This window comes from Lipophrys pholis (genome assembly GCF_963383615.2).
Source record: "Lipophrys pholis genome assembly, chromosome: 13".
Taxonomy (NCBI): Eukaryota; Metazoa; Chordata; class Actinopteri; order Blenniiformes; family Blenniidae; genus Lipophrys; species Lipophrys pholis.
The window spans coordinates 2,385,481-2,446,428 of record NC_137632.1 but is presented as its reverse complement, the minus strand read 5'-3'; the positions used below and the strand labels follow the sequence as shown (position 1 = coordinate 2,446,428).

Here is a 60,948-nt window from a genome sequence, read left to right as displayed (position 1 = left end):
TCTGGACTTCAATCTAAAATATATAGCGGTGGACAATAACAATGGCGGCATGACTCCCAGTCCATATTCTCCTGGGATCTGTTGGTTTTATAGTTGACAGTCACCATAATACAAATATCCGCGTTCTCGCCATTGTTACTGTTTATAGCATATCGCTGTGTTTGCACGTGTGTGGTTTTATTAGAAAAACTAGAAGTACTCTTTGCCAAACCCACATTTGTTTGTATAACTGAGTTAGCATTGCTAGCAGGTTAGCTGATATCGATGCTAACTTCCCACCTTCAACACTCAAGGAGCTCCTCCACCCATCACATGACTCCAGTCCTCCATCAGCTCCTCCCACCACCGCTGGACCCGTTTCCCAGCGAACAGACATGCGTGGAGCCCCGCCTCCAGTCTGTGGCCTTCAATGTCATGCAGTTGTTTTGTAGATCCTGATTTTCTAACGTTAAGTGAAGAATTGCCGCTGTGTGTGGCAGTGAGGTGAGGAAGTGAAGGACCTTCTTCAGCATCGTTCCTCCACACGTCTCACTCTCGACAAGCCCGCAATATTAAAATATCTCATCGGCCGTAAACCCTCCCGTTGCTGTTCACATACGCCGATTTGCACACAGTGGTTGTTTTGTTGACTGGGTTTATTGAAATGTCGGCGCTCCTCTCAGTAACAGGAGGGGGCGGAGCTTCAGCAGGAGCTCCTCCTCTCAGTAACAGGATGGGCGGAGCTTCAGCAGAAGCGCCTCCTCTCAGAAACAGGAGGGGGCGGGGCTTCAGCAGGAGCGCCTCCTCTCAGAAACAGGAGGGGGCGGGGCTTCAGCAGGAGCGCCTCCTCTCAGTGACAGGAGGGGGCGGGGCTTCAGCAGGAGCGCCTCCTCTCAGTGACAGGAGGGGGCGGGGCTTCACCAGGAGCTCCTCCTGTCAGTAAAATTAGGGGGCGGGGCTTCAACAGGAGCTCCTCCTCTCAGTAACAGGAGGCGGAGCTTCAGCAGGAGCACCTCCTCTCAGTAACAGGAGGCGGAGCTTCAGCAGGAGCTGGACGCTGCTACTCCCAAGGAGAAAGTTTTCCAGTTACGGCAGTGTGACTCCCACATAGTTCGGCCAGGGCGGTTGGCACAGCCGAAACAAATTTATGACGTCATTTTGTTCGGCCAGACCAGCACTGCCGAACTTTTGTCTTGTTCTTATGGAGGATGAAGTGGCCTTCGGTGTTGGTCCTGAGAGGGTCTTGACTATTGTTGTGTAATGCCGTTACATACCTGTTTCATTACTTGTCGTTCACAAAGACGCCTACATTTAAACTGTAATCTTGTTGTAGGATCCTGCAAAAATCGTACTGTAATTCATTCAAATTTTTACTGTTTTTAAAATCCAATTTCGGCACATTTAGTCCTTCATAGTCTGGCAGGTATATCGCTGATGATGACGATATCGCGATACTGATAAACTCGCGATATTTTGCGCTACTCTGAACCGATGCTAGGTCATAACATCTCGATTCTTCCACTGCGTTTTCTCCTCTTAAAGACCAGAGTGCGGCTCCTCCACACGGGCCGCATTGTGCACACCCTGGCAGTGTGTGTTCAGAAGTGGGTCACCGCGTTCTGAGGCTTTTGATGGAGTCTCCTGACGCCTTCCTCCGTCCAGCGGCGCAGCGGCGTCGCCGTGACTCACCGGGGCCGTGTGGGAGGAGCCAGAGTAAGATGGCTGCGGGACAGCGGACAGTGCCCGACAAATCATCTGATGGGATGTTTATCAGCCGCTAACAGGATGCCCGGCCGCCCTGGTGAAGGAGTGGTTAGCGCCTCGGCTTCTCCGGGCCCGGTGTGGTGCGGCTTCGACCCGCTCACGGCTCTGACATCGCGGGATCTCTCCTCCGCGGCTAGTCGTTAGCAACAAGCCAGCTAGCGGGGAGCTACTAGAGACCCGAGCACAAAACCAGCTCCTCAACAACGGTTGACTCCTATCGATACCCCAGGTACGTAACTCCGGTGGGGCCGCTTGCCGGAGCACGTTTGACCACCCGCTGAGGTGTTGTGACATTTCCAGGAGAGCTAACGGTCCGTGCAGCGCCACCTAGCCTGCTCCACCTCTTCACCATTGAAATGCATTGACTGTTGTTTTCCTCTCCCGAGTCCCAGCTTGGCCAACACGGACTCCTAATGCAGGCTCACCGCTTCTAAATAAGCCTCCAAGCTCAGATGCTGTCGGGATACGGTGGTCAAACTGTCCAGGTTTCAAGCATTGCGGCTGCTTCAGGGGCCAAACACTGCAGGGCTGGGGGTCTGACTTCCAGCATGACACGACCTGTGAACTGGGCTGACCTGCTTTAAATGACTGGATATTGTTGTTCCTAAAACTCAGATCCACCTCTCTAATCTCTCCCCCCAAACGCATTCAGCCCTTCGATAATCTGCCAGTAATCGCAAATCCCTAAAAACAGTAGATAAGTGCTCTTGTCACTGATTGTAAATGCTTGATTTGAACATGTATGTCTCTGTTTAACCCAACAATTGCAAAATCAGACTATCAAATCTCTTAAATTTAATATCTGAATAGACGAAATACTTTCTTTGTTCTCCACATAGCTTCAGAGTCCACCTTTCCACCACATCCTGCAGCCTCTGACAAACCTTATTATTAACTTCAAATGAACCGTGTGTTATTTGTGATTTTCACTTTGTAAGTTGAGTTTTGTTTCCCTCCATCTTCTTTACTGCTTTGGCCCCTTAAAGTCTTGGACGTGACTTGGTCTCAGCTTAGGTGGTCTTATAGCATTGTAATTACATAAAACTGTTGCCTTTGCTTTACAGTAACATTACATCTACTTTCATGAGATTTTGTTTATATATATATTAGGAGGTAAAGCTTTTTTGTTTCTAGATATAAAAAGCCTTACAAACTCTTATGTAGGTGATAATGTTGGTGTGCTCTCAGAACTGTGCTCTTTCACTTGCCCCTAATTTATTAGAGGTATGACCATATTCCCCACCAAAAGCGTATAGTTTTATTATAACTATATTATAAGCGCAGTTTGTTGACTTTGTTGTTTTTTAAAATTTTCCTTTGGTTTCTGTGTTTCTGACCTCTGACCTGTGGCCACCAGGTATGAAATAATTAGAACTATTGATTGATTGATTGATTGATTGATTGATTGAAATGTTTATTTCGAATAAGGTACGAAAACAAATAAGGAAAAAAAAGAAAATTAACAGCAAAGTTTTCCCCTCAAATAAATGAATAACAGTAATAATAATATAATAATAAATCAAGAAAAACATCATCAGATGAGTATTCGAAAAGGCGTGAGAAGAAGTAAAACTTATTTACTCTCACCCCTTGTCCCAAAGTAAATAGAACTGTCAATTGATTTAAAGGTTTCACTTAGTTAAATACACAATTTGTGTGAAACACCTCTTTATTTTAAAACATATCAAGAGCAACAGAAGACTGTTTTACGGCATTATGTATTATGCAAACACAACTCCTAACAGCAGCCAAAGGAATTACTAAATAGAAACATCACTGTACCATGACTCGTCAAACCCACATTTGAGGCACTTTACGCAACACAGGAAACAAATGAAAGCAGAGACTCCATGAGAAGACAAGAATTCATCATTTAAAAAAAAATTGTGTCTTTGTTTCCATGATGTGTTATTCATAGAGAAATTGTAAGAGTTTCGCACATCGCCCAAGGTTAGATAAAAAAGAAAGAAATATGTGTCACACCTTGATAAGTCCACATAACTTGAAGTAGGAAAGACTTGCTCCCGTTGTTTTATTTATGCATAAACGTGCTCTTTGCATGGAAGTGTAGGTCGTCGTTACAACAGTATTTATCAGTGAGGCCAACATTAAGTTTAGATTTGACATTGTTCTCAGCATCGTGTGATTTTAAACAAACAGCATTTATTTGATAAGGTTTGATCTGCACGCTACTAACTACTAAGTACTTCACCTAAACAGAGTATATTGGTGTGTATTTGTGTGTTGTTCGTGCCCTTATGAGTTCCCATCTAAGTTTGTATTACACACAGGAAGACCTTTTTTTTTTAAGTAGCACAAGGAGAAAGGTGTTTTTTACAGGCTGGCTGTTGAAGCAAGGTGGTGGTTACAGAGAAAGTAAACAGGCTAGGCCCTCTTTGAGGTGTATGGTTGTGACAGGAAGAGCATCCGGCGTAAATCTGAGCCAAATCTACACATTACAGCTTGCTGTTGCGACCCCCTTAAAATGTGAATGTCCTCCAGGGAAAGGAGGCTGCTTTACAAGCTCCCATTATTTTGCTGTGTGTTGCTGGATTGTAATGATAATCCTGGAGGAGTATTGGGGAATCTGTGGTGGCTTGCACCTGTCTCAGCTGGTCAGAAGCCATTCAGATTACAGTCACATTTCTACGCTGCGTGCTGTGAAAGCTCGGCACCTCCGCCAGCCTGTGTTCAGTGAAGTTCAACACTCACAGGCAAGAGAGGAACAGAAGAAGTACAAATGTGAGGAATGTGCAGAGACCTTGGAGCTGTGCCTGTTTGAACACCTGGAAAAGGTCTGGTTCAGCAGGTGTGACTGTCAGTCACTGTGTGGTGGGAAGTCACAGGAACTGGGGAAACGAGCTGTTCTCCACTGCCAGTCTATAGCGTGACCTTTGGACTTTGTTTTCTGAGACTTTAATAGTTTAGACTGTGGAGTGGTGTGCTTTGTCAAACACTTAAGTCTTTCTGAAGGCAGCCTCCCTCGAGAGGAATCTGACGGTGAACTTTGGACTCATTTTATGGACGTCTTTTATGATTCTGTGTGTGTGACCTAAAAATGATCAACCCTACGTGTCATATAGCTTATATCAGCCGAGACCTGCATGTCAGGGCCGGGATTGTTAATGAAACCCTCAGACATACAGGCAGATGTGTATTTTTGGTAATTGTGTTAGATGTAGATTGTGTGTCTGAGATTCCATTTTCTTCAGTGTGTGTTTGCAGTTCCTCTGAGTTCAGCGTTTTCCCCCCCAGCTCCTCTACATACCTCTGTCATTAGGTTTGACTCACATGGTGGCGTGAGATTGGGAATCATTAAGTAAAGTGTGGGAAACGTTGACGTGCTGTTTTTGCTCCACAGCTATCGAGCCACTGTGGGAAATCAAATGAAGAGAGTTGGGAAAGGCCCGTTACTGATTTAAAGAAGTCAAAACCAGACGTCATCAAATCTCTAACTCGTGTCTGACCATAGCTCATTCACATGATGCAAGTCCACCTCATGTGGCCACCAAACAAATTACGACCATCTTTGTAATCAACTTTCAACGTACTTATGACTTTGGTACTGAACTTTTTACCTCTCGTGGTTTGGTTCGATGTTTGGACCCAGATTTTAGAATTTTGAATTAGAATTTTTATTTCGGCCATCTTCACAAAAAATAAAAGAAAAAGAAAACAATACAAAACCCAATAACACTCAATTGTGAATTTCTTTAGCTGAAAGAGTGTAGGTTGAAACAAAGCTTATATATACATACCCCATCACAAAAAAAAACAAGGTTCTCTACATAATATAACATAATTTCACATACAAAAGATAATTTAATGTTTTTACAATATACATTCAATATTTACTACCGTTCAAAAGTTTGGGGTCACTTAGAAATGTCCTTATTTTTGAAGAAAAGCGCAGTTTTTTTTCAATGAAGAAAACTTTAAACTAATCAGAAATACACTCTATACATAGTTAATGTGGTAAATGACTATTCTAGCTGCAAATGTCTGGTTGTTGGTTCAATATCTACATAGGTGTATAGAGGCCCAGTTCCAGCAACTATCCCTCCAGTGTTCTAATGGTCCAATGTGTTGCTCGTTGTGTCAGAAGACTAATGGATGATTAGAAAACCCTTAAGCAATCATGTTAGCACAGCTGAAAATGGTTTAGCTGGTTAGAGAAGCTATAAAACTGAGCTTCCTTTGAGCAGGTTGAGTATCTGGAGCATCACATTTGTGGGGTGGATTCAGGCTCAAAATGGCCAGAAAAAGAACTTTCATGTGAAACTATAGTAGGGTTAGGGTTAGTACCCGCAAAACACCAGTGTCAACCTCTCCAGTGAAGAGGCCACTCCGGGAGGCCGGCCTTCAGGGCAGAGTGGCAAAGAAAAAGCCAAATCTGAGACTGGCCAATAAAAGAAAAGATTAATATGGACAAAGAACAGAGACGTTGGACAGAGGAGGATTGGAAAGAAGTGTTATGGACGGACGAATGGGAGTTTGAGGTGTTTGGATCACACAGAAGAACATTAGTGAGACGCAGAACAACTGAAAAGATGCTGGAAGAGTGTCTGACACCACCTGTCAAGCAAGGTGGGGTAAGGTGATGGTGTGGGGTTGCTGTGGTGCTGGTAAGGTGGGACATTTGTTCAGGGGAAAAGGGATTTTGAATAAGGAAGGCTATCACTCCATGTTACAGCGCCATGCCGTCCCCTGAGGACAGCGCTTGGTTGGAGCCAGTTTCATCCTCCAGCAGGACAATGAGCCAAAGCACCTCCAGAGGGTGGAGGAGTATTTAGAGAAGAAGCAGGCAGCTGGTATTCTATCTGTAACGGAGTGGCCAGCGCCGTCACCACATCTAAACCCCATTGAGCTGCTGTGGGAGCAGCTTGACCGTATGGGACGGAGGAAGTGTCCATCCAGCCAGTCCAACTTGTGGGAGGAGCTTCTAGAAGTGTCGGGTGACATTTCTCCAGATTACCTCAACAAATTAACAGCTGGAAGGCCAAAGTACTGCAATGCTGGGATTACTGCAGATGGAGGATTCTTTGACCAAAGCAAAGTTTGAAGGAAAAAATTATTATTTCAAATAAATATCATTATTTCTAACCTTGTCAATGTCTTGACTATATTTTCTATTAATTTTACAACTTGTGTGGTAAATAAAAGTGTGACTTTTCATGGAAAACACAAAATTGTCTGGGTGACCCCAAACCTTTGAACGGTCGTGTATATGTTGCACAAGTTTCATATACACAGTTTATACATTCAAATCGAACATATATACATACATACACTCATATACATACACATGTATGTGAGATGTACATTAATATTATACTGTTTCATATATGCAACACAAGGTTCAATTAAATATCAAGTTGCAATATATAAATTAACCAAAAACCTTTTATGTTTATTACATATTCATACATTTTATACCATTATATACATATTATATATTATTGCTGTCCTAGGTAAAATTTTTGCTCTTCTTTCTTGTACTTATTAATGATATATGATTTAAAAAGCTTTTTAAACAGGTTTATGTCGATGCTTTGTTTTATTTCATCCTTTAGACAGTTCCATAATTTAACCCCTGCTGTTGTTATACTCATTTCCTGTGTTGTTCGAGCATATGGTATCTTAAAATGTAGTTTTCCTCTTAAATTATAATCCCCTTCTCTCTGTAAAAATCTTTCCTCTAACCCTTTTGGAAGTTTGAACCCTGGCCCGGTTCTCGTTCCGTTTTAACATCAGACCAGAATATGTAAAGAAAACATGCGGTCAATCGACATAAATTGGAGTGAGCTGTGGAAAATGGAACATAATGGATCATTGCGTTCAGTCTCATCAGCAGACCTGCTTTCCACCTGGGCTTGTTTGGTGTTAACCTAACTTTAACCAACAAAGCGCCAACATGTCATGATTTAACCTTGGTCCTCTCATCAGGATGGGCCATTTCTCACTCCAACACTCAGCAAAGCTGACATGCACCAACTGACATGTGACTATACAGATTTCTACTTGGATTGTGTGGAATTATTGGTGATGAATATTAATGGACTTAATGAGACAAATCAAATATTGTTTACCATACAAGGAGCAATGAATGAATCAGCTTAGATTATTGTTATTTCAGAATTTTTACATCAACCGAAAGTTTTTAAAAACAGGTGAAGAAAATTCTTCTCATCGGTTCCTCCATTGGCTGTTTGGGTTGGTTTTAGTCACTCCACTGGGCTTGAGGGCTTGAAATTCAGGAATTTGCTGAAAAAAATCATCTTACGAAATCAAAAAACTGAATGTGAATGGAAAGAAGTAAAACTGAAAAATGAGAAAGAATTAGGGAGCTGAATTTTTCAGCTTTGATTTTATTGTGAACCTGTTAGACCATTCAGATTTATAGAATTCAAATTCACTTTCTACTGGCACCAGATTTATCCCATAGACTGGAGGGTTTCCGTGGTAACTGCATGCTGTGGAGGCTGACTTGTTTTTTCCAGAAACATTAAAGTCTCAGATCCTCAACAGGAGTGATGCATTTCTGAATAAGAGGTTTTTTTTTTTCTTTTTATTCCTGCGCAGAAAATGATTTGTGACCAAATTTGCTTTTATACTCGTAAACACTCAGATATACTCTTCTTTGTTTGACACCCTTATCAGTGTGCTGCTGAATAAGAACAAATGATTTTTTTCCCTGCTCAATATGATGATTGAAGGCAAAACTGGGATCTCAAGGTTATTTATAAAAGTCCTGGGCCCGTTTGTTCAAAACTGGGTTATTTAACCACTGGTTAAGCCCTAACCGCCGTTTAAATTCTTAACCCGTTGTTAGTTAACTAACCATTAAATATGCGTTGTTCAATACATGGTTAGTCATCCCGTTAGTTGACGTCGCCCTCAAAGTTAACAGTGAGGTTAACAACACCTCAAATTAATAAAGCGTTGGAACGAGATAAGTTGTTACCTCAAATTAAGAAAACGACAGAACGAGATAATAAGTCGTTACCTCAATTTAAAAAAAATAGTTTTTCTTTTCTTTCTCTTTTCCCTTGTCCTGTTCGGCAGCTTGGACAAACAATATGATGTGATCTAGAACCTTCTGGAGTCAGAACAGTTTTTGCTCTTGAACAGGAAGAGACCTGGAGTCTCCTCCTGTTACTGCTTTATTAGAAGTTGGCATGGCTGCTGTACACGACCGGGGGGGAACGCTCAAAGAGAGAGAGAAGAGAAGAGAGATTGAGGGGGGGGGGGTTGGGGGGGGGTAACATACAATACCCTTGTTTGTGCTACATATATTATTTGCAGTTATCATACTGATCCAAATACTTTCCAACTGTTATTGGATTAAACCAGCCTGAGCAGCTCTATCTAGACACTCACATGATTTCTTAGATTAACCAGCCTGAGCAGCTCTATCTAGACAGTCACATGATTTCTTAGATTAACCAGCCTGAGCAGCTCTATCTAGACAGTAACATGATTTCTTAGATTAACCAGCCTGAGCAGCTCTATCTAGACAGTAACATGATTTCTTAGATTAACCAGCCTGAGCAGCTCTATCTAGACAGTAACATGATTTCTTAGATTAACCAGCCTGAGCAGCTCTATCTAGACAGTCACATGAAGCAGGAACATGAATTAACAAAGAGGCAACAACAAAAGAGGAACATGATTTTGAGAGTTTGAGCAAATGATGACAGAAAACAAGCAACTTCATGTTACCGTTGTTACCTCAAATTAATAAAGCGAGGGAACGAGATAATAAGTCGTTCCCTCAAATTGATAAAGCGAGGGAACGAGATCATTTAATAATTACCTGGAGTAATATTGTAGTGACGGTGGAGCCGGTGTTGTGCTGTCACACTAAGTCAGCTGGTGGGATCTAGAATCTAGAAGCAGTTTTTTTCAGGCTTTTCATGGTGACATCATTGTAACTATGGAAGCGAATATGACTCAAAAATCTATTTGAAATGTATTAATAGAAATGCTTTTTCATTTTAAGATTAAACTGCATTTTTTGACTCATAAATAAAAATTAATGATCAATCATCCAAACTGCATTTTCATTTTCTTTGACAAGACTGCTTATTGTGTGCCTTAATTAAAATGAAAAAGAAAATTACGTTTAAGTTTTAATTTTCAAAAGATGTCCCAGCAAATAGTGACCAAAATTACACATTTGAAAATTAAAATGCATTAGTAGAAATGCTTTTTCATTTCAAGGTTCTGGCTGCATAGTTTGACTTAGAAATAAAAATATTAATGCATCATCCAAACTGCATATTCATTTTCTTATTCAGGTTGCACATTTTGTAACAGAACTCAAACTAAAACCTAAAGATGGAATTGCTTTTTCGCTTTCATGTTCGCCGCGCAAAATAAGGCTCAAAATTCAATTTGACTTGGCATTTCCAAGCGGCGCAGGAGAGTGACGTCAATAGCCGCTCTCGTTCCTCTGACTGCCTCGCTTCTGAATGGTGAAACCAGGAAAATGAGAAAACAGCATGGCAGAGGCGTATTGTCAGATTCTCTCATAGTGAGGGAACCGTGCTTGTTCAGTGATCTGCTCATGTACTGTAAAGTTGTGCAGTCACTGAACGTACAGTCGCCGTTGAACGTACGGTGGTTGTTGAACGTACCGCGGCGGCTGAACGTACGGTGGCACACACTCGGGGCTCTTCCCGACAAGCATTGAACGATTCAGTGAACACGTCTTTTTATTAAACTGATTCATTCAGTAACTCTAAAGAGCTGCTTTGCCCCTCATGTCTCGTCTCTTGCTCAGGCTCAGACATGCACAGCGCCTCCTGGTGTTTTAGATGCGCAGCATATTCAGAAGCAGTAAAGCGGCCTCTGACGTCACTCGCCCGCACCGCTTGGAAATGCTAAGTCGAATTGAACTTTGATCCTTTTTTTGCAAGCGAACATGAAAGCGAAAAAGCAATTCCCTCTTTAGGTTTTCTTTTGAGTTCTGCCATAAAATGTGCCACCTGAATAAGAAAATGAAAATGCAGCTTGAATGAACTATTATTAATTTCATTTATGAGTCAGATAATGCAGCTATATCCTTGAAATGAAAAAACATTTTGTTTTTCAAATTTGACAATTCTAAATGCATTTTGGTCACTATTTGCTGGAGTGTGTTTTGAAAATTAAATCTTCATCATCATTTTCTTTTTCATTTCCAATAAGTCACAGAATAAGCAGCCTTGTCAAAGAAAATTAAAATGCAGTTTGAATGATTGATTATTATCCATCCATCTTCTCTCTCTTATCTGTTTCTGGGTGGTGGGGGTGTCAGTCTGAGCACCGTCACCCAGATCACATTGCACCCATTAAGAACCTTCCTGCAGGTGGTGAGCCCACAGGAAGGTGACGCCCGGCGTGGGACATGAACCCTCTACCTTGAGATTAAGAGATTATCGTGCTCTACCAGCTGAGCTGGCCCGGGGCTTGATTGATTATTAATTTTTATTTATGAGTCAAAAAATGCAATTTGATCTGAAAATGAAAAAGCATTTCTGTTAATACATTTCAAATTGATTTGTGAGCCACATTCGCTTCTATATGTAACTAACTTCACCTCCAGGTCTTGTCTGGTGTTCTGACCGCAGGCTGAGGTCTGCATGAGGCAGCAGGGGGCGCTCCGCTACGAGACGCTCCACAGAACTTCTTTATGATGAAGCCAGACCTCTGGTTCCTCAGGAACTACTAAACAAACTACAAACTACTGAAAATGAAAGCTTGGAGTTAATAGACATAAAATGAACCTTTTTAATGGCTTCATGTGAAAGAGAACTTTAATCAGTGTTTACGGAGGTTGCCATGGAAACAGCTGTAGAGCTGATTCCTCCTGATGTTGAAGCATTTGATTCAGACACGTCCAGAAATAAAGTGAAAGGAGCAGAAATTCACTATGGAATGCCCAAATGTTGAAAGATAAGACCCAAACTATTTAATTAATGATAAAGAGGAGAGTCATGAGAATTAGACCTTTCTGGACCAAGGAGAGTTTAACACGTCTGTATTTCACATGTTTTAGTTAGAAAACACCAACATCTAATGTGCTCCGTGGAAACGAGGCTTTTAAAGCTCCGGAAGAGCAAATATGACGGGATGGAGGCGACATTGGTGAAAAACTATTATACGAGGGAACGAGATTTTTTTTTATTTTTATATTTTTCTATGGCCACACCGGGGCTCCATAGAGGCGTAACTCTTCATTAGAGTATTGATTTATATCAAAGTTAAGTCCACGGTACACGTCCAGTGAACGCCATGGTGAGAGTTAACCACTGTTAAACAGTTAGTGGAGGACCGGGGGTGCGTTAACTTTAATGTCAAGATAACACCTGGGTAAAGTTGACCCAGTTTTGAACAACAAGATAACAGTGCTGTTAAAGATAACGGTCGGTTAAATGTATTTAACGGCTGGTTAAACGATGACCCAGTTTTGAACCACCGGGCCCTGAGGTTTATTCCCTCCATCCGTGAATCTTCTCCAGGGGCACCATCTTCTCCTGCTCCCATTCTGTGTTCCCTATATCCACATGCACAGGCCACGTTTACACAACACTGTTTTTTTTGAAAAATTTGTTTTTCAAAACTTGGCTGTGTGAATTTGAAACTTTCATGAAAACACAAAAACAATGCGTTATCACCTGAAAACATTGTCATGTAAACAGGGCCTCAACCAGGCCTCTCCATCTTGATATCTAAAGTGCTCAATTTGTTAAACATTTTATACAAAAGACACAGATTTTATCCAAATAGCTCAGCTTGAGTCCTTTCAGATGTAGCTGGTATTAAAAATACAGATTAAACACAAACTAATGCATGTTCGCCGTGAGATGCCCATTGTGAACTGACTGCATTTGGTTTTTATTCAAATGTCGTTGTGTCATCCACCTATTGACAGCCTGAAGGAAAGCCTTGCTCATTTCCACAGTCCGCTCTGCCCACTGACTCTCCGGTGTATTTAAACCAGTGAAGCCTAAAAATACACACTGATGAAATATTGTGTAATGGCTATTTCATTACACTGCTCCAGCCAAACATGGAGGGAAAAGCAGAGTTAGTTTCATGTTATACGCATATGGGGTGGATGCTGAAGGTGTTTTGTTGTTGTTTACAGAGCAGAGGGCCCGTCCTGACTGGCTATGGAGTGGTGTTGGCTTCAGACTGGATGACAGGGTCTACAGGGAGGACGGGGTCGAAAACTTTCTGAAGCAGCAGCGAGTGTTTCCTGGACGTACACTGACTGGCGGTGACGGCGCAGTCAGCTGACCTTCTCTTTCTGGACACTCTTCCCCTCCATTTTCTGCCCCTCCCCCTTTATTTTTTTGTTTTCTGTCCTTTCCCTTGCTCCATCTTTTTTCCTTTTGTTTTCTCTCAGCCCCCCCAAATCCTTTGCTTGTGTACTGTTCTTTCCTGTGGTCTTTGAATTCCTGCGACCTTTCACCTGCCTCCCTCGGGCTCCAGCATGAGCTGGCTGAGCAGGTTGAACCCCCGGGGTCCCGGGAGTCGGCCGGGCCGGAGCGTCGCCCCCTCCAGCCCCTGCACCGCCGACCCAGAGACCTGCCTCATGGTGTTTGAGAACCACTGGAGACAGGTGAGCTCCCAACATGATGCCTCGCTCTCCAGTTTGATCAACAAGTGTCCATTAATTCTCATTATGGAAAAAATCGATATTCATGCCTGTTTGAGAGAATTAATACTATTAGACTTATGTGCACATACTAGAATTGTATCCTCCCCTTTTCACAAGGCTAATTGAGGTAAAGAAAAAAGGTTTAGGAGATAGAAGCTTCTTTTTTCTGAGATAAAAATAATAAAAACTTGTAATTAAACAGCAGGTGATAAATATTTTGTCTCATGGAAATGTTTTATGATAAACTTTTTTGCATTCAAATACAAGCAGAAATGCGTCCTCATGCCGCGGTCAGTGTTTTAATGGTGGTGAAAACGCTCATAAAAGTATTTTTTAGTTTGAAATTTATGGGTTTTGCTGCTCATGATAATAGATTTCACCCAGTCATGACAAAAATATTAATAGTAATAGATTATGATATGTACGCTTATAAAAAAAAAAAAAAAAAAAACTTTATGTTTTAATTGTTAAGTAAATATTGACTTTTCGTCCGCAGTGGACAGCAGAGCAACAAGTTGAAATGTCACGTCTCTGTGAATGATTATCTGTCCTGAACTCGACCTGTGGATCTTCACACATTCAGTTGACTGTGCCATCGTCAGTCAGTGTATTTTAATAACTAACATCCAATCACTGATTGAGAGTTAGTGATTAATAGTAAGTTACTGAGCCTCGTCTCTCCCCAACAGTTGGAAATACTCTGAGGCAATCCAAGATATGAGGGATTTCAGTTGTTCTACGTCTTGAATGACCATACCGACGGGTCTTGACTATGTTGAATGTGCTGCAGATAAGATTGCAATGAATCTAGAAAAGATCAGGCCCATACATAAATGCACAGCTCACATTTATTTATACAGTTTTAAAAGAGCCGTGTCATATTTGTTTTAAATACAGTCTTCGGCCTATTTCTCATGCAGATGTCCTGACTTGCTGGTTTCAAGCCCGTTCTTGTTGTGCTGATGCTCCAGCTCCGTCTACTTCTCCCAAAGCACGCCATCTCTGCCGCCATCTCAAGCATTTCAGATGGCAGCATTTTAAAGCTTTAAACCATCAGTGTCAATTACATTTTTACTTCATTTTAATCCTGAGTGGACCAGACTGGTAAAATATTACTATAATAACCTTTAAATTTACACTTCAAAGTTTTTCTTTGTTGTGGTCACAGTGTGTGTCATGAAGTTATCTATATTTTTGTAAGATCAAACAGTTAGTATTGAAAATGATTACAATCTCTACAAAGTCAATTTTGATGAAACATTCTGGTGCAAAATACAATGAAATGTCAAAATAAAACTTGTACAAATCCTTTATAACCTCCTTGCTTGGTGGGACCAGACTGGAGCCTCTTGGTGGGTTTTGGCCCTCGGGCCTTATGTCCTCTGTTGGAAAGGGAGAGCGCAGAGTGACGTCAAAATCATCATCTACCCTGTGCGCTCGGCTCCGCCCCTCTGAGGTTGACAGCACGATCTGCACACCGACTGCTCATGCTCCAGAGCTACTGGGTTCTTGTGTGAGGAGATCCTCCGTCTCCCGTCTGAACAATCACAATTTAAATAAAATAAAGATCCAGAGGCTCAGAACTCCTGAAGTGAAACATAAACTACTTAAAGAAAGGTGGAGAACGCCGGGCAGCAGAAGTGGAGTTAGTTTCAGGATCGTTTCGTTCCGTTATGGATCGTTCCGTTACGTTCCGTTCCGTTATGGATCGTTACTTTATGGAACGTGATGGATCGTTACATTGCGTTATGGAATGTTATGAATCGTTACGTTACGTTATGGAACGTTATGGATCGCTATGGACCGTTATGGATCGTTACGGAACGTTATGGATCGCTATGGAACGTTATGGATCTCTATGGAACGTTATGGATCGCTATGGAACGTTATGGATCTCTATGGAACGTTATGGATCGTTACATTGCGTTATGGAACGTTATGGATCGTTACGTTACGGAACGTTATGGAACGTTACGAATCGTTACATTACGTTATGGAACGTTATGGATTGTTACGTTATGGAATGTTACGTTATGGAACGTTATGGATCGTTGCGATATGGAAAGTTATGGATCAGTCTGTTACGTTACGTTATGGAGCGTTACGTTATGGATCGTTATGTTACGTAACGTTATGGAACGTTATGTTACGTTACGTTATGGAACGTTATTTTCCGGAACGTTATGGATCGTAATGTTACGTTGCGTTATGGAACGTTATGGAACATTATGTTAAGTTAAGGAACTGAGCCCAGAGTGGAGTATGGATGCAATCATGTAGCACCCGTGGCCTGCGCACGGTCTGCAGACACGTAATGTGGAAATCATGGAGGGGCTGACGGAGAGGCTTGTTAACAACAACATCCAGCCCCTGTGGCTGGCTTCTCATTCCCTGGTATGGTCACCATTGTACACACGAATGGCTCAGGTGATGTACATACTTATGCAGAACTCAGCAGCTGAATATTAAAGACATGGCAGCCCTGCTCTCTCTAACTTGTTTCCAGGAACAACATTGTGTATGTTGTGAAACCTCTGCTTAATTAGTGATTCACACCAATGTGTCATCCTTCATCACCCACAAAGAGGCTGCAAAATCTTATCAGCAGCAGCAGCAACTTCCTCTGTGCAGTAGTCCTGTTGCTCAATAGATTTCTTGATAAGTGTTGATAATGTTTAATGTTTGCATCAGTTTATTCACAGTGTAATTAATGCTTGTCAGCAGGAACTGTTATTCTTAATGTTTTTGAGTTCTCGCTGTGCGTGCATATATTTACTCCAGTTTCTTTACAAAAACATGCACCTGAGGTGAAGTGGAGACACAATTGTCCACAGTAGTGATTCAATGCGAGTGTCTCTTTGTGTTTACCAGAATGTTGTTGGCTCCAGTTCATCGTGACCTCTGTTGTATCAAACGAAATAGAAGATCGATCAATGGCGACTTTATTTAGTGGTTGTTGGCAGTTTGTTTTCTTTCAGCTTCTATTTCTGTCACTTCTGTCTTGACATTTGCTTTCTGTTTGTATAAATTTTTGTTTTCTATCATTTTCATTAAGTTTTTTTTCTCCAATTCAGGAAGTTTCATAAAATGTACTTACTGTCTTCACAATTGCAGGGAAATAATGTGGCCAAATAAGTGATTCCAGTAGCAAAACTGGTGGCCATGTTGTGAAACGGCTACCAATCAGGCAGATTCGATCTTTAATATAATATTAAGGATTTTTTTTTCCCACTCATCCACTGAACTAATTTTTCCATGTTTGTTTTCAAGTCACGACAAAAACAAATATTGTATGCAGTGCATTGTGGCTGTATATGAAGATGCTCTGAAACCATACAAATACAGATGAGGTCTGAGAGTGTTGATGAAGAATAGTTGTGAAACTTACATTTCCCTTTCCCCAAAGTGAAGGAATGATTTTGTAATTACACGTAACCTTCCTCCTCACTTTCTTCCCTCAGGTGTCTTGGGTGCTGGAACAGCACGAGACGTCCTCCTCCAGCGACGATTTGACAGCAGTGAGAAACCACACCGACCAGATGCTGTGTCTGCTGGCAGAGGAGCGGCCGGCCGAGTGCTCGGACGGCAGCACCACCATCAGATCCATGGGCCCCATCCTGGAGCTGGTGGTCACTGAGAACATCCTGGAGCACCTGGTTCAGTGGCACTTCCACCGCGGCCTGGACCCCGACAGCCAGGGGGCGCTGCTCAAGCTTTTCGAGATGCTCATCGGTCAGTCCCAGCAGCCTCTGCTGCAGCACACAGCCATCCTCCACCCGCTGCTGAGGCTGCTGGGAGCTTGTGGTGACTCAGAACTCGGTTGTCCCCCGGTCCTGGAGAACAGTCTGGTGCTGCTGCTCAATCAGGTATAAAGGAACTCTGAGTCTAAGGCATATGGCATGTGTTGTTCTCTGCACACGTCTGTGTAGTTTCATTACAAAATCATGCAACGGCGCCCTCCAGTGGCTCGGCATACTAACTACATCATTGTCTCTGTGTCCGCTGCTGCAGTGGAAACACTCTTCTTTTTTTAACGGATTAGGTGTTGTTACGTGAAACGTTGTCGTGTAAACAGGACCTTAGAAAAATGCATTGTTTTTGCGTTTTCATTTCAGAAAAGTTCAGACTTTACATTACAACATTTTGAAAAGGATGTCCGTTTCCATGGAAACCGCAGAAACACTGAAAACGATATAGTTTTCATGTAGGGCTACTAGTGGGTGCAGTCATTTGTTTTTGTAATGAAAGCACACACACTATAAACAGTAGCGATGGGAGAACATATGTTCTTATTGACAGACGACCAAGTTGGATTGTTATTAGTAGTGACTCTCAGTTATGATGCCACCAAGTCCCAGGAGAATATTTACTGGGAGTCTACATAGAGATGGAGCCTGAGCGTTTTCAGACACTTGCGATCTTGCTTGTTTTCACGGAGACAGAGTAGGAGCATTTTCAAGAAGTTCCACCTTTTGGAGCGATTTTCAAAAAGTGTTTTTCTGTGGCTCCAAGTATTGTTGTCGTGTAAACGGACAGCCAAAACGCTACGAAGGTTTTGCTCTTTCCATTTGAAAACCTTGTCATTGACACAGGCTCCTTAGACTGTTGGGAGATCTTTCTTTTTTCAATTGTAACCACATGTACGTTTCTTGCATTTGGAGGATGAGCGGCAGAGCTGGATTTGTTGGCTACATCCATGATTATTTTCTCTCCGTGCTAAATATGAATATTCTGCTAATTGTTCTTTGTGTAAAAAGAAAGGAGCTCTTACAAAGATTTCTCAACACTTGTACCAAGTCAATCACAATTCAAGAAAAAACTATTTTGTTATTTGTCATTTCATTTCTTTCATTTCATTCATTCATTTATTTATTTAAAAGGGACCGTGTACAATTTAAACATAAATGTTACCATTTGATGCATCGTAGCAGATTTAGCCGGAGGCTAATTCACATCGGCAGTCCCGTGGCAAGTAAAAGACAATCCTTTCATAACAAAGACATTCACAGGACAATGTTTAACACACAGAGACGCATACCAAGACATGACACAACCCATCCATCCATCAATCCATCCATTGTCCACCTCTTCTATCCGGGGCCGGGTCGTGGAGGCAGCAGTCTAAGCAGGGATGTCCAGCCTTCCCTCGCCCCAGACTCTTCCTCCAGCTCTTGCGGTGGGACCCCAAGGTGTTCCCAGGCCAGCCGAGAGACATAGTCTCTCCAGCGTGTCCTCGGTCTGCTCTGAGGCCTCCTACGGGAGGGACATGCCCGGAACACCTCCCGAGGGAGGCGTCCATGGGGCATCCGAAACAGATGCCCGAGCCTCAGCTGGCTCCTCTGGATGTGGAGGAGCAGCGGCTCTACTCCGAGCTCCTCCCTGGTGACTGAGCTCCTCACCCTATCTCTAAGGGTGCGCCCAGCCGCCCTGCGGTGGAAACTCATTTCAGCCGCTTGTATCCGGTGTCGGTTTAATTTGATTATTTTAGGGTTGTTTCATTTACAAGTGGCTGAAATGAAACAATCCTAAAAAAATAAAATGACCCCGACTTGTCTGGGCCCACCCCCACATCAACCAGTCAAGACAACATTAAAAATAGTAAAATAAGGCCCATGCTGGACCAAAGAGAAACATGACATTGATCAGTGAGTGCAGTGCTGGCTGCTTTTCAGATGTTCTTAATCTCCGTTTTAAAGCCCTTGATGGTGGAACACGTCCTTATAGCGTCGGGCCGCTTGTTCCTCTGTGTACTGGCCTTCACTGCCTGTCCAAAGGTGGAACAGCGGAATTGTATAGTGCCGTCATGCAAAGAAGCAACTCTGGTTGATCTTCTGGACTTTATAGAGCGCTGGAAGACAAAGTTTTGTAAACAGCCAGGAGCCATTTAAAATCTTGAAAATCATGCATAAGTTTGAGAAGACTCTGAAATTATCGAAACTTAGAAAGTTGTATTGCATGAAAGGTTTTTATCAAAGACCTTTAAGGCTTGTTTGTACACTGACTCAAGGGGTGTAATGCAGTTTCTCCAGCTTGTCCCCAACAGGTCATACAGTAGGACAAGTCGGAGAAAATTCGAGCGTGCATAAATGTCCTGGCTGCTTCCAAGGAAAGACAAGATCGAATATGTCTGAAGTTAATCGAGTTATATCAGATAGTTTTTGTCATGCTCTTAATATGTGCTTTGGAATCTAGCGTTACCCCTGAATATTTAAGATCAGACACAGTGTTTATCTTCCCCCCTCAAAGACCATGTCTGTAGCTGGGGTGGTGATTTTGGTTTAGGAGAAGAACATGGCTTTTGTTTTATTTATGTTCAAGCTAAGGCTGTTTGAGCATTCAGCCACAGACACTAATGCTTAGTTAGTTGCCAGGTGACTGATGGAGCAGTCATTTATGTCTTTTCATTTACGTATTTTGAGAATAGACTCATGGCTATGTTATAATTGGTGCTCTGCAAATACAACTGACATAAAATGCCAGTAGTAATGGTTTAAATGAATTGTGATTCTAATTGCTCGATCATAAAAGAACAAAATGAAATAACACTTTAGAAGAATGGTATTCTCAGAAATACTTCATTATGCATGGAACCAGTTATATGATCTAAGCAAGTATCAATGTTGCATGTTTTTTTTTTTAGTTTGTTGTTGTTCTTAAAGTAATCTCTTGTAATCCTGAGCAGGTCTGCGTTTCCATGGCTCGTCAGCCGGTGGTCCTGGAGATGTTGTTCCGGGCCGCTCCGGCCCAGCAGGGCTCCACCAACCTGCTGATTTTCTCACTCCTGGTGCCATTCATCCACCGGGACGGAGCCATCGGACAGCAGGCCCGAGACGCCCTGCTGCTGGTCATGTCGGCCTCAGCCAGTCATGAAGCCGTGGCACAGTACATCTCTGAAAACTCTTACTTCTGCCCGGTAAGTGGAGGCGCTTATGAAAATCCTTAGTGAGGGTGTTGAAAGTTGAGGGTCCTGACCATTTTCCCCTGAAGCTTTCAAGTAAAAAGGCTAAACTTTCGTTGACTCCCCGTCCACATTGTCCTGGGACTTGGTAGTTTTAGAGTGGAGAGTCATCATAAAAACAATCCAGCTTCATTTGCATGTGTGGTTTCACTGCAAAAACAAACAGCGCCAAGTCCTGCCTCTACATGGTAACTACATTGTTTCCTAGTAGACTGACATCGGTATTAAGACTTTGCAGCGTAAACGTGAAACTTTTCTGAAACGAAAACGCATAAATGATGCGATTTCACTTTGTTGTGTAAACAAGCTGAACAAGGCTTTAGAATCCTGTATAATGTCTGATCATTATTACAGTGAACCTAAAGTCCCACTTCAACCATCATAGAAAAGCAGGAACTTTACATTAAAAGCAATGGGAGTGAGTGTCTTATTCTGTGTTCTTCTGATAAGTGTAACCACATCAGAAACGACAGATTCAGGCCCCATTAGAACTCTGGAAACCCCTCGTCTGGGTCCCGGACAATTAGCTTTGGGACTGTGGCTGCAGATGATTCTTTTGATGATTTCAAACTTTTCTCCAGCTGTACAGTATTCATTAAAAACCAAAGGAGCTTTGTTTTCATTTAAAAGTTTTAACATTTATTTGTGTGACTTCTGAGCCAAAACCAAAGTTAAAACAAAAGCATTTGTAAAGTCTGAATAGTGGAGCTCGCTCACTCGTCGTCGTGAAGCTATTCATTATTTTGTTCAGTTGTTATTAGTTCATGACTTCCACAGGGGCAGAGATCCAGCCGGTTGGTCATAGGTCGTCAACACCCTCAAGGTCTTTTTCAATTATGTGTCTTATCTGGGGTTTGTCCATCATTTTGAACTTGAATTTCTTCTCTGGATCAAGTTTTTATGGTGGGGAGTTTTGCACAAACTTGCAACATCTTAGTCTCTGATTTCAGGTCAGTGTTATGTGAGTATGACCTCCTCTGTGATGTGAGAGCTGGGGACAGCTTATACTGTGGTTCATCTTCCATTTCATTTCTGCTCTTAAGAAAAGAGTGTATGCGTGCTCTCTCATTCCCATGCACCAGTGATGGTGTGTGGAAATGGAAGAGGAAGGAGATGACTATGCACTGTGACAGGCTGCTTGTCCTTATCTACACCCTATCAGCTTGGTCTCTCAGCTTCCTGACAACTTCTTAAATGAAGAAACCTACTGCTCGCTCCGACTTCACAGGTTTTTATAAAACATGGTGGGAATGGGACTAATTGCATTATAAAAGATTCTACCCTTTATGGAACACTTGGTATAAAATAATTGTGCACTCGGTATATGTGTTGTTGATTCATGTGTCAAATTTTAAACGATAGATGGATTTCACTTGTGTAGCTGCTATACAAAGAGTCCCAAGGTGCTTTACATCTTCAATCACATTCACCCTTTCATTTACATAAAGGAGATGTTTAGGATTCAGTGGCTGGCTCAAGGACATTTCGACATGTGGAGATGGAAACTGCAACCTTTTGATTGGAGGGCAGCCTCTCTACCAACCGATTCACAGCTGCCTCTGATCAACATGCAGATTTGAACCATTTCTTGCTTTAAAAGTTCCTGAAATGGGATGAATTTGTGATTGTCAGATGTTCCCTACAAACTATTAAGTCCTACTCTTCTGTAACATATTATTTCCAGAAGAGGAGCCAGTCTGTCTCAACCAGACACCACGTATTTGTCAGGCAGGGTCCAGCAGCTCATCACAGCCTGCCGTGATCCTATAGTGGTTAGTACTGCAGCAAACCTGGTTTGAATCCGGGTCATGGCATTTCTCTCTTTTATTAATAAAGCATGTCTATTCTATTAATATGATGCATTGGGCAAATCTTGAACATGAACCCACAGTTTACAGAAGAAAAATGCACATTGCCTCATCTAATCACTTGCTCATAAAGGGTTTAAGTTACAGTATGTAAGATTAACACAATACCGCTTATGTGTGAGTGACTTGCTGTGTTTACATGGGGTTTTATTTATCACTCTGACGGAGTTCTTTACCATTCAGTTCAGGTGCACCACATATCCAGTCAGTGTTTCAGTTCCAGAATGCCTTGCTCTGTAAAGTTTGTGACGTGCAGACAGAATCCAACACCTGTCTTCCAGGACTGACAAGGTTTTTTTTACTTAGATCAGTGGCGTCAAACATAAAGCTCTTGGTCTAAAACCAATCTAATCCAGCCAAATCACCAAGCTAAAATTTCAAAGAAAGTATTGATTTTTCTAAACAAATTTCTAAACACAAAACAACAGTGAGACCCGAGCCGAGATGGCGGCGATGCTGGCATGAAAACTATCAAAGTAGCATCAGCCTCAAAGCCTTGCTGTCAGGGCGAGGTGGTAAAAACATGCATGATGCAACAGCTTTTTTAGACATTTCAATGTATTTTGCACCAGAATGTTTCATTAAAATTGGCTTTATGTTGATATTGTAGTCATTTTTACAATGAATAGGAAAGCGATAGATTTAGTATACGCTAGTATAAAAACAAACCTTAGATAAATAAAAACAGGAACACAAACAATTGCACTGACTGCTTTAATCCAAGTCCGATATTTAAGGTTAAGGATTATGTCTGGCTATGTTGTTACATCATTTTGTAGCCGTCAGATATAATTAAAGAGCGAAGTTATGCTGATTAGTTTCCTGTGATGAGTTTGATATAGAAAGATTGATAAGTGGAATGTGTGCGTGCGTGCATTTGACTGTGAAGATCATTGCACTCATTCTTCAGATGTCTATCACTGTGGTCGAGACTTTATCTTCACCCCACACACACACGCACACACACACGCACACACACACTTTCTAAAGAGCCATCTCTGCTCATCTTCTTTCCAGCAGATTCAGTCTGACCTACTTGCAGCTAAAAAGATCCAGTGGAGGTGGAACTGAGGACTCCTCTCAGCCGGAGTCTTGCTATTTTCTTTCAGTGCATGTTCACACGCTGTAATCAGTGTTGCTTCACATGTTTGGATGGAGCTGTGGCTTTGGATGTAGTCACAGCAGTAAGTGTCTTGATTTCTTTATATTTTTTAGGTTTTTCTACACAGTCTTTATTTCAATCCACCAAGCAACAAAAACATGCAGTTTCATGGATGTCCTCAGCTGCAGTGAAAAGACTGTTATGTAAATGCTTTTAGGCTAAGCCATCATGGCTGAAGATACTGGCGAGTCTCTTGCTTATTCATCCACTTTATCAAGGTTGCAGTAGGCTGGCTGTAGGCTGTGCTGTCAGACTGTAAGATAGCATTGATGTGTGTAATTTAGAGGTGAAACCATCATGTCTGGAGGTACTGGGGAGTCTGTTTGCTTATTCCAACACATTATCAAGGCTACTAGAAGTTGAGGTCGAATTATTGTGAGGGATATCATGTTGTGAATGTGTGAAAGTCGTTTTTTATTATTAAAGCTACATGAAGTAATGTTTCCAACTTGAAAGATTTCAATAATCCTAAAAATCTATACAATTTAAAGACATAAGTTATTACGGTATTTTACGACATCGCCAGGGTTAGACTGAACTTTCCACAGTTCCTTGTAATTTCACTTTGTACCACAAGATGGTGCACTGACCAGCTGTTGTAGTACAATGTTGCTGAGACCCGGCTGAGCTTGTCGAAAAACTCCAACTTGGGAGCCGTTCCAATCACCAGACACGCAAACCGCAAAGAAAGTTTTTTGTTTTCACCCCTGTACCTCCTCCTCTCCTCAGGTGTTGGCGACGGGCCTCAGCGCTCTCTACTCGTCGCTGCCCAGGAAGATTGAAGCCCGAGGGGACGACTGGCATGCCCTGCGGCGGGAGGACTGGATGGGCGTGTCGTCGCTCGTGCTCTTCATGAACTCGCTAGAGTTCTGCAACGCCGTGGTGCAGGTCGCCCATCCTCTGGTCCGCTCGCAGCTGCTGGACTACCTCCACAACGGCTTCCTGGTGCCCGTCATGGGCCCCGCCCTGCATAAGGTAGCAACATAGATGCTGCGCAATAATATTAGGGTGTAATTCTTTCTCACGTCTCCTTGAAACCGTGTCTTTGTCCAAAAAAACAGCAGCGTGTGAAATAATTGACAAGGACAGAAAGACGAGGTTCATGAACTTTTATCTAAATATACTCATCAAGATAGAAAAACATAACAGAATTAAAGCTGCAAGCAGCATTGGATGGGACCTCGCGCCCCGGCCCGTCGGGGTCGGCCCAATCGCGGCCTCTGGCCCAATCGCGGCCTCCGGCCCCCATAAATGTTATTCACATGAAAATCACACAGGTTCCTCCACGGGTGTCTCTGACCTGGAATCTGGTCTTATCTCACATGCTAATCTGCTAGGCTAACTAGCTTAGCATTAGCATTAAAAAGCATGCCATCTCAGAGTGTATTACAGAGCAATCGTGTAACATGATTGTAACTAACTTCTCTTCCAGATCTTGTATGGCGTTATGACCGCAGGCTGAGGTCTGCATGAGGCAGCAGGGGGCGCTGCTATGAGACGCATCATTAATATTTTCTACCCACAGAACTTCTTTATAATGAAGCCAGACTTTTGGTTCATCAGTAACTACTAAACAAACTACAAACTACTGAAAATGAAAGCTTGGAGTTTTAGCCATGAAATGAGCCTTTTAATGGCTTCATGTGAAAGAGAACTTTAATGTAGGAGTGTTTACGTATGATGTCATTGTCCCTCATCCCGGTGTGTTAACAGTTAAATATGTGTCTGTGCACAGTGACGTGTCTGTTCAGTACAGGATGTTGCTCTTACCGGGTCCACACCTCAGAGGTTCTACTGGAGTCAGAAAAAGTTGACATCAGCAGAAACCTCTTCTCGCTACAATCAGAAGTTCCTGAAAATCGCAGAGCCAGTTCTTAAATGAGCACAGCCAAAGAACCGGTTCTTTCTCCACCGTTAACGGAGCCAGTGAGAGCTACGTCACTGCGTCACTCCAAAACGTGATACGTCACTGATTTCCACAGCCTCATCCAGGAACCAGGAGACGGACTGTATTCATAGGTTCCATCCGGGTCGCTCCATCTAGTCTGACCTGAACCTCAGACGTACCAAAGAACCAGAAAACATTACGTCTCTTCTTGTCTCTATTGGTGTTTTTTCACGTCCGTCTTGTTTTAGTCCGGAGCCCCAGAGTGGACATAGAGGGGAATAATAACATGTGTATGAGTTTGGGTCTTATTTTTCACCATTCCAACCTTACACAGTGAATTTCTGCTCCTTTCACTTTATTTCTGGACGTGTCTGAATCAAAAGCTTCAACATGGAGGAATGGAGGTGTAGAATGATAGAACGCTGCTCTGAAAGCTGTTTCCATGGTAACCTAGGTAAACACTCTGATTAAAGTTCTCTTTCACATGAAGCCATTAAAAGGCTCATTTTAGGTCTATAAACTCCAGCTTTCATTTTCAGTAATTTGTAGTTTGTTTTTTAGTTGCTGATGAATCCAAACTATTCATTATAAAGAAGTTCTGTGGTTATAAAATAATATTGGAGCGGAGCGCCCCCTGCAGCCTCACACTGCCTTGCTCAGCGGCTGCAGCTCCTCAGCCGGCGGTCAGAAGGTGAAACAAGACCTGGACGTGACGTTAGTTATAATAATGTCACCATGAAAAGTGTGAAAAATAAACCACAATGGAAAACTGCTTCTAAATTAGGAGCACGGCAGCTTGAGAGCCGTGGCTCCGCAAACGCGGATTAAATAATCCTGTTCCCTCATATTATTAACTTCAGGGAACGACTTATCTCGTTCCCACGCGTTATTTTTATCTTTTTCTCAATAACCACTCTGGGGCTCCGTGTTCGCTGTAGATTTCAGAAAGCCGGTACAGCCTCGCTTCCTCCTTGTAGGTAGAGATACCTCCAGAGATACCTCCAGAGATAACTCCATAGATACCTCCAGAGATAACTTCGCCCCCAGCTGATGACGCGTCGGGTCCCAGTCTGGCTCCTCTTTGGTCCAGCAACGAAGTGGGACCAGCATAGCACCAGTTTAGCCCCTGATAGGCCGGGGCTTTGGAGGTGGAAAGACAAAGAACTGGTGCTAAGTCTGGCCCTGGACCAGAACTAGAACCTGGTTCTTTCCGTTGGAAAAGCCCCCAGAGAGAAGCACCCAGCGGCAGGCAGCTCTATGCTCGACTGTGAGGGAATGGAGAGCCACGGCCTCTTTATGATGCCTCTAGTGGAACCCGTGGTCGCGGCCCACCTCCACCTGACGACATCGCTGTCCTCAATGGGTTAGGGTTAGGGTCCACCGTCCCAAACAGTGCAGACCACTTTAAGTCCAGCCTGACAGATAAGGCATACAGGGCAGCTGCACTGACCATCCAGACCCTCAATGCCACCTCCCTCCTGATGGTGTACCAAGCTGACCTGGAGGAGGAGATGATGGCAGTGCAGAGCCCGGAGCTGTGGGAGGCGGTGTGCATCATCACCCATCACTGCCTCCAACTGCAGAAGGTGGCGATCCAGTCACAGGGCAGGGCGATGGGTCTGATGGTCCTACAGGAGAGGGCTCGCTGGCTAAACCTCACCACCCTGTCCACCAAGGAGAAGGAGGACCTCCTTGACACTCCCATAACAGCCTGGGGACTCTTCGGCACTGCAGTCGCATCCATGCAGAAGAGATGTGAGGAGAAAAGGCGTGAGGACAAACCCCTGAAGGTGTGTCTGCCACCCCTGCGGCCCACCGCCAATCCTTCGCCATGGCTTGACTACTCCCACTTTTCAAAATCCCCAGGCTGTCCAAGCTGCAGACGGCGCCCTAAGCCCCGCTGAGAGCGAAGCATCCGAAGGGCCCGTGGCAGAGGAAGGCTGCTCCACAGGGGGGAGCCTGGTCTGATCAGCCGCCACCTCCGACCACTCAGGTGGTCAGGAGGAAGAAGCGACTGACCTGATAACCCCCAAGAAGTGGGGAACGATGCGGTTCAGCCCCCTTCTCTGGCTTTGCTCATTCAAGCGGCCGTGTTCACAGAGCTCGGTTCTGTTCGGCATTTTGACGTCGGGATGTTCGACCCGGTCCAGTGCCCCATGAAGAGAAGCAGAGACCGTTCAGCAGTGGGAAACCTCCAACAGTCCACAAACATGTCTCTCATGCCTTTCACACTGTTACACGGCATTAAAGTTGTCCCAACAACCCAGGCATAATGCCGAGGGTGCAGTTGAAAATAAAAATTAAAATGAAGTCACTCATTACCTGGAGGGAGTGACTCCTCCTCCAAGGTTAGACCAGCCCACACCGAGTGTCATTGCTCGCGCATGTGCAGTACCAAACGAATGGCACTGCTGCTCTGTGCCACAAGAGGGAGCTGTTGCTCCATACATGACAGTGGCCTGTACGCCCGCTGTCACTGAGAGCAGACAGCTGGGCAGAATGCACAGACTCAGAGTGGGTTATGAGGACAATAACCAGAGGATACAGGCTCCAGTTCGCTATTCAGGGGAATAATTCAATCACAAGCTCAAGGCAACGCTGCTCGCATTCTACTGGAAGAGATTTCTTCCCTTTCAGAGAAAAGAGCAATAAGAATTATCACCAAACACAGTCAGAGGATTTTATTCAAGATATTTCCTGGTTCCCAAGAAAGGGGACCGCAGCACTGCTACTCGGAGACCTGGGGTTGTGCAAGTAACCTTAAGTTTTTCACCCCTGACATAAACTCTGAGTGGCTTTCATTAAGCAGAATAATTTGTTGCTGTGTGTGGAGCCACATGTGGTATTGTTCTGTAACTGAAGCAGGATGACGTGGGACTCGTTCTCTTACAGATGAGTCAGATTAGGAATCAAAAACCTTTGTTCTCCCTCACAATTTGAACAAAAACTCTTACGCTTTCGTTGCGGTCTTAGACATCTAAGACCGCAACGAAAGCGTAAGAGTTTTTTCGTTGACGTGGTTTTCTTTGTGTGTTTTTTTTTTTTAACTTTGCTGTGATCAGCAGTTTTTCAAACACGTGTCTGTGTGTTTGTTTGTAGTCGTCTGTGGATGAAATGATCGCCAGCACCGCCTACCTGGACCTTTTCCTGCGCAGTGTGACGGAGACTTCGCTCCTGAAAACCTTCCTGCGCTTCATCCTGTTGCACCGCCATGACAATGACACCATCCTGGACACGCTGCTCACCCGCATCAGCAGCAATTCCAGGGTTTGTTCACATGTACAGTGCATTAATATGTGTGTGTGTTATGAAGCCTTGAGGCTGAGTGGGTGGTGTGTGGGCTGAGAACAAAGACGGAATGAAAGTAGGAGAAATAAGTATCAGGGTTTTTTTTTTTTAGCACATTAGAGCTTTTTTTTTTTTTCCAATGTCCTGATTTGATTCTTGATTGCACTCTTATTATATAAGTGGAAATAAGCCACACTGATATGTTTCTGGGTGATGTCACACTCTCCTAATGAATGCACTTTATTATGAACAATGAAGAGTTAAAATGGAGATGCATGACGAACTCATGTTGACTTTGCTCTTCAAAACATCTGCAGGATTTTCTGTTCAGTTTTTATAACAAAAAAGAGGAAAAGTAGTGGAGTGACTCACTGCACCATCTTGTGGAACAACGTGGCATGACGACATTAACTGAGCTGCACCTAGCTGGGTAGCTCTCGTAATGCTGTCAGCATCAATCTGATGCTTAATTTTTATTTGTTTTCTAATGTTCTGAATTAAAAACATTACATTTTGTACCATTTAACGTCATGTTGATAACTTAAGTCATTCGTCTTTTTCTCATATATGTAATAACCTAATATATTAAACTAATATTCAAGGGCCTCTAACCAATGATTCAAATTGAGTTTTGTTTCTTACAAAGAAATTGTCTGTGAAGTTTGGAGGGCTCACGCCTGCCGTGGGTCTTTGGAAAACATTCAGTAACCAAGACTGAAAATGTTTTACCATCTGAACGCCGCCAGAAATGGTCAGACATTAATATTTTGACCTCTGGAACACAACCAAAAATCCTAATGGGGATAACTAGGGTCAGTTTAGAGAGACTGGCCAGATGAAATTACATTTTCAAACAGTTTAAGCAGCCTGCCTAAAACAAAGTAGTCTCCCTCTGTAATTTACTGCTTTCTAACCAGTTTCCATGTCTGTGTGTTGCAGCTCTGCATGGTGTCGTTGAGCCTCTTTAGGACTCTTCTGTCCCTGAACTGTGAAGACATCATGCTGCAGCTTGTTCTCAGGTCTGTATTTACATCTGAGCTTCTTTCCTAGTCTGGTTTTTTTATTAGTTTCTTTTAGTGTGCTGGACTAAGAAACTTATTCTTAAGGTCAATCAAGAAAAGGACAAAACAACAGTCCTGATATCATGTCAAAGACACTTTTATGACTTACTGCCAGTTTATCCTTCAAAACCAGCCTGTTTAGTCTTGCAGTACCAGTTTTGGACCAGAAGGTGGCGTACTGAGTGACTCGAAGTAGCAGCAGGAAGTAGAGTGAACACAACAGTGGCTGAATTGTTTGCCAAAGTTGAAAAATTGCTTGTTTCTGTATTCTACCAGTACATGGCACAACAAGTGTGTGTTTTCTATTGAGAGTTTTTGGAGAGAGAAAGAGGTTGACAGTGGACCTCTGTGTCAGCATTGGGAACAGAGCGATGGTGGGATCAGATAGAGGGGGCAGGCAAGAATGGAAAGAGAGCGGAATCAAAATTGGAGCTAAAACACGCAAAATCAATAAAAGACTGTGACTAGGAGGGGGATATTTCCCTTTTTGTTAAACCCACCAAGTCGCAATGAAACGAATACTCAAAACTTAACAGATCTCAGACCGATGGGAACTTTTCTTTTCTTTTCTTTTTAATTTTTCTTTTTTCAAAATTCTTGTATGTTCAATTTTAATTTTCAGAAAAAAGAATTAATATGGCCACCAACAAATTAGACGAGTAAATTTGCTTCCATCCATGGATATTATTCTCCTCAAGCAGTTCTGCATTTATAGTCGTGAGTTTATCACCAATGCAATAGTTTTTTTTGTTTTGTTTTTACCATATTCTTGTGGATTGGTTTTAGGAGAACAAAATGGGCAATGATGCCATTTAAAATGTTTGTGTATTGATTTTACTAAAACACAGTCTTTAAAGGTTACCAAAAAGCACCACCATCTTCTGGATTAATGGCAAATAATTGAACTTCTTTGTGTTTTTGCTCTCAGGTATTTGCTGCCCTGCACTCACGTCATGCTGAGTCAGCGTCGCGCTATCAGGGAGACCGATCTGTACGGAAAGTCAGCCGACAAGTTTCTGTCGCTGATCCCGGAGTGCTGCCGGGTGAACGCAGCCATGTCTGCTGAGCGGGAAGAGGACGGGGCGTTCTGGGGGAAAGGTGAGCTTAAACACTGGTGGGAATAACCTCAGACTGAAAAACTTACTTTAATGAGTGCTCCAATCCGGCGCGCCGAACCGCCACGCAAACTGTAAAAATGTCAAAGAAAGCATTGATGTTTTTTTTTCTTTACAAATTTCCTAAGAGTAGTGGACACAACACGACATTGAGAGCCGAGCCGAGAGAGTGATGCTGCGTCGCGAGAGAGTTTGTAAAAAACACTAGAAGTGTCTTGGACATTTCACTGTATTTTGCACCAGGTTTCATTAAAATTGGCTTTTATGTTGAGATTTTATTTATTTATTTATTTATTTATTTATTTATTTATTTATTTATTTATTTATTTATCATTCATTCATTCATTCATTCATTCATTCATTCATTCATTCATTCATTCATCCATTCATGGTCAAAATATGGATGTTTTCAGCTCGTATACTCTGCGCCACAACAAAGAAAATCTTCAAAGTTTAAATTTAAAGGTAGTTATGGCACTCCAGTCCACTCCTGATGAAATTTCTCTGTATATGGTCCCTGAACTAAAATATGTTTCACAACCCTGATTTAAAGGCATGGTGCAGATATTACAAGCCAAAGAAATCAGATTACAGTAATGAGTAAAATCAAAAACCTTTTCCATTGACACTGTCAATATCACTTTTAATCATAAATATACACAATTCTGGGCTTTTGTTGTTTAAATGCAAAAATAAGATGAAGGTATGTATAGAATTTACCTTATAATGTGTTATAAAAACTATAAAAGACAGCTCTCCTGCCAGTATAATTGATTCTCTTCATGGAAAATCTCATAAACAGTCTGTATTAAATGTTTTGACTGTGACGTGTTTGTTAAAGTTTCATGAGAATCACCCACATTCCATTTGCTTTATCACGTCGACCCCTTGATTTCTGTCATAGCAGAGCCTGAAGTTAAAGGTTGATGTGGCTCCTTCAGTCAGCCTCTGAGCAGGCTGAGCACTTCTGTTTAGGGAATAACTCCACTCTCATTTATTGTTTTGGGTCAACACTTGTTTCATGTTTTCATCAGTTCTGACAGCACGTGGCAGGAAAAGCTGCTTTTAATCTGAGTTGTCCGACAGCCCTCTGTGTGTGTGTGTGTGTGTGTGTGTGTGTGTGTGTGTGTGTGTGTGTGTGTGTGTGTGTGTGTGTGTGTGTGTGTGTGTGTGTGTGTGTGTGTGTGTGTGTGTGTGTGTGTGTGTGTGTGTGTGTGTGTGTGTGTGTGTGTGTGTGTGTGTGTGTGTGTGTGTGTGTGTGTGTGTGTGTGTGTGTCCCACATGAAACTAGACAAAGAGTCCATTGATTGGTGTCTGTTCAAATCAAACTTTATTTGTAGAGCACTTTTCATACAAAACAATGGCAACACAAAGTGCTTCACATTAAATAGAAAGAATAATGTTGACTGAAGTCGAGCTCTGGCAACCTACAAACTCTAAGGCAATGAGCAATTTCTCAGATGTGCTCCAGATTGTTCATTCTTTGATATGTACAAAATAACTGTGACCAATCTCAGAGCAGACCAAGCCTTTGCCCCCCCCCTGTCCTCTCAGGTGTCCCTGAAGGGGGTCCTGGATCCTGGAACACAGATTCAGTTTCAGGGTTTCAATGAATTTTGAGGCGCCGTTTGAAAACCCACCGTTTTTATGTTTTCTTTCAGAAAGATCTTGATTTGACACTGCAATGTTCTGAAAACGATGTCCGTTTACCCGGAAACAGTAGAACTGCTGAACATGAAGTAGTGAGCATACCAGGACATACAGTGGAGGAAATACTGTAATTAACTGGTCCCTCACTAATTTTGTTAGTTTGCTCACTGACAGAGAAGTGAACGGTCTATCATTTTAAAGGTCGGTTCCTTCTAACAATGAGAGACAGAATATCAAATAGAACATTCAGAAAACCACATTATATAAAAGATAGAATTTGATTTGCATTTTATCGAGTGAAAAATTTTGATCCCCTGGCAAAACATGGCTTAGTGCTTGGTGGCCAGCACAGAGGCCAGACACTACCAGGTTTGAGGTATATATCATACTATATCAAGAGGAATCTTGGTCCACAAATCATCTCCAAATCCTTGAGGTTTCCAGGCTGTCGCTTTGCAACTCTGAGCTTCAGCTCCCTCCACAGATTCTCTATGGGATTAAGGTCCGGAGACTGGCTCGGCCACTCCATTACCCTAATATGCTTCTTCTTGAGCCACTCCTCCGTTGCCTTTGGCCGTGTGTTTTGGGTCATTGTCGTGCTGGAAGACCCATATTCAGCGCCCTGGCGGAGGGAAGACGGTTGTCACTCAGGATTTCATGGTACATGGCCCTGTCCATCTTTCCATCCATGTGGTGAAGTCGTCCTGTCAATGAGATCATTAGCAAGCTCCTCCCGTGTAGATCTTGGCAGATTTCTCACCTTCCTCATGATCAGTGATACCCCCCCCCACCCCCTCCGAGATGAGATCTTATGTGGAGCCCAGAACGAGGTCGATTGGTGGTCATTTTGTATTTCTTCCATTTTCAAATGATTTCTCCAACACTTGTCTCCTTCTCAGCCAGCTTCCTGCCGATAGTCTTGTAGCCCGATCCAGCCTTGTGCAGGTCTACAGCCTTGTGCAGGTCTACAGCCTTGTGCAGGTCTACAGTCTTGTGCAGGTCTATAGCCTTGTGCAGGTCTACAGCCTTGTGCAGGTCTACAGTCTGGTCCCTGATGTCCTTAGAGAGCTCTTTGGTCTTGCCCATGGTGAAGAGGTTGGAGTCTGATTGATTGCATGGACAGGTGTCTTTTATACAGGTGACTGAGTGACGCAGGTGTCTTTGCTGCAGGTAACAAGTTTTTTCCGGTGTATCTAAGGAGTGGGAGTATTTAAGCAGCCACAATTGTTAATGGTTGCCAGAGGATCAAATACTTATTTCACTTGATAAAATGCAAATCAATTTATATATTTTATATAATGTGGTTTTCTGAATTTTCTTTTTGAACCTACCTTTAAAATTATAGACCGTTCACTTCTATGTTGGTGAGCAAACTAACAAAATTAGTGAGGGATCAAATAATTATTTCCTCCACTGTATGTTGGCGCTGTTAGTAGTTCTTGTAATATAACCACACACACACACACATGCAGCAGAGAACAGAGAGCTCTAAACATTAACACTGGGAGAACACGGACATTCTAGTGGACAGACCACGATGACTGTCAAAATAAAACTATCAAGTTGGATTGTTATTACAGTGACTGTCAAAATAAAAGTACCAAGTTGGATTGTTATCATGGTGACTGTCAAAATAAATCGACAGAGTTGGATTATTATTACGGTGGCTGTCAAAATAAAACTTACCAAATTGGATTGTTATTACGGTGACTGTCAAAATAAAACCACCAAATTGGATTGTTATTACGGTGACTGTCAAAATAAAACCACCAAGTAGGATTGTTGTTATGGTGACTGTCAAAATAAACCTACCAAGTTGGATTATTACGATGATTGTCAAAATAAAACTACCAAGTCCAGGAGAATAAGGACTGGGAGTCTTGAGGAAACACATTTTTTTTTCATCCACCTACTGAGCATGTGCAGAAGAAGTAGTTGGTTCGGTCGTGGGGAGCATGCACAGTCACAGCATTTCAGTGTTTCCCCCCGTTTCCATGGAGACGGAGTTGTAGCCTTTTCAGAAAGTCCCACCTTTGGAACTGTTTTCAAAAAGTTGCATTCCTGTGGCTCCGAGCCCGGTTGTTGTGTGAACAGATATCCAAAGCACAATGAAAGTTTTCCGTTTTAACTTGAAAATCTTGTTGTTTAAACGGAGCCGAAGTTTCACGATGCAAATCTAGTCATGTTTTTTCTGCTTCATGTCGGCACCTTGTCCTCCTGCAGGGATCAACAGTCCAAGTACGGAGTCTCCAGCACCGCCCAGGCCCAGCACGCCGTCCCGCTTGTCCTTCTTCATCCGCCAGCAGAGCAGCGGCGGCGGATCAGGAGGAGGCGGTCCCTCCACCCCCACCAGCATGGAGCCGCTGCAGGCGGGTGCCTCCAGCTCCCACCCTCTGTCCCCCGACAGCCCCATGCACCAGCCGCAGACCAACACGGACTGTCTGGACTGGGACTCCGGCTACCTGGAATATCTCAAGGACGCCCGGCGGGGCATCGAGCACTGCTCTTATGCCTGCCGCGATTGGTCGGCCCCCTACGATGGAGAAAACCCCTCTGCAAGCACAGCCCCTCCACCCCCACCTCCCCCAACCTCCAATCCTTCCATAGCTATGTTCCCTGAGCACTTTTCCCTGCAGCAAGGAGGCAGCACTTACACTCCCCCCGGCCAGCAGAGGGCGGCCATCGTGGCCGCGGCGCGGTCCGAGTGGAGCAGCTCGGAGCGGGACAGCGGAGAGTGGGACGTCACCATCGGCAAAAACAACTGCATCAGCCTCACGCCACGCTCCAAGAAGCGCAGCCTGCAGAGAGAGGAGCTCCTTCCCAAACCCGTGCCTCCACTCGTCCCTTCCTCGTCTTCATCCACACCGTTGTCTTCGTCCCTCTCCGTCTCCTCCGCGGCTCCTCACATGCCCTCCTCGGCCATCACCGTAAGCTACCAGGCCATGTTTAACGGAACCCTTGCTCCGGGGGATGGGTGCTCAGATAGTCGTGACCGAGGGCTGGAGGTAAAGAAGGTCAAGAGAGACTTGGGAGAGCAGCGGCAGTATTTGGATGAAAACGCAAATCAAAACGGATCGATGGTGACCTGCCCCTCTCAGAGCTGCTCTGCTCTCTCGCAGTCCATCTTTAGCAACAGCGACACGAGAGACAGGGAATCTTTTCACCCAAACCAGATTCCCGCTCAGACCTCCATCACTCAACCGGCGGTTGAAGCCAAGCTGCTGACGGGCGACACCTCAAAACCCCACGGCTCGTCCTCGGATCTTCCAGACTCCAACCAGACGCAACAGTCTGTGGAGAGTCTCATCGAGGAGCTGCTGGAGCAGGCCCCGGGAGATCCAGCGCTACCGGGAGACGCCAACGGTCAGGGCATCAGCATCGAGGCCTTCACACAGGAGCTGAGGGAGCTGGAGGACCGGGTGAAGGAGCGCTGCAGAGCGGCCTGCCTGCAGGACGACACCGCCAGAGAGTCGCTGTCCGCTGAGCGGCAGGAGGAGGAGCAGCAGCTGTCCTCGGTCCTGGAGGCCAAGCCGGCGGGGGACGTGAAGGGAGACGGAGCTGCGCTGGGCCTCTGCAGTCCTGCCAGACCACTGAACCAGCCGCTCTCCCAGCCTTACACCGGTGAGACTCACAGCAACCACCACCGTTCACAGGCTTTTCAGTCAACATGTTATTTGTGTGTCCACATTGTGTATAAAAGTCGTTGGTTTTATTTCGGGATGCACAATAACTTTTTCTTTCCATACATACTGTTTTGATCGTAGTGTATACTCACCCAGTAAAGAAAGGCAAAGATGTATTGACTAAAGATGATTTTAACGTTCTCACTGTCTTCACAGACATCACTAGTGCTGTAATCACAACAAACACAAGTAAAAAAATCCTTCATTCTTGCTTCCCTCAGCTGCATCAGTCAATAAAAGACTTCACGGGTCAGAAACTCAGTGCAAAAATAAAGTTCATCACTGTCCATAAATAAATACAAGATTTACGGCGTGGAGGTTCGCAGCTCCAAACATTGAGAAGCTTGTAAACGCTTTCAACAATGCGCTGGTCGTCCAGCACCATAAATGTAGCGATATTTCCATTAATTGCCCCGGCCCTTGGGTTGCCCCCCTCTCAAATGGCTGCGTTTTTTCAAATGGCTCAGAAGACCAGACGCTCCAGACTGCCTGCTGGCTGGCGGTGCCGCTCGAGGCGTCACATCCTCACACTCAGGGTGAAACTTTAAGGTTGGATGTGTCGACCTTTTCCAACCTCTCATCACCTCCACTGAACATCAGGCACATCCTGCAATCGCATTGTCTTTTTCAGAAGCAGTGAAGAATGCCCACACCAGTGATGACGGCTCCATGTTTATAAACAAACAAACTGAAAATGAGTTAAACGCTCTTTATAATTGGATCTAGTTAATGTCTTTATCAGACTCGTCTGTGTGGCGTCATTTTCCCAATATCAGTACCGATAGTTAAGGTGCGCCCCTATTTTTTCCTTCTTTGATAGTTTTCATTTGTGGAGCTTGAAGATCTAATTATAACGTGATCTTATATTGAATATTTGTTCATCCTTTTGTTTTTAATAAATAGTAATCCTTGAAGAAATGTTGCCTTGATTGCAAAGTAAAGCCCATGAAGGGTATTTTTAGTTAGTATGTACTATGTATTATTGGTGTTTGTGGAAATGAAAGGTCACATGGCTTCAGTAAACCACCGTCATGTTGACGTCAGTGGAAAATCATTTCATCTGTTAACGTTGACGCTGCTCACTTTCCACTGTCAGATGTCCCTGGTGGCTTTTACTGTCATCACGCATACTGAACATTATGTTATAGTTTTATCACACTGTTCTTCTTACTTATAATGTACTGGTTTTAGAGCTGCACAGAATATCGCAAATTTATCATTACTGTAATGTGTACATGTGCAAAATGAATATCGCAGTGTGTAAGAACTGCGAGGCATTACCTTGTAAATGCTCTGTAAAAATGTCCAATTAAAATAAGAATCTTCTGTTGGTTCATTTAAAAAAGCATGACAGTAATAACTGTTTTCTCCCTTTTGGCCACAGGGACAAAAGGGAGAAAGTACACTGTTATCTGATCAAAGTTTAAACTTAGACATTAACATCATCTGCAGAAGTATTTGTATTTCTCTCAAATCATATTGTCATTTCAAGACCCAACATTATCGCAAAAACCTTGATTTGCTTTTTAATATTGATAATTAGCACTTTCAAACATGAACTGCAGTTCAAAGTGCTTCACAATTTAAAAAAGAAGAAAATACATCCAAATGTAATATCACTTCAATATTATGATGAAAGCTCTAAGAATATACAACACAACAAATTATATTTTATTTATATATATATATAATGTATAAATTATATATTATGTAGAACATAATTGTAAATCAAGTTTAAAATGAATCTTGATTAGGAGACATCAAATGTTAAAATAAGAGTCAAACTAGTTTTAAAACATGAAGCAAAAGCTCGACGCTTCATTTCTGTCTGATCTCATTTCAAATTCTTCCTTGCAAAGTCCTGAATCAACTCTCGGACTCACCACAAGATGTATTTAGTGGTTTATTTAATCGCCACCTGTTCGTCCTCACCCACATTAAAACCCTCTATTTTTAACGGAGTGTGTTGAGCGGAAGTTGTGGGTCTGTTCAGTGATTGGCCGGTCTTTGTCCGTGCAGGTCCCTTCATGGTCGTCCTGTTTGCCAAGCTGGAGAACATGCTCCAGAACTCTCTCTACGTCAACATCCTGCTCACTGGCATCGTGGCCCAGCTCGCCTGCTATCCTCAGCCCCTCCTACGCTCCTTTCTGCTCAACACCAACATGGTCTTCCAGCCCAGCGTCAAGTCACTGATCCAGGTACGCAGCTTCCCGGGAAGCCCTGAGACACCCGGGACGTCTGCGCTCGGCTCATTGCCAAACCTTTTCCTTGACATTATTCCAGCTTCCAGGTTCCTCCTTTCCTAGTTGTTCTCCTCCGGCCCACTTCACTTCTGTGTGAGCTTCACTTCCAAAAGCATCGTGTCCAGTGTTTGAGTGTTTGCGTAGATAGTTTTGTTGAATTGTGAGTGTCTGTTTGCATGACAGTGGTGCTCAGAGTCGCTGAAAACACAACTTTGTGAAAACAATGACTCCATCACCATGGAAACGGGGCACAGGACGGGACGCAATGGTTTGAAAACACTCAGACTCTGTCTCCATGGAAAAGGGGGGGAAAGCAAAGTTTTGATAATGCTCCAACTCAATGTCGATGGAAAGCATAACTTTTCTGAAGCTACTGCTCATGTGCGCCACAGCCGTAGTTAATAGTTCTTCTGCACATGCTCAGATGGACACTAAGAACAAAGTTTGCCTCCACACTGTTATGACTCCCAGTCCAGTTTTTAATGTTTATAGTGCATCGTTTTCTACAGGCGTTTCGGTGTGGTTTCATTACCACTCCCCCCCAAAAAAACCTCAAAAACAAAACAGCTCCCTCTAGTGGCCAAACGTGAAGGTTTTCAGCCTTTCTGCAGTTTCTGTGTAAATGTACATCATTTCCAATTTTTTTTGTTAAACAAAAATGACGTATGTTTGACTTGAAACTGTGTCGTGTAAATCTAGTAATACAATGAAGAATATCAATCAAACTCTTGCCTCCTGTCTCTCTTCAGGTTTTAGGTTCTGTTAAAAACCGCATCGAAGCGTTTGCTGCCTCTCACGAGGATTTCCCCGCCATGCTGAAGAAAGCACAGCAATACCTGGTGGCCCGAGGCAAACTGGACTGGAGCGACTCGCCGGCAGCGGTTCCCACACTGCGGCGCTCCGACTCGCTGGGTGAGCCTGGGAAAGAGAGAAACTGTGCTGCTGTGGGACTGATCAGTGGGACTGATCAATGGGTGTGATCAGTGGGACTGATCAATGGGTCTGATCAATGGGTCTGATCAGTGGGACTGATCAATGGGTCTGATCAATGGGTCTGATCAGTGGGACTGATCAATGGGTCTGATCAATGGGTCTGATCAATGGGTGTGATCAGTGGGAGTGATCAATGGGACTGATCAATGGGTGTGATCAATGGGACTGATCAATGGGTGTGATCAGTGGGAGTGATCAATGGGACTGATCAGTGGGAGTGATCAGTGGGAGTGATCAATGGGACTGATCAATGGGTGTGATCAGTGGGAGTGATCAATGGGACTGATCAATGGGTGTGATCAGTGGGAGTGATCAATGGGACTGATCAATGGGAGTGATCAGTGGGAGTGATCAGTGGGTCTGATCAGTGGGACTGATCAATGGGTCTGATCAGTGGGAGTGATCAGTGGGAGTGATCAGTGGGTCTGATCAATGGGAGTGATCAGTGGGACTGATCAATGGGAGTGATCAGTGGGACTGATCAGTGGGAGTGATCAGTGGGAGTGATCAGTGGGTCTGATCAATGGGAGTGATCAGTGGGACTGATCAATGGGAGTGATCAGTGGGTCTGATCAATGGGTCTGATCAGTGGGAGTGATCAGTGGGTCTGATCAATGGGTCTGATCAGTGGGAGTGATCAGTGGGAGTGATCAGTGGGAGTGATCAATGGGTCTGATCAGTGGGAGTGATCAGTGGGTCTGATCAATGGGTCTGATCAGTGGGAGTGATCAGTGGGAGTGATCAGTGGGAGTGATCAGTGGGACACATTGTGTGAATGTGGTACAATGAGGGCACAGTTTGAGAAAGACTACTCATGAGACAATCAGGTAATAATATCAGTAATATAGACGTGTAAAACATCCCCTACTTTCCCCCTTTTAAAACCTCATATTTCCATTGAGTTGGAAATATGAGGTAACTGCAGACTTATTGTAAGAAAACCCTCCAATGATGCTTTCCTTGGGTCCATATTTCTGTAAAGAATATAATAATGTCTTGGAATTTCCTCGTGGGGTGATGAATAAAGTACCTTGTTGATCAGGGTGTCAAACACGTTTTAGTTCAGGGCCCACATCCAGTCCATTTTCATCTCTAGTGGTTTCAGACTGGTAAACTAGTGCTGTAATAATCTTTAGAGTATATGTGATGAAGATGTCTGTTTGTTTTACAAAACTAATCAATTACTATTGAAAATAACCCCAATCTCAACATGAAGCCTATTTTAATGAAACTTTGTGGTGCAAAATCCCCTGAAATGCCCCAGAAGGTTCTGACTGTTGCATTCTGGGTGTTTTTACAAACTCCCCCTGCCAGCGTGGCTCTGAGGCTAATTCTAGTTCACTGATATCTCAGCTCAGGTCTCAGGACTCGTTTCAGCTCAAACTGCATCAATTTTGTGTTTTCCTTTCAGAAAGGATGTAGTTAGTTTACAGGCCAGGAGTTTGACGTTTTATTACAAAAACAACCAACTGGGCGGAGAAAAATACGCTATAAAAATTAACTAGCAAATACACACAGATCATATTGACTGATGACCAAGTTGGATTGTTATTACGGTGACTGTCAAAATAAAACCACCAAGTTGGATTGTTATTACGGTGACTGTCAAAATAAAACCACCAAGTTGGATTGTTATTACAGTGACTGTCAAAATAAAAGTACCAAGTTGGATTGTTATTACGGTGACTGTCAAAATAAAACCACCAAGTTGGATTGTTATTACGGTCACTGTCAAAATAAAACTACCAAATTGGATTGTTATTACAGTGACTGTCAAAATAAAACTACCAAGTTGGATTGTTATTAAGGTGACTGTCAAAATAAAAGTAACAAGTTGGATTGTTATTAAGGTGACTGTCAAAATAAAAGTAACAAGTTGGATTGTTATTATGGTGACTGTCAAAATAAAAGTACCAAGTCAAGGAGAATATGGACTGGGACTTATGACACTCTGATTGTTGACCATCAGCATTCGCAGCGCTCCTGCTGTCCACTTGGGACTGAGCCTGCACGCTTTCAAAAAGTTCCTTCTTGGGAGCTATTTTCAAATAGTTGTATTTTCAGTGGCTGTCACTCAAAATGCATTGAAAGTTTTGTGTTTCCTCTTGAAACCGGCCCTCGGTGTTGTAGTTTCACTCCGTGTTCAAGACCTCACATCTCTGTTGTTGATCTTCCTGAAAAAGTCTTTTTTAATTTTACCTTCTTGTTCCTCCCAGTGAAGAGTCGCAAGTCGTCTTTCGGAGACCTCATTCTCCGTCACACGAACAGCCCGACTCGGGCTCGGCACGCCGCTCAGCTGGCCTTCGCACACGTCCGGGACGGCGGCCAATCACTGCACAGCGCTCTGTTCCGCGGCGGCGGCACGGCGGGCCTGGAGAAGCAGGCCGAGGCGCTGCGAGTGAAGAACGCCGTCTACTGCGCCGTCATCTTCTGCGAGTTCCTCAAGGAGCTGGCCGCCCTGGCTCAGGAGCACGCCGTGTCGCTGCCCTTCCCTCAGAGCCGGGGGGCCGAGGAGTGAACGGTAACACCTTTAGCCTCCGCCTGTTTCCGCTCACGCTGCGGGAAGCAACTTTTATATCGTCGCTGCAGTGGGTCGCCTGCAGTGGGTCGCTGCAGTGGGTCGCCTGCAGTGGGTCGCCTGCAGTGGGTCGCCTGCAGTGGGTCGCTGCAGTGGGTCTCCTGCAGTGGGTCGCCTGCAGTGGGTCGCTGCAGTGGGTCTCCTGCAGTGGGTCGCCTGCAGTGGGTCGCCTGCAGTGGGTCGCTGCAGTGGGTCTCCTGCAGTGGGTCGCTGCAGTGGGTCGCCTGCAGTGGGTCGCCTGCAGTGGGTCGCTGCAGTGGGTCTCCTGCAGTGGGTCGCTGCAGTGGGTCGCCTGCAGTGGGTCGCTGCAGTGGGTCGCCTGCAGTGGGTCGCTGCAGTGGGTCTCCTGCAGCGACGCAGAGGAAAGAAAACAAGGGACTTTTTTTCTACCAAAATCATTCTAGGAAACCTATAGGACTTGAAGATTCTTTTTCCTCAACTGTAAACTTATGATATTGTGCATATCATATATTATATTTACATTCTATATACTGAAGGTCTCAGTAAACACTTGAGATTTGGGAGCGTGTACATACACACACCATGTTGTGGGATATTGGGAAGCCACAGATGAGACGAGAAGGTGCACGTCCCGGTGCTCGTCGATACTCTTCATCTTTTAATTAGACACAGAGCTTTCGGGGGGGGGGGGGGGGGGGGGCATTTGAGACAAACACCAAAAACAAGCCTGGGCCGGAGAGCCGGTCAGAAGAGTGTGAGCCACTGCAGCGTCACAAGTGTTTTAAAAGAATCCGATGAAAACTAGAAAACAAAGAGTGCCACTTTTCCTGAGTCGACTGGAGGCCTTCCACTCAATGTTCTCATTTAGTCCTTCTTTCAAACGGGCTTTTGGATTTGCTCCATTTTCTTTCGAGACATATCAGCAACGTGTTTTACCAAAAGGTGACGTCGAGTCTTCAGGCCCTCCGAGAGCGATTCACCTGAGAACACCTGTAGAGCGCCCCTCTGAGGAAGCTGGCGTTACTGCGAGACCATCACGTTCTCCCTTCCTCTCTGATAAAACCGTAAAGCCTGATCACTTCCACATCCGAGGAACTTGAGATGTCCTGACGCTTCATTCATCCTCGTTAATCCTCCAGCCTCCATTTCTTCGTCTCGTGGAAAAACATGCTGCTAATTTAAAAAGAAGGAAAAACAATTCTGACACTAATACTTTTTATCAGTTGAAAAGCTCCTCTGCCTTCATTTCATGGTGAGGTACCAAGTACACACGAGCCGCGTTTAATTTATTTACTTGAGGTCGAATGAAGTCACAGCCACACAGTATTCAAAGCTTTTTTTTTTGCCAAGACTTAAGAATTCACCGTGAACATTCTTCTTTATAAAATCAATGTTATAAAACATGGAGTCTCCATTTTACAGGTTTTTGATTTCTTAACCTTTACAGGGCGTGTTTTTATATTCACTGATTTCCTGTTTGTCCCAAAGGAATACTTGTAAATTAGTGGTGATCATCCAATACTTACGTAAACAGTCAGCATCTACTAATCCCACACAGTAACGAGAAAATACCGTATATGTTTTTAAAAACTTGCCCTGTGAAAATAATCATTTGTCATTTTACTGATGTTCATCAAAATTATTAAATGATGTATAAATATCACATGACTTTGGACTTTAAAGTCTTAAAATATCCTTTGATCACCTGTCAAAGTTACGATTTTCAGTTTTCCTGAAAGTTTCTGAAATTAAGAACCTGTGAAGTGAAGATTTACTTGTGACCCAACTGTCTATGAAACATAATTATTTGCACATACTGCCATTCTCTCTCCACTCATTGCCGTCGAGAAACTGCCTCCCATCTTGTAAAGTCCTTTGATCTTTTTGTACATCGCATTTTTCCCACTTCCTCAATAATTTGAGGACTTTTTTCAGCTCTTCAGCTCCTTAGAAAAGACTTTGTAAATGTATTCCTTGACACTTTTCTGCTTAATTTCTGGATAAATGACTTAAGGAGTTCTAATGTGTTCATAGACGACTGAAGCTGTGGACCGTCTGCATGCCCGTTCAGGCCAGCTTTCTAATGACATTAGTTAGAACCATTTGGTTTAAATGAGCTTCAGTTCAGTAGGTTTTAGTGTTTATTGCGTCATCCCGATGCCACACCGGAGGATTAAATCAGTGGAGACATCACAGTCTGTACTTTACACGCCGACGTCCATCTGTTCACCGCACCTACCTGTACGTCTGTCAGAGAAGCACGAAGCAGCAGCCAGGGGGGCCGGTGGGGGCGGTGGGGCCGGTGGGGCCGGTGGGGCCGGCGGGGCCGGCGGGGCCGGCAGGGCTGGTGGGGCTGTGCTTGGCGTCAGAGACGGGTGGTGTTCATTCAGCCTCTCTGTCACGTCGTCAGCTCTTTTCCTCTTGGTGCGACTAGTCATGGACACCAAAGACGATCCCCCAAACCGAAAACTAGCCCTGTGTGTTGAAGCAGTGCTGCTGGGTTCCATGGTGCACAGCTCTGCACGCTCTGCACGCTCTGCACTTCATATCAAAGTGCTTTAAGTCAGGGGGGGGAGGGGCTTCAATCACACTGCACTAGTTTTCCACATGAGATATGATTCTTAGTGTCTGTTAGGATCTACCGGCAATAAAAACTGTTAATCTGCAGTACCTGGTAAGTCTTTAGATATAGTCTGGAACGGTCAGAGTAATAAGCCTTTAAGTTTTGCTCTAAAGATTTAGACCCAGTTTACACGACAATGTTTCAAGTGAAAACGCATCATTTTTGCTTCAGAAGTTGGATTGTTATTACGGTGACTGCCAAAATAAAACTACCAAGTTGGATTGTTATTACGGTGACTGCCAAAATAAAACTACCAAGTTGGATTGTTATTACGGTGACTGCCAAAATAAAACTACCAAGTTGGATTGTTATTACGGTGACTGCTAAAATAAAACCACCAAGTGGGATTGTTATTACGGGGACTGTCAAAATAAAAGTACCAAGTTGGATTGTTATTACGGTGACTGCCAAAATAAAACCACCAAGTTGGATTGTTATTACGGTGACTGTCAATGACATTCATGACTCTGGAGGAAACTTTGTTCTGATTGGCTCTACTGAGCATGTGCACAGAGACAGAGTTTTTAAAAAATTCGACATTCTGAGCCGTTTTCAAAAAGTTTACTTTTCAGTCACTCCAAGAACCGTTGTCATGGAAACAGACTCCCAAAAGACGGCGTTAAGTTTCTCATTTCACTTGAAAACATTGTCGTGGAAACATGAACTGAGTCCAAACCTTTTGGTTTTCTTTACCACTTTGAGCAAGGCACTGAACCTCTAATTGCTCGTGAGCAAAGACATTTTGCCATTTGGACAGGGAGAGACCAGGAATCCAACCTGCAACCTTGTGATTGGAAAGTAACCAGATTTACTGACTTATGCGCAGCCAGCCCTGATTCGTCATTCCTTCGCCCACCCCACCCCACCCCACCCCACCCCCAACACACACACACACACACACACACACACACACACACACACACACACACACACACACACACACACACACACACACACACACACACACACACACACACACACGAAGTGGAGAACGATGAGCTCTAAACATTAACACTGGGAGAACACAACATTCTAGTGGATTGTTATTATGGTGACTGTCAAAACAAAAGTACCAAATTGGATTGTCGTTATGGTGACACACACTGAAACCCTCAGATTTATAATAACAGCATTACAAAGGTGCCAGATTAATTTTTTAATTTAAAAAAAAAAAAAAAAGGGATCTGCTCAGTGAGAACTCAGAGAGAATTATTGGCATTATAATTACTCCTGATTAGTTTTTTTTGTGTATACTCATACCTCTACTCACTTCTAATGTTTGTATTTTTTTTACTTTGAGCTCGTATTTTCTTTGTCTGTAAACTGCGACAGGGATGTGCCACAGCTCGTAATGTTTCATAAGGGAATGTTTCTCCACCAGTTCGAAGCGGAGCTCCGCGCAGCGCGGCTCTTCAATGGGAAAAGAAAAGTCGTCTCTCACACGGCCAAGTAAAGCAAGAGACCTTAAAATGATGGAGGCCTCGTGGGGAGCTTTATAAAAGCTGCTTTGCAGGCAGGGACAAGGAGTGTTGGGGGTCACAGACCAGTTTAAAATACTTTAGGAAAGGGACTGTGGCTTTCAACAAGGCCGCTCCACTTCATCAGAGTATCAGAACCTGGTGGATCAGTTCTGCCAAATATCACTTCCATGTCTGAGAGAAAAAGGGATTAAATACCCATGAATGAACTCAAACAGAAAACCAAACATGGCTCAGGCGGCAGATTGTTTATAAGTAATTATCTCAGAATATTAAACTCGGCCACGGTCGTGTTAAAGCTTGATATGTTACTTTGCACAATAACAGCAGGAGGATGTCTTAATTCCACTTTTTGGGAATTTGTTTCGCAATTGGGTGAAAGTAAATGTGATGCATATTTGATATCCGCATTAAAAAAAACATTATGCATCTTTAGATTTTTAAGTTTTATTTGCATCTTATTATCTCAAGTTTGATTAGAATTCCGAGAAAAAAGATTTTATGTATTAAAAGTTTCACTTCATCAATCCCGTCAGTCCTGCAAAGAAATGTTACGAACTTGTTCTCATTGTGAAAAATGAAGAAATTAAATAATCTGATTTAGTTTTAAACATTTACGTGTCCTGCAGAAACGTCTCTTTATCACCACCGTTTCAAACATTTCCACCTAAATCATTATATGTTCAGGTGATTGTCACATTTTGATGTATTTCTACTAATAACTACATTTTATTCTCCACGATTTCAACTACTTAGAATTATAATATTCCACGAGCTCAGATGCTTTACAAATGTCTTTTCTTTTTTCTTTTCTTTTTTTAACCGGAGGCAATAATAATTGCAAATCTTTAAAATGGTGAAACTTTTTCAGTTTGTTTTCGTGTGTGGAAGAAAGATTTACTAACGATCCTGTTTGTGTTGTGGTCGTCGTGACTTTTCAACTTCTTAGGCCACTAGGTGGCAGTGTTTCATTAGCATACATGGCTAACAACTTACATAGCATTTATCTGAGATACATTTAGACCTTCAAATGATAAATAATGAATCTAAAGAACCATTAATACTTGTAAGTTTCCATACAAGCAGAAACATTCGATAACGGAGTCGCGGCTCCTCTGGATAAATTTGCTCTTCCTGTTTCTGTGTCCGTCGGACCTCAGACTCCCAACCTGCCTGCGTCGTACAAAAGCTGCTTCTGAACTTCAACAACTGACTTGGTTTTGTTTTTTTGGGTGGAAAATCCAAATAATTGTATGGATTCTGTATTTTATTGCAGTTTTTAATTGACACATTCTCTTGAACACTACAGTCTGATCCAATTATTGTTTAATAACCAAATCTTTTTTTATTGTTTCTGGCCAAACTCAGAATGTTTGTTTGTTTGTTTTTATTTCCTTGATGTCGCGGCTTCATGCAAACAACAAGCCAAAGTGTCCAAGCAGCAGCTTCAGTTTGAGGATTTCTTCAAACGGGTTCGTTGAACCAAACCACCATCTCAAGGATTCTGCTGCCACTTCGCCTCACGGTGCCGTGGTTTCACCACCATGCTCACGGTTTGCGCCTCAGTTTTCACCCGGTGTTTCTGTTCCTCCCCCTCGTGATCTATGCAAAAGACGCGTGGTGTCCCTGGTTCCGAGCTGAAAGACGGTGTGGACTGATGTGATGTGTAAATACTGTAAAAACAACAAACCAAGTGGAGGAATGGGTCAAAGTGTGTGACGTCGCCAACGGGACAGAATGATGAACATCTGGCCAGAATAATGTACTGATGAATGTTGTCAGAAATATTTTTCTATATTTTGAAAATCATTAGGAAAAAGCAGGAGAAGCTGAGAGAAGAACACTACAAAGGGAATGTTTTTATTAATTTATAAATTCTTTGCCTAGCAAGATGACATTTGTCTCATGTGTCTTTTCTTCTTTAAAGTGTGTGTGTGTGTGTGTGTGTGTGTGTGTGTGTGTGTGTGTGTGTGTGTGTGTGTGTGTGTGTGTGTGTGTGTGTGTGTGTGTGTGTGTGTGTGTGTGTGTGTGTGTGTGTGTGTGTGGACCTCTCTGACCATTGATCAGCCATAACAATATGACCACTGACCTCATGCTGTTTAGACTCAAACTCATGTTAGTTCAGTCCAGTTTCGTCCGCAACGGTAAAATAGCGCCATAATAACCAGGGATGTCCCAATCATACTTTTTTGGCCCCGATACCGATCCGATTTTTCAGAATTGAGTATCGGCCGATACTGATACTTTCCCGATCCGATACTTGCATTACTATTGCAGAGATACTCAATAGTCTATTTTTGGAGCAACTAAGATGTCTGAAGCTAAAAGCACTATTGGCAGAAGCTTTGTTTACCTAGAAATGATTGTAAAACTCACTTATTGAATCAAAATTCTTCTCTGTAGTTGTTGTAAACTGAGGGAACATCCACACAAAAATCTTTTTTTTCCTCCCTGGCCTCCCAAAAAACCGTCCACACCTCACTATGAACACGGCTCAACACGAGGCTTCAGCGCATGTAGTACACATACCAGGCCTTTAGGGGCGCTGTGACTCACCAAACACAATAAAAAAGCAGAAGAAAACAGACCTCATAGAAATTTAGAAGTAGTTTCTGCACTTAAACACATAACCCACTATATATAACTCTAGTTTTATAGGTCTATGGCCCCGCTCCGCCTGCTTCTAGCTTCTGCAGCTCCACCCGGACTTCTAGTCCCTGATTGTTCTGGTTATTAGGGGACGTTGTGGACCGCGTTTTTTTTTTTGTTTTTTTTAGATCGGCGGGGTGATCGGCTGGATTTGCCGATCCCCGATCACTCACAAATCACTAATATCGGCCCCGATCCGATATCTACCGATTGGATCGGGTCATCCCTAATAATAACATTAAAATTCTAGTTATTCTTTGTTGTGGCCAAGAGTATACGTGATGATAATGGTTGTAAAAATAAACAATTCCTACTGAAACTGACAATCTCAACATGAAGCCAATTTTATTGAACCCTTCTGGTGCAGAATGCAGTGAAATGTCTTTAAGAAAACCAACCTCCTCCCATCGCTGTTACGTTCTGCAGGTTTTTATAAAGACAGACCGACAGTTGGACGCTGCAAAGACTGAACGGCTGCGTAGCGCCAAGAAAACCTCTGATGGCGGAAATAAACAGCTTGAAGTTGCCGGGGAGCGTAAAGGTTGACCCCTGGAGGGTCATGAGGTCTGAAGAGTCCAGACTGAGACAGCTGAGAAGAGAGGCAGGTGAAGTCTAGTGTCTCCTGCACCAGCCTGCGGGGGGCAGCGTGGTCCTCTGGGGGTTGCTGGTGATCTGGGTTCTGCAACATTAAGAGGTCAGATGACGACCTGAATATACTGAATGAACTGCTTATTTCCACCAATTCCAGACCTCTGATCTTAAATCATAAATGAAAACTGGAAAAACACAAACCTGTTTGAGACACGTTAACTTGCTCCCTTCATCTTCATCCATGATCGATACCTGGAGGCTGGAGCAGCTTGTGTAGAGCCTCGCCAGAACGTTTCACTGCTTACCGGTGTTTGATCACGGAGCTCTGACAAATACAGTTTGCATTCACGGCTCAAAAAACTGAAGGAACCCCTAAACAAGACAATGTAGCTCCAAGTAGATCACCCAGTGGGACATCCACCTGTCCAGGTAGGAAGCAACACTAACTGTCAATCAAAGAAACAGACATGAGGAAATGAGAGGCGATTATCAAGACAACTCCTAGAAAGGAGGTTCTGCAGGTGGTGACCACCAACCATGACGCTGTTCTCCTGGTTCCTGGCTGATGTTCTACTCTCTGGTGAATGTTGTTAGTGTTCTCAGTCCTGGAGGCAGCAGGAGGCGAGTCGACAACCAACACAAGTTGCTCAGGTTGAGCAGCTCATCCAAGGTGGGACATCAATGTGAGCTGTGGTAAGGTCTGCTGTGTCTCCCAGCAGTGTCCAGGGCCTGGAGGAGACACCAGGGGACAGGCCAGGACACCAGGAGACGTGGAGGGGGCGTAGGACGGCAACAAGCCAGCAGCAGGACCTCTACCTCCAGGAGGAGCCCTGTGAGAGCCCTGCAACATGACCTCCAGCAGGTCACTAATGTGATGTTTCTGCTCAAACTGTCAGAAACAGACTTCCCCAGGGTGCTATGAGGGCCCACGTCCACCAGGGGGGGCTGTTCTTACAGCCCCACACCCTGCAGGGCCACTGGCATTAGCCAGAGAACAGCAACACTGGCAGATTGGCCATTGGCGCCCTGTGCTCTTCACAGATGAGAGCAGCTTCACACTGAGCACATGTGACAGACGTGACAGAGTCAAGGAGAACGTGGAGAACGTTCTGCCATCAGGTACCAGGATGAGATCCTCAGACCCAGTGTGAGACCAGATGCTGTTGCAGTGGTTCCTGGGTTCCTTCTGATGCAGGACAATGCCAGGCCTCATGTGGCTGAAGTGTGTCAACAGTTCTTCCATGATGAAGGTCTTGATGCTCTGGACTGGCCTGCCCGTTCCCCAGACCTCAATCCAACTGTCTGGTTCCATCCACCAACCACACCTTGACCACAGACGGTCCAGGAGGTGCCTGACGCTTTGATCCCAGTCTGGGAGAACGTCCCTCAGGAGAACATCCCTCAGGAGAACATCCCTCAGGAGAACGTCCCTCAGGAGAACATCCCTCAGGAGAACATCCCTCAGGAGACCGTCCCTCAGGAGACCGTCCCTCAGGAGAACATCCACCACCTCATCAGAAGCATCCCCAGGCATTGTAGCGAGGTCCTACAGGCAGGTGGAACCACACTCTCTACTGAGCCTCATTCTGACTTGTCTGGAGGAGTTTTACCTGCAATGTGATTCACCACTTTTATTTTGATAGGATTCGAAATCCAGCCCTCCATGGGATAAGGGTTTTGATTTACATTGATCATTTTTTGTTTTTTTTGTTCTCAACATACTCTACTATATATTGAATAAAGACTTTCAACTGCAATATTTCATTCATTGAGATCCAGGACGTGTTGTCTTAGTGTTCTTTAGTGATTGAGCAGCGTACGTGTCCTCTGGTCTGGCTCCTCCAGACAGGTTCAAGACGTCCTGCTCGTTGCAGGTCTGTTGGAGACTGAGCAGGAAAACATGTCTGCACACAGACTGCAGGGACAGGAGGTCTCTGCATGAGTGAGCAGAGCAGCAGGTGTACCCATGATGCTTTGTGCTACGTTCAACACTCCTCCTCTGCTGGATGGTTCCTCCTGCTGGGGGACAGTTAATCTCCCATGCTTCCATTAAAACCCTTCAGCTGCAGGCTGGACCAAGAAAAACTTTACAATACCTTCTTTGCTTCAACGGGTCTTCAACCTCAGCCTGCAGCTAGGGAGAGTCCCCACCCTCTGGAAGACATCCTGCATCGTCCCGGTGCCTAAAAAGACGCGTCCCAGCAAGCTGAAGGACGACCGACCGGTGGCACTCACATCACACCTCATGAAGACGTTGGAGCGGCTCTTCCTCAGCCTCCTCAGACCCCAGGTGCAACATGCCCAGGACTGCCTGCAGTTCGCCTACCAGCCAGATGTTGGTGTGGAGGATGCCATCCTCTACCTTCTACATCGGGCCCACTCTTACCTGGGCAAGGGAAGTGGCACAGTCAGGAGCCTCTTCCTGGACTTCTCTAGTGCCTCCTGCTCCATTATAAACTAAACCCCATGGGAGTGGACCCCTACCTGGTGGCCTGGATCTCCTGCTACCTCACCGACAGGCCACAGTATGTCAGGCTGAAAGACACCATGTCTGACACTGTGCTCAGCAGCACCGGAGCACCCCAGGGCACAGTGCTGGCCCCTCTTCTCTTCACCCTGTACACCTCGGACTTCTGTTACCACTCAGAGCTGTGTCACATTCAGAGGTACGCTGATGACTCAGCCATCGTTGGATGCATCAGGGAGGACAGAGAGGAGGAGGTTCGGAGTCTGGTGGGGGATTTTGCCGTCTGGTGCCGCAGTAACCACCTGGAGTTCTACACCTCCAAGACGAAGGAGCTGGTCATAGACTCTGGGAGGTCCAGACCAAAGCCCAGACCAGTCCTACTGGAGGGAGAGAAGATGGAGGCTGTTGACCCCTATAAATACCTCGGACTGTGGCTGGACAACAAACTGGACTGGTCAACACACACCAGCCACCTGTACAGGAAGACACAGAGCAGACTGTCCTTCCTGAGGACACTGCCGTCCTTCAACATCTGCAGCAAACTACTGTGGATGTTTTATCAGTCTGTTGTGACCAGTGTCCTCTTTTACACCGTGGTGTGCTGGGGACAGCACATCCAAGAAGGACAAGTCCAGACTGGACAAACTGCTCTGTAGTCGGCATGAAGCCGGACTCTCTGGTGACGGTAGCAGAGGCAAGAACAGTGAAGACACTGCTGGACATTCTGAACAATACCAGAGACCCTCTACACACCGTCATCAACAACCAGAGGAGCATGTCCAGAGAGACACTGCTTCGTCCCAAATGTGGGACTAACAGACTTCAGAAGTCCTTTGTCCCTCAGGCCATCAGGCTGTACAAGTCCTCATTGGGGGGGAGGAGGGGACAGAGGACAGAAGGGAAGGAGGAGGAGCCCAGCTGATTAACTCTTCATCCAGGAAGTCATAGGAAGTCTGCACCTGTTGCATCTCTAACATTTACATCTCATTTTCTTTCAATAAATCTACATTTTCTCTGTTATTGATTCATATCAGAACCATGTGTCAGGATTTTCAAAAATAATACTAAAGCAAATTCTCATTACATTAAATTAAATTAACATTTACATTTGCTATGTAAAGCATCTTTGAATGTTAAAAGTGATATATATATATATATAATTATTATATTATATATATATATATATAAATTATTATTATTATTATAATTATTTACCCAGCAACACTACATTTTCATGATTTTACGCTACTTCGATAATGTCATAACATATCAAATTACTGGGAGAAGATGAGAATATTGCCTTGAATATTAGCAGGTTGCAATGTTGTTGGCTTTCTTACACTTAAAGGAGACATATCATGCTTTTAAATCCTTCCTTTTTACATATAAATCATACAGTTGTGGTCTATACAACGCGAAACTGCAATGCTTGGGTCTGAATTCCTCATTATTAGAGCTCCACAGGCCCCTTTTCTACCCCTTTTCTGATGCGCTTCTGAGAGCAACTCGTTTTGGGGCGGTCTCTTCAAATGCAAATGAGACACTTCATACCCCTCCTCCTCTCCAGGTTGCAGAGGTGACACTCGGTTCAACGCCACCCTGTTCGGCCATCTTTGTAGTTTGATAGAACAGATACAATTATCTAGCGGCGCAGAAACTTTATATTCACACATTATTTACAAAATGTCAACAACGGAAGATTTGTCCATCCAGCCATACATGTTGGAGCCAGAGTCGGACCCGGCGGAGCGAGATGAAAATGACGATGATGCAGCTGCAGAACAACGTCTTCATATGGATGTAACGCAATGGTGTGTTACTATATTTACACTAACTTCTCCATCCATGCCCACTACTACAATACTGCCTGTATTACAACGACTATTTAACACAGAAGTTACATTATAATCTAAAACGAGCACACAGCGCTAACATATGAAGACGGTGCAACTGCTAATGCTAACAAAACAATGACAGGGACGTCTTATCATCACACTTTTTAGCGTTATATACAGCTTACCGAAGTGCTCTGTTCGTCGTCTCCATAGATAGAAGGAACTGACCGCTCAATCAGACAAAGTCTTTCGGCAAATCCTTCTTTATACTGGCGGAGGTTGTTGAAGCAGTCGTCCTTAAAGTGATTCGCGCACACAAAAATGACCTTACCCACAGATGTGGGTACATTTCTGTGAAAAATAAAACTCAACCAGGCACTTCGAAAAGGTTCTGATGCTGGGAGACGGTGTAACGAAGCTTGTGGGTTACTACATCCAACAACCGAACATTTCGACTTTTCCTCTCGTAACTTCGGTTGGACTACAAAATCGCAGCGAGAAACAAAAATGGCGGATTGCTCGAAATGTCGATGTCCTAATTTGGCAGTTCCGCTGAGAACGACAACGGTGCTCGGAGACACTGCAAAGCAACGTTTTGAATCAGTAGATGACTGAAACACTTCTTCTGCACATGCTCAGTAGATAAAAGACATTAAAACAACATATCCTCCGTGGTGTAATGACTCCCTGTCCTTATTCTCCTGGACTTGGTGGTTTTATTTTGACAGTCACCGTAATAACAATCCAACTTGGTGGTTTTATTTTGACAGTCACTGTAATAACAATCCAACTTGGTACTTATATTTTGACAGTCACCGTAATAATAATCCAACTTGGTGGTTTTATTTTGACAGTCACCGTAATAACAATCCAACTTGGTGGTTTTATTTTGACAGTCACTGTAATAACAATCCAACTTGGTGGTTTTATTTTGACAGTCACTGTAATAACAATCCAACTTGGTGGTTTGTCCATTAGAACGTCAGGGTTCTCCGGCTGTTTATGTTCCAAACCTTTGAATTAAGGATCATAAAATACGAGTCCATTCAGAAAGATCTTTTTCCAGCTGAACAGCTCGATACCAATGGAACAAAACAAAATCAATGCTTGGATCTTTGTAATCAACACTGACATCAACCCTTCGTGCAGTTTTATTATTAACTCTTGCATAACTTTCACATTTCATGTCAATTTTGTCCCACACTTATAACTCCAATGTACAGATAGTTTATCTGGTAGGATTGAACAGATGATAAATATTTTACCGGGAAAATTTCTTCTGTTAGGTTCTCCAGCTTCATGCGCTGACCCAGAGTCGCTCAGTATGCAACAATTACTATTAAAACAAAAATGGAGATATTTTAATTTCTGTGTAATTTGGTTCGCTTTAGGTGGAAACGTCTGATTTTAGGGGGAAATAATGAGATTTAGGTGGTTTTACTGCTGTTAAATGTCAAAATCAGCTGCTTCTATCTCTGCCTGTTTCATTTGCTTTAATAAAGTGTGTGAATCCTTCAGGAAGTACAAAGTTCACAGCTTGGAAACCAAGTCGAACGTCACGTGTGGACTTCAGAGGAAACCTGAGTGGGCCTTGTGGTTGCCTAGCAACAGGGAAAGGGAGGGTGACGGTTAAAGGACGGAGTGGAGGGATGAAGAAGAAGAGTGGAGCTCGCAGCAACGGTACCTGAGCAGGTGAGACACACTGACTCCTACTTTCTTTATCATTGCATGAAAATATCCTGAGTGTGAAGAGAAAGTTCAACTGAAATCATTGGAAGTTTATTTTCTTCAAAATTTGCACAAAAAAGATCAATATTTTATTTAAATAACTTTTGGGTTAAATACGGTTAATTTTGTGTCGTTGCCTGATCCCAATGGTTTGTTTCCATCTGCTGTCCGGTCTTATTATTTGCTGAGCACGAACTCCTGCTCTGTCCCTTCATGGTTCTAACGACCAGCAACCAGACTCCTCATCTATAATGGAGTTTGGTAACGTGAGGAGAAACGCTAGGAGACGCAGGCGCCACGCTGCCTCCCATACATCTCACACGTTCCCTCAGCAGGAAGGACCTCGCCTCTTAACTCAACCCACCAGAACACAAAGAGCTCAGTTTAACAGTGTCAGCAACATTTGAACAGGAAAAGTCACAAGAGAAGGACTTAGGAAAGATCCCGGGTATTTATCACTGAAGTACCGGAGGTTTAAACTCTGACTGGAAGTGAAATCCTTGAATAAGTATTTACTCTGTCAGAGTAATGGGATATAATTCAGGTTTTTTTGTTCATTTTGGACAATGTGAGCAGAACAAAGAGGCATGCGTTCAGATACAGGCCTCATTCACAAGTGGAAGCTGGTCAGATGTGTGTCGATGCGACAGCGTGGAACCAGGCCCGCGGGCTTCCTTCACATTCCATCATCAAATGTGTGGTCTGGGATCAAAAAACTAAAAATGTTTCATTTAACGGAATACCATCACATTTCCTCTTCCTGTAGCTGCACACCTGAGCCAATGGAATGAAAATGAAAATGAATGACAATGGATGATATTCATGTACAAGGAAATGTTTTAAAAACCTCGTCTGTTGTCATGGAAACACTGAAAACATTGTAGTTAGCATGCTAGAGCTTGAATTAGCGCTATAGCTTTATAGAGTACTGAAAACACACACACACACACACACACACACACACACACACACACACACACACACACACACACACACACACACACACACACACACACACACCAAGCAGAGAACTAACGCTCTAAACAAACTAAACTGACTGTCAAAATAAAACTACCAAGTTGGATTGTTATTACGGTGACTGTCAAAATAAAACTACTAAGTTGGATTGTTATTATGGTGACTGTCAAAATAAAACCACCAAGTTGGAGTATTACAGAGACTGTCAAAATAAAACCACCAAGTCCAGGAGAATTGAGACTGGGAGTCATGACACTCATGAGTCATGAGGAAACATGGTTCTGATTGTCCAGCTACTCATTTCCACAGAGTCTGAGCATTTTCAAAAGGTCCCACCATGGGAGCCAAACTCAAAAAGTGTGTCCAAGCACTGACACTCCAAATGCATCAAAAGTTTTCTATTTTCACTTGAAAAACTATAAACAGGAGCAAAATGAGATAAAGCTGAAGGCTCTAGAAAATCAATGGAATTCTGAGTTCTGTTCAAACATTCTGTTAATTTTAGAGGCTTTGCAGCAGTTATGCGTTTTGCATGTCTCTTTTTATTAAAGATGAAATGTTCCTGCTATTCAAATAATGATCTTGAGGTTCATTGTATTCTCAATAGTTCCCTGTATCAATGCTTACTGTTTATTATATGACGGCTCCCTGCCGTTCCACTGTTATCACAGTACATCACACAGAAGAGAAACATCTTTCACTGCCGTTTCACTACATTACTTTGTTCGACTCATGAATAAAATATCAAAGCGGGGTCTATTCGCAGAACTGGGGAGCTGAGAAGTATTGTTGTGTTGACACTCGGTCTGTCTCCTTACCTCCCACTCTCGCCCTCACTCTGGCTGCTCCTGGCTGTCTGCCGCCATTTGAAATGCTAATAGACTCCTCAGCGCAACACTCGAAAAACTTTCTTCCTCCTCTTCGCCGGCGCCGTCTGCCCACAGCCTCGCCTCTCTCATGGCCTCCACCTCACGTCTCCATCACCTTTCCATAAGGGAAGATGAGCAACAAGCAAACGTCTCATCTGGCTCCAGCAGTTTGAACAAAACGCCGGCTGCACCAAATCACGTCTGATCTGGACTTTTCACTGCGTCTCAAAAACACAATCAGGCTTCAGTTGGCGTTTCTTCACTCAAGTAAAATTAGAAATAGTAGAGGGTGTGAATTAATGAACTCCTGCAGCATGAAGGAAGTTATTTCATCGATCTTTGTTTTTGCTTTTCTCTTCATATCAAGAGCTTCGAACGTTTTTTTCCTCAATGAGGCTTCTGTTGCTGCTCTGTTCTCTCATTCAGGCGTTTTTCTTCTGCGGTTAAACTTCCTGTCCCGTCTCTTCTGTCATCGTCGATCCGACAGCTCAGTGCACCAGAGACAGGTTGTCAGTGAATCACAAAAAGACAACCAGCGACACGCACACTCACACGTTTGCGTCACCAGTGGACTTCAGTGACGCACGTTGTTGCTCTGTGGAAGGAAACCTGTCCAATCCCAATCCAGGGATGTTCCACTGTGAGATAAGAGGGCTAACCACTGCACCAGTGCAGTTTCAATAGTTTGAAATGTACCACCAGTCTTACAATCCTAATATCCTGACAGACTGTTATGCAACTGGTATCTATTCTGTTCCATAATTCTTTTATTTGTTTTTCTGTAGGAACTTAAACTTAAGGCTTGAAAAGTCAAGATCCATCATCCATCATCCATCCATCCATCCATCCATCCATCCATCCATCCATCCATCCATCCATCCATCCATCCATCCATCCATCCAAAATGTTTGGACCTTCTTTGGGGAGCAGTCCTGCCTCTCCGTCCCCTGTCCACAGTCCTGACAGTCCCTCGGAGGGACTTTGTCCTGACTCGCTGCTCCAGGCTCCTCCTTGCTGGGCAGCACAGGCTCAACGAGATCTTGCTCAGGCAGAGGGGGAGCTGCACCGGCTGCAGGAGCGTCATGCAAACGAGACTGAATCTGTGAGGCGAGGTGTGGAGCGTGCCATCCTGGGAGCGCGGAGAGAAGAGCGCCGCCTACTGGAGAGGGTGGAGCAGGACCACCGTGACGCTCAACAGCGTCTGGAGCAGGTCCAGAGGGAGAACATGGCAGCAGCCCGGGTCAGTCAGTCCCTGCTGGACCAAAGGCTTCGTAAACTGACCCAGCTTCAGAAACAGGTTCAAGAACTGGGTCAGTCAGTTCTGACTGAAGGTGGGCCAACCCACAACCTCCTGTTGAAGGATGTTGCAGAGTTCCTACAACCATGGGAGATCTCAGTTTCCCTGAAGAAAGTGAACTTCAAACTGAGCTCTCAACCTACTGCAGTTACCTTTGGAGATATCCGGGTACAAGAACAAAACCTGGCCCTGCATGTTGGGGGTTGTGGACCTCAGGGACAAATGTGTGCTCTTCATTCACAGGAGATGCAGCATAAGGACACAAACAGTCAAAGTTCTCCAAGAACAAATAGCCCCCAAGGACAGGGCTTTACCTCACCAACAAGCAGGGTCATCAAGAAGATCAGCCTTTCTAACCGGAGTGATCAAGAATCAGATGAGGAACAAAAGCTTTCCTCTGCAAAAATACGTCGTTGGCTCCCAAGGTGTGAGCAGTCTGACTGGGAGTCATGCCAAGACGACGAGATGGATTCCGAGTCTCCTCAACCACATGGGGAGGACGTATTTCTTGCTGTCCCCACAGTGCTCATAAACATGGATCCTGAAAGTAAGAGCCAGATGTATAAGACAGAGAGCAATGGAAAACACTTCTCTCCTCGGAGCCAGAGGAAGTGGCTTCCAGCCACTTTCAGCAGAAGGCCGTCTCCCTCACCCGAACCAAGACGGGACCATGCTAAGCTTAGTCACGGCTTGAGTTGGGACAGCCAGGATGGCCACAGTGGAAAAATGAATCAAGATTCCAACAGTAGATTTACAAAGTATGGTACTGCTGCTCAAACATCTCCCAGAATGACTTCAAAAGACCCTCTGGCCAGCCAAAGCTGCCTCGATCTCTACTCCAAAGGCCGACCTCACTCTCGACTGAGCCAGTCTTCTGACGAACACCCTCTCGGGACGCTTGGTGACTCAGGTCGAGCACCATCGCCGACAGACAGCCTTGACTCCAGCTATACTTTCATTGTCAGCCCATCTCATGATCAGAGTGCAAACAAGGGTTTTCTGAACTACAGCTGCCGCCTGTCAAAGTCTGCAGTAGACCTGACACATAAGACACGTCCGTTAATCGGTTGTGGAACTAATGAGCATGAACTTTGGAGGGTTAAATGCAGCAACGTCAGTGCCCTGTCAAGCGCTACTTCACCAGCTTCCAGCAGGAGAGCTCAAGTCACTGATTTGACGGAGACTCTCTCATACCCCACCTACAGGGGTCATAATATTTTGCCGAAGCCAGAAAGAAAATTCGTAGCAGCTGAATCCAAACAATCACCTCTGACAAGGTCCTTATCCATGTCTGTCGTTGATGGGTCTTCTCAAGAGTCCAAGAGAGGCAGGAGAGAAAGAGGAGAGCCAGCACTGGTGGAGCTAGAGGAGGAGTGCGACGCCTCCTTTGAAATATTCAAACCCGGAGGGGTCCATCTCATTGGGCAATTTGGGAAACAGGGCTCTGGTCGGACTGATCTCACCCTCCCGAGTGGTATCCACGCAACATCTCAGGGTCAAGTCTTCGTAGTTGACTGTGGAAACGCACGTATTCAGGTATGCTTCGTACAATATGAGTTAATTAGTTACGATTAACTAAGACTAAAAGCTTAAACTACATTTGTACTTTGGAACAGGTGACTGACCCACGGGGCAACGTCCTCCAGCAAGTCACCTCCCCAACCTCTGACGGGTCCGCCAGGCGTTGTCGGAACTACTTTGACATCGCCGTCAATTCGAAGGGTCTCATTGCCTTAAGCTGTGCTGCAGAGAGAGCCCTGCTCGTGTTCAGTCGACATGGCCGCCTACTCCAGACATTTGGAGGGTCGTGCTTTGGCGCTGCGAAAGATGAACTCGAGGCTCCCAGGGGTGTAACGGTTACCAGGCTGGATGAATTCCTGGTAGCTGATATCCGTAAAGGTACTCTCATTGCCCTAAAACTTGAATCTAAAACAGGCTCCCGTCTTGAGCGCACAGTGGTGACCGGGTTTCACCGGCCATACTTAGTGGCCGCCTGTTTGAGCTCAGGTATGATAGCTGTGTCCGAGAGGGGCAACGAAACAGGTCGGGTACCTTGCATAAAAGTGCTGGAGCCAGGCTGGAACACCCTGAGAATTCTGGGCGTATGTGCTGGTATGGGACCAGTCCTGACCTGCCCCTGGGGCATCTGTATTGATAGAGATGGGAATGTGCTTGTGGCAGACTGGGGGGAACAACACCGGATCCTGTTGTATCCAGCACAGGGAGCAGGGTGGCCCATAGTAAGCCAGGGTCTGAGCAGCCCACGTGGCTTGACCCTGCTCCCTGAGGGTCAGCTTGTGGTGTCAGACAGCATGCATCACTGTGTTAAGATATACCAATACAAAGACAACCAGGACTGAAGAGTCATTCTATAAGTCAAGATACAACATGTTTCTTCATTAGCAAAGCAGTGTAACAAGTATTTACCCCTAATAAATGTAATCTAAGTTTTTTTCTCCGCTGGATATTATGAGCAAACACTGCTCATAGCATTTAGCTTTCTGTTTGTTTTTTGAGTGTAGTTTTTCTGAATGGTTCAGGATGAATTTGAACCGATTGTAGTTTGGAGATTGGAGTTGGTATGTGAGAAAT

The 60,948-nt window shown here is 44.0% G+C and overlaps 1 protein-coding gene across 1 annotated transcript; it reads left to right on the top strand.

Moving 5' to 3' along the window:
- Positions 1–1,762: 1,762 nt before the first annotated feature.
- fhip1b (FHF complex subunit HOOK interacting protein 1B) lies at positions 1,763–41,947 on the top strand. The gene is made up of 12 exons (XM_080478660.1): positions 1,763–1,972; positions 12,878–13,354; positions 16,855–17,259; positions 20,076–20,306; positions 24,111–24,356; positions 28,369–28,536; positions 29,497–29,576; positions 30,547–30,716; positions 34,607–36,004; positions 38,086–38,264; positions 39,059–39,221; positions 41,519–41,947. Exons 2-12 carry the CDS (start codon positions 13,226–13,228, stop codon positions 41,818–41,820), a joined length of 3,471 nt encoding a protein of 1,156 aa, XP_080334786.1. The 5' UTR covers positions 1,763–1,972; positions 12,878–13,225; the 3' UTR covers positions 41,821–41,947.
- Positions 41,948–60,948: the final 19,001 nt, after the last annotated feature.

Bases quoted from the DNA above. Each gene is read 5' to 3' on its own strand.
- fhip1b (XM_080478660.1), top strand. From the start codon at position 13,226: ATGAGCTGGCTGAGCAGGTTGAACCCCCGGGGTCCCGGGAGTCGGCCG. The intron at 30,717-34,606 runs GTGAGCTTAAAC...GTCCTCCTGCAG, and splicing joins CGGGGCGTTCTGGGGGAAAG to GGATCAACAGTCCAAGTACG. The intron at 39,222-41,518 runs GTGAGCCTGGGA...TGTTCCTCCCAG, and splicing joins GCGGCGCTCCGACTCGCTGG to TGAAGAGTCGCAAGTCGTCT.